Source organism: Pongo abelii, chromosome 10 (genome assembly GCF_028885655.2).
Source record: "Pongo abelii isolate AG06213 chromosome 10, NHGRI_mPonAbe1-v2.0_pri, whole genome shotgun sequence".
Lineage (NCBI taxonomy): Eukaryota > Metazoa > Chordata > Mammalia > Primates > Hominidae > Pongo > Pongo abelii.
Window position 1 is genome coordinate 15,538,447 of NC_071995.2, and position 51,759 is coordinate 15,590,205.

General features: G+C 39.4%; 1 protein-coding gene across 1 annotated transcript; it reads right to left on the reverse strand.

Moving 5' to 3' along the window:
* Nucleotides 1-21,437: 21,437 nt before the first annotated feature.
* On the reverse strand, nucleotides 21,438-25,390 carry MGP (matrix Gla protein). The gene is given in 4 exon segments (NM_001131542.1): nucleotides 21,438-21,823; nucleotides 22,507-22,582; nucleotides 23,750-23,782; nucleotides 25,268-25,390. Coding segments are annotated over 4 exon segments (312 nt in total). The 5' UTR covers nucleotides 25,329-25,390; the 3' UTR covers nucleotides 21,438-21,681.
* Nucleotides 25,391-51,759: the final 26,369 nt, after the last annotated feature.

Here is a 51,759-nt window from a genome sequence, read left to right on the forward strand (position 1 = left end):
GGCCTCTCAAAGTGCAGGGATTACACACATGAGCCACCGTGCTCAGCCCTGATCTTTGGTGGTTTAAAGTCTGCTTTGTCAGCAACTAGGTTTGCAACCCTTGTTTTTTTCTGTTTTCCATTTTCTTGGTAAATTTTTCTCTATCCCTTTATTTTGAGCCTATGTGTGTCTTTGTGTGTGAGATGGGTCTCTTGAAGACAGCATACCAATGGGTCTTGGTTTTTTATCCAGCTTGCCAGTCTGTGTCTTTTAATTGCGGATTTAGCCTGCTTACATTTAGTATTGTTATATGTGGATTTGATCCACACATAACATGATGCTAGCTGGTTATTTTGCAGACTTGTTTATGTGGTTGCTTTATATTATCACTGGTCTGTGTATTTCAGTGTTTTTGTAGTGGCTGATAACAATTTTTGCTTTCCATATTTAGTGCTTCCTTTAGGAGCTCTTGTAAAGTAGGTCTGGTGGTAATGAATTTCCTCAGCATTTGCTTGCCTGAAAAGGATCTTATTTCTCCTTTGCTTATGAAGCTTAGTTTTACCTGATATGAAATTCTGGGTTGGAAATTCTTTTCTTTTTTTTCTTCATTTATTTTCTTTATTTTCTGTTTTCTTTCTTTTTTTTTTTTTTAATTATACTTTAAGTTCTAGGGTACATGTGTGCAATATGCAGGTTTGTTCCACAGGTATACATGTGCCATGTTGGTTTGCTGCACCCATTAACTTGTAAATTACATTAGGTGTTTCTCCTAATGCTATCCCTCCTCCTGCCCCCCACCCCAAGACAGGCCCCAGGGTGTGATGTTCCTTGCCCTGTGTCCAAGTGTTCTCATTGTTTAATTCCCACCTATGAGTGAGAACATGCAGTGTTTGGTTTTCTGTCCTTGTGATAGTTTGCTCAGAATGATGGTTTCCAGAATGATGCATCCATGTCCCTGCAAAGGACATGAACTCATCCTTTTTTTTTTTTTTTGAGATGGAGTCTTGCTCTGTCACCCAGGCTGGGGTGCAGTGGTGTGATCTTGGCTCACTGCAAGCTCTGCCTCCTGGGTTCATGCCATTCTGCCTCAGCCTCCCAAGTAGCTGGGACCACAGGCACCCACCACCATGCCCAGCTAATTTTTTGTATTTTTAGTAGAGATGGGGTTTCACCGTGTTAGCCAGGATGGTCTCGATATCCTGACCTCGTGATCCACCCACCTTGGCCTCCCAAAGTGCTGGGATTATAGGCATGAGGCACTGTACCTGGCCGAGCTCATCCTTTTTTATGGCTGCATAGTATTCCATGGTATATATGTACCACGTTTTCTTAATCCAGTCTATCATTGATGGACATTTGGGTTGGTTCCAAGTCTTTGCTATTGTGAATAGTGCAGCAATAAACATACGTGTGCATGTCTCTTTATAGTAGCATGACTTATAATCCTTTGGGTATATACCCAGTAATGGGATCGCTGGGCCAAATGGTATTTCTAGTTCTAGATCCTTGAGGAATCGCCACACTGTCTTCCACAATGGTTGAACTAGTTTAAACTCCCACCAACAGTGTAAAAGTGTTCCTGTTTCTCCACATCCTCTCCAGCATCTGTTGTTTCCTGACTTTTTAATGACTGCTATTCTAAGTGGTGTGAGATAATATCTCATTGTGATTTTGATTGGCATTTCTCTGATGACCAGTGATGATGAGCATTTTTTCTTGTGTCTGTTGGCTACATAAATGTCTTCTTTTTGAGAAGTGTCTGTTCATATCCATTTCCTACTTTTTGATGGGGTTGCTTGTTTTTTCTTCTAAATTTGTTTAAGTTCTTTGTAGAGTCTGGATATTAGCCCTTTGCCAGATGCGTAGATTGCAAAAACTTTCTCCCATTCTGTAGGTTGCCTGTTCACTCTGAAGGTAGTTTCTTTTGCTGTGCAGAAGCTCTTTAGTTTAATTAGATCCAATTTGTCAATTTTGGCTTCTGTTGTCATTGCTTTCGGTGTTTTATTCATGAAGTTGTTGCCCATGCCTATGTCCCGAATGGAATGGTATTGCCTAGGTTTTCTTCTAGGGTTTTTATGGTTTTAGGCCTAACATTTAAGTCTTTAATCCATCTTGAATTAATTTTTGTATAAGGTGTAAGGAAGGCATCCAGTTTCAGCTTTCTACATATGGCTAGCCAGTTTTCCCAGCACCATTTATTAAATAGGGAATCCTTTCCCCATTTCTTGTTTTTGTCAGGTTTGTCAAAGATCAGATGGTTGTAGATGTATGGTATTACTTCTGAGGCCTCTGTTTTGTTCCATTGGTCTATAGATCTGTTTTGATACAAGTACCATGCTGTTTTGGTTACTGTAGCCTTGCAGTATAGTTTGAAGTCAGGTAGCATGATGCCTCCAGCTTTGTTCTTTTGGCTTAGGATTGTCTTGGCAATACAGGCTCTTTTTTGGTCCCATATGAACTTTAATATAGTTTTTTCCGATTCTGTGAAGAAAGTCATTGGTAGCTTGATGTAGATAGCATTGAATCTATAAATTACCTTGGGCAGTATGGCCATTTTCATGATGTTAATTCTTCCTATCCATGTTCTTCCATTTGTTTGTGTCATCTTTTATTTCGTTGAGCAGTGGTTTGTAGTCTCCTTGAAGAGGTCCTTCACATCCCTTGTAAGTTGGATTCCTAGGTATTTTATTCTCTTTGAAGCAATTGTGAATGGAAGTTCACTCATGATTTGGCTCTCTGTCTGTTATTGGTATATAGGAATGCTTGTGATTTTTGCACAATGATTTTGTATCCCGAGACTTTGCTGAAGTTGCTTATCAGCTTAAGGAGATTTTGGGCTGAGACGATGGGGTTTTCTAAATATATAGTCATGTCATCTGCAAACAGGGACAATTTGACTTCCTCTTTTCCTAATTGAATACATTTTATTTCTTTTTCTTGCCTGATTGCCCTGACCAGAACTTCCAACACTGTGTTGAATAGGAGTGGTGAGAGAGGGCATCCCTGTCTTGTGCCAGTTTTCAAAGGGAATGCTTCCAGTTTTTGCCCACTCAGTATGTTATTGGCTGTGGGTTTGTCATAAATAGCTCTTATTGTTTTGAGAGACGTTCCATTAATTCATAGTTTATTGAGAGTTTTTAGCATGAAGGGCTGTTGAATTTTGTCGAAGGCCTTTTCTGCATCTATTGAGATAATCATGTGGTTTTTGTCATTGGTTCTGTTTATGTGATGGATTATGTTTATTGATTTGTGTATGTTGAACCAGCCTTGCATCCCAGGGATGAAGCTGACTTGATTGTGGTGGATAAGCTTTTTGATGTGCTCTGGATTCAGTTTGCCAGTATTTTATTGAGGACTTTCGCATCAATATTCATCAGGGATATTGGTCTAAAATTCTCTTTTTTGTTGTGTCTCTGCCAGGCTTTGGTATCGGGATGATGCTGGCTTCTTAAAGTGAGTTAGGAAGGATTCTCTCTTTTTCTATTGATTGGAATAGTTTCAGAAGGAATGGTACCAGCTCCTCTTTGTACCTCTGGTAGGATTCGGCTGTGAATCCATCTGGTCTTGGACTTTTTTTGGTTGGTATGCTATTAATTATTGGAACCTGTTATTGATCTATTCAGAGATTTAATTTCTTCCTGGTTTAGTCTTGGGAGGGTGTATGTGTCCCGGAATTTATCCATTACTTCTAGAGTTTCTAGTTTATTTGTGTAGAGGTGTTTATAGTATTCTCTGATGGTAGTTTGTATTTCTGTGGGATTTGTGGTGATATCTCCTTTATCATTTTTTATTGCGTCTATTTGATTCTTCTCTCTTTTCTTCTTTATTAGTCTTGCTAGTGGTCTATCCATTTTGTTGATCTTTTCAAAAAACCAGCCCCTGGATTCATTGATTTTTTGAAGGATTTTTTGTGTCTCTATCTCCTTCAGTTCTGCTCTGATCTTAGTTATTTCTTGCCTTCTGGTAGCTTTTGAATGTGTTTGCTCTTGCTTCTCTAGTTCTTTTAATTGTGATGTTAGGGTGTCGATTTTAGATCTTTCCTGCTTTCTCTTGTGGGCATTTAGTGCTATAAATTTCCCTCTACACAGTGCTTCCAATGTGTCCCAGAGATTCTGGTACATTGTGTCTTTGTTCTCATTGGTTTCAATGAACATCTTTATTTCTGCCTTCATTTCATTATTTACCCAGTAGTCATTCAGGAGCAGGTTGTTCAGTTTCCATGTAGTTATGCGGTTTTGAGTGATTTTCTTAATCCTCAGTTCTAATTTGATTGCTTTGTGGTCTGAGAGACAGTTTGTTGTGATTTCTGTTCTTTTACATTTGCTGAAGAGGGCTTTACTGCCAACTATGTGGTCAATTTTGGAATAAGTGCGATGTGGTGCTGAGAAGAATGTATATTCTATTGATTTGGGGTGGAAAGTTCTGTAGATGTCTATTAGGTCTGCTTGTTGCAGAGCTGCGTTCAAGTCCTGGATATCTTTGTTAACCTTCTGTCTTGTTGATCTGTCTAATATTGACAGTGGTGTGTTACAGACTCCCATTATTATTGTATGGGAGTCTAAGTCTCTTTGTAGGTCTCTAAAGACTTGCTTTATGAATCTGGGTGCTCCTGTATTGGGTGCATATACATTTAGGATAGTTAGCTCTTCTTATTGAATTGATCCCTTTACCATTATGTAATGGCCTTGTCTCTTTTGATCTTTGTTGGTTTAAAGTCTGCTTTGTCAGAGACTAGGATTGCAACCCCTGCTTTTTTTGCTTCCCATTTGCTTGGTAGATCTTCCTCCATCCCTTTATTTTGAGCCAATGTCTGTCTCTGCACAGGAGATGTATTTCCTGAATACAGCACACTGATGGTTCTTGACTCTTTATCCAATTTGCCAGTCTCTGTCTTTTAATTGGGGCATTTAGTCCATTTACATTTAAGGTTAATATTGTTATGTGTGAATTTGATGCTGTCATTATGATGTTAGCTGGTTATTTTGCCCATTAGTTGATGCAGTTTCATCCTATCATTGATGGTCTTTGCAATTTGGCATGTTTTTGCAGTGGCTGGTACCAGTTGTTCCTTTCCATTTTTAGTGCCTCCTTCAGGAGCTCTTGTTAGGCAGGCCTGGTGGTGACAAAATCTCTCAGCATTTGCTTGTCTGTAAAGGATTTTATTTCTCCTTCACTTACGAAGCTTAGTTTGGCTGGATATGAAATTCTGGGTTGAAAATTCTTTTCTTTAAGAATGTTGAATATTGACCCCTCCTCTCTTCTGGCTTGTAGAGTTTCTGCCGAGATATCCGCTGTTGGTCTGGTGGGCTTCCCTTTGTGGGTAACCTGACCTTTCTCTCTGGCTGCCCTTAACATTTTTTCCTTCATTTCAACCTCAGTGAATCTGACAATTACGTGTCTTGGGGTTGCTCTTCTCGAGGTGTATCTTTGTGGTGTTCTCTGTATTTCCTGAATTTGAATGTTGGCCTTCCTTGCTAGGTTAGGGATGTTCTCCTGGATAATAACCTGAAGAGTGTTTTTCAACTTGGTTCCATTTTCCCCGTCACTTTCAGGTACACCAGTCATACATAGATTTGGTCTTCTCACTTAGTCCCATATTTCTTGGAGGCTTTGTTCATTTCTTTTTACTCTTTTTTTCTCTAAACTTCTCTTCTTGCTTTATTTCATTAATTTGATCTTCAATCACTGATACCCTTTCTTCCACTTGATCAAATCAGCTATTGAAGCTTGTGCATGTGTCACATAGATCTCGTGCCATGGTTTTCAGCTCCACGTTGTCATTTAAGGTCTTCTCTGCACTGTTTATTCTAGCTAGCCATTCATCTAATCTTTTTTCAAGGTTTTTATCTTCCATGTGATGGGTTCAAACATCCTCCTTTAGCTTGGAGAAGTTTGTTATTACTGACCTTCTGAAGCCTACTTCTGTCAGCTCATCAAATTCATTCTCCATCCTGCTTTGTTCCATTGCTGGTGAGGAGCTGTGATCCTTTGGAGGAGAAGAGGCACTCCGGTTTTTAGAATTTTCAGCTTTTCTGCTCTGGTTTCTCCCCATCTTTGTGGTTTTATCTACTTTTGGTCTTTGATGGTGGTGACCCACAGATGGGGTTTTGGTGTGGATGTCCTTTTTGTTGATGTTGATGCTATTCCTTTCTGTTTGTTAGTTTTCCTTCTAACAGGCCCCTCAGCTGCAGGTCTGTTGGAGTGTGCTGGAGGTCCACTCCAGACCCTGTTTGCCTGGGTATCACCAGTGGAGGCTGCAGAACAGCAAATATTGCAGAACAGCAAATATTGCTGCCTGATCCTTCCTCTGGAAGCTTCGTCCCAGAGGAGCACCTGCCTGTATTAGGTGTCAGTCGGCCCCTACTGGGAGGTGTCTCCCAGTTAGGCTACACGGGGGTCAGGGACCCACTTGAGGAGGCAGCCTGTCCATTCTCCGAGCTCAAACACTGTGCTGAGAGAACCACTGCTCTCTTCAGAGCTGTCAGACAGGGATGTTTAAGTCTGCAGAAGTTTCTGCTGCCTTTTATTCAGCTATGCCCTGCCCCCAGAGGTGGAGTCTACCTTGCTGAGCTGCAGAGGGCTCCACCCAGTTTGAGCTTGCCCTGGCCGTTTTGGTTACCTACTCAAGCCTCAGCAATGGCGGATGCCCCTCCCCCTACCAGGCTGCTGCCTTGCAGGTCAATCTCAGATTGCTGCGCTAGCAGTGAGCAAGGCTCCGTGGGCATGGGAGCCTCTGAGCCAGGCAGGGGATATAATCTCCTGGTGTGCCATTTGCTAAGACCATTGGAAAAGCGCAGTATTTGGGCAGGAGTATCCCGTTTTTCCAGATACTATTTGTTATGGCTTCCCTTGGCTAGGAAAGGGAAATCCCCCGACCCCTTGTACTTCCTGGGTGAGACAATAACTGGCCCTGCTTCATCTCACCTTCCATGGGCTGCACCCACTGTCCAACCAGTCCCAGTGAGATGAACCAGGTACCTCATCTGGAAATGCAGAAATCACCCGTCTTCTGCATCGATCACGCTGGGAGCTGCAGACTGGAGCTGTTGCTATTCAGCCATCTTAGAACAGAATCTGGAAATTATTTTCTTTAAGAATGTTGAATATTGGGCCCTAATCTCTTCTGGCTTGTAGGGTTTCTACTGAGAGATCTGCTGTTAGTCTGATGGGCTTCTTTTTGTTAGGTGACCAAGCCTTTCTGTCTGGCTGCCCTTAACATATTTTTCTTTCATTTTGACCTTGGAGAATCTGATGATTATGTGTCTTGGGGATTATCTTGTAAAGTATCTTACTGGGGTTATCTGCATTTCCTGAATTTGCATGTTGGCCTGTGTAGCCAGATTGCAGAAGTTCTCTGGGATGATACCCTGAAGTATGTTTTCCAAATTAATTCCAGCCTCTCCATCTCTTTTCAGTACCCAAATCTGTCATAGATTTAGTCTCTTTACATAATCCCATATTGGAGGTTTTGTTCACTCCTTTTTCTCTATTCTTGTCTGTCTGTACTTTCAGAAAGACAGTCTTCAAGCTCTGAGATTCTTTCCTCTGCTCGGTCTATTCTGCTATTAATACTTTGAATTGCATTGTGAAGTTCTTGTAGTGTGTTTTTCAGCTCTATAAGGTCGATTTCGATTATGTTTCTCTCTATACTGGTTATTTTGGCTGTCTACTCCTGCATTGTTTTATCATGTTTCTTAGCTTCTTTGCACTGGGTTACAACATGCTCCTTTAGTTCAGTGAAGTTTGTTTGCTTGTTTTCATCCACATTCTGAAGACTACTTTTGTCATTTCAGCCATCTCAGCCTTAGCCCAGTTCTGAACCCTTGCTGGAGAGGTGTTGCGGTCATTTGGAGGAAAGGGGGCACTCTGGCTTTTTGAGTTTTCATTGTTTTTGCATTGATACTTTCTCATCTTTGTGGGCTTATCTACTTTTGATCTTTAAGGTTGCTCACCTTTGGATGGGTTCTTTTGTGTTTTCTTTTGTTGTTGTTATTGTTGTTTTTTCTTTGTTTGGTTTTCTTTTAACAGCCTGGCCATTCTTCTTTGGGCTGCTGTGTTTGGCTGGGGGTCCATTCCAGACCCTAGTCACCTCAGTTTTTCTAGTACCTGAAGGTATCATCAGTGAATGCTGCAAAACAGCAAAGATGGCAGCCTGCCCCTCTCTCTGGGAGCTCTGTCCTGGGGGCTACTGACCTGTTGCTGGCCTAAATGTGCCTGTACAAGGTGGCTGGAGACCCTGGTTGGGGTCACTAGGAATGAGATCAGGGACCTGCTTAAAGTATCAGTCTGGCTGCTTTTTGGTAGAGCAGCTGTGCTATGTTGAGGAACCCTTCAGCCCCCAATCCAAGGTCTGCAGGGTGGACTAGCTGAGATGCCCAAACAGCAAAGGTGGTGGCCTGCCCCATCTCGTGGGCACCCCATTCCAGGGACAAGTTAGAACTCTGCTGGTCATAGAACATGGGCAGGGGTGGCCAGGGGCCCCAGCTGGGAGGCCCTGCCCAGCAAGGAGGAATGGATCCTGCTCCCTTTTATAGAAGCAGTCTGGCCACACCTTAACAGGACAGTCATGGAGTCCTGGGGAACCATCCCTGGCCCTGTCAGCTTGGACTCACCAAAGCCCGCAGGCTGGAATGGCTGAGTCACCCAAACAGCAAAGATGGTGACCTGCTCCTCCCCCGGGCACCCATCCCAGGGAGAAATCAGACCTCTGTCCATAGAGTAGGGTAGCTAGAGGCCCTGACTGGGAGGACCTGCCGTACGAGGAGAAGTGGATTGTGTTCCTGTTTGAAGAAGCAGTCTGGCTACACCTTGACAAAAGAGCTCTGCCATGCTGGGGAGCTGCCTCTGTGCTGGTCAACTTGCACTCTCCATACCCTGCAGGCTGGAGTGGCTTAGTTGTCCAAACAACCAAGGTGGTGGCCCACACCTCTCCCTCAGGGAGAGATCAGAACACTGTCCATAGAAAATGGGCAGGAGTGGCCAAAGGTTCCAGATGGGAGGTCCTGCCCAGTGAGGAGGAGTGTTTTGGGATACTGCTTAAAGAGGCAATCTGGCCACATTCTGGCAAAGCAACTATGCTGTGTTGCGGGGATCTTTCCTTGTCCAGACCATTTGGATTTTCCAAAGCTCACAGGCTGGAATGGCTGAGTTGACCAAACAGCAGAGATGGTGGCCTGCCTCTGTCCCCCGGGTCTCTGACCCATCTCAGGCAGGCTCCACCCTGTTGCTAGTAGCTGGCTGGAATCTAAGCCAGTAGATCTTATCTTGTGAGGTGGTATGGAAGTGGGTCCCACAGACTGATACTGGCGCCTTGGATTCAGCTCCCTTCCTAGGGGTATATACGAGTCTCCTGCCTTGCTGGGGATCCCAAAGCCAGAGTAGGTAAAGCTCCTGGGTCTCTGTGTGTGCCTGAGAAGCTGGTCTGCTGAGACTCCACACAGCTCTGTGTGTTGGACCCAAGGCCCTGTGTTGTGGGCTCACAAGGGAATCTCTTGATTCGAGAGTTGCAAAGATCCATGGGAGAAGTCTGGTTTCCTGGGGTCGCACATTCACTCACTGCTTCCTGTGGCTGGGGGTGTGGGGTTCCCTTGGCTCTGTGTTGCTCTCACGTGGGCTATCGCCCCACCCTGCTTTACTATGTACTCCATGGGTCAAGCTGTTTTCCTGATCAGCCTCACTGTGAGTACCTGGATATTTCAGTTGGAGGTGCGGTATTCACTTGCTCCTTTCTTTCCTCTTTGTGAGAGCCAGGTACCACAGCTACTTCTAATTGGCCATCTCTGCCCTCTCCCCATCAGTTTCATTTCCGGTACATCACACAAACCATAGCAAAATAAAATGTGTAATACATGCTTGTATTAGTTTAATTACACTTAAGATTATGAGTCATAGAGATGCTTAGAAAATAATGGAAACTCCTTTCTTTCCTTTATTGTCAAACTCTTAGTTACCTATCTGCTTCTGACCACATTTAATTCACAACTATGGTTTCGATAAGACCTAAAGAATTAAATCAGTTATCCAAAAAAGAAAATCCAGGCCCTAAATACGCCTACCTCAAATATATGTTATCTGTGCATATTAAGGAAGAGTCAAGATGGAGGCTTAAAATGCTAGATAGTTGCTCCTTACTTCAAGTTGCTTATATGACTACTCACCTATCTAATAACATAGTTATATAATCATCTTATTTGTCTACTCTCACATGCTCATTCTATCTTTCCTGGAGTGCCTAAATTCCTTCAGCCTGTTTCTGTATCTTAACATACTGTCTAACCCTCTCCCTGTCCTGAGTGGAAGGGGCTAACAGCTGTTTTTATGAACAGAAGTATTGGCTCTGTGTATTTCTCCCATTTAGGCATAGATAAGAATCATAGGATTTTAAGGTTTGAAGTTTCATTTGGCCTGACCATCCTCTCCAGGAATTCCCTTTTCTTTGTCCCTGTCAAGTGGTGTTTCCCCTTGTTTAAACATGTCCTGTGATGATAAACTTACTCCAGTAGACATTTTCAAATGGAACTTCTGTCTTTGGTTCGTTGAACCAAAATCTTTCTGTCTGTAATTTTTACCCTTTGTTCGTAGTTCTACTCTTAGGGTAGTATATATTTTTCCTTTCCACATGTTAGACCTCTGTAGGTTTGTACCTTGAGGCACACATGCCTTGTCTGCTTCAGATCAAATAGTATTCATTTCTTTCACCATTCGTCATGGAGCTTAGTTTTAAGCCTCTTTCCTTTTTGTATTTATTCTTTTCTAGATACAGTGCCCCTAGTCTCCAGAGTCCATCTCTGGGCTGTAAAATGGAACCATGAAATGAGCAGGATATATGTATGACCATACTAACTTAACAGACACATGCAGCTAAGCTTTCTAAAGGGAGAAGTGGGTTACATGAGATTATGATGTGAGAAAATGTTAAACAAATGAAAGGGTCTACTCTTCCAATTTTGGCCCTCTTTGGTTCCAGTGACTGGGGCACAAGGAGAAGACATGAAAAGAGATACTGAAAATCAGTCCCAATTAGGTTTAGAGAAGTATAAGCGGAGATGAAGGTGATTTCCATTTCATGCCCTTTCAGGTAGGAGTAACCTTTCTAATACATCCTTCTCAAAGAGTGCATGTTTAGCGGAACATCAGCCAATGATAACTTGTGGAAAAAAAGCTGAGTGTCACCATCAAATGGGGAACATCAAGAAGCCTTCATTTTAGTGCATCCACCCATCCTAACTTATTCTGCAGGTCGTTTTGCAGTTGAAGCCATAAGGAAGGAAGTTTGTCACTTCTTTTTGAAAGCCCAGGTTTGTGTGTACCAGCATTAGCAAAGCCAGGAAAGCATCTTTGGTAGATACACTAACTGTGCTACAGGGTGGCCTCTCATGAAAGATCCTGGAAACCTAGAGGCTTGTGAATATGGATACTAGAAAAACATTGTAGACTTTGTAGGGCCAATTCCAGAGTTTGAATATCTAAAAACTCACTTTATCATATCAAGGTCTTTTTTAGCCTCTACAAGTAATATCTGTTTTTAACATGAAGGAAATAAATCATGCAATGTTTAAAATTGCAAGGTATGTGTATACTAGGCAGCACAGACCTAAATTATGACTTTGAAGTTTTCTCACTGCAACATTTACAAACCCAGTCCAGCTTGTGGAAAACCATGGATAGATTTTGGTTTGGCTCAGGGCCTTCTTTTCATCTTCCAGGTCACTGAGTGCAAAGGAAAAAAAAAAAAAAAAAACCCTGTAAATATTTTTGAAGCACAGGTTTATTTTTCCCTCTTGCAAAATTAAAATTGGATTATTTAATTTTATCCAAGGGAACTAATTTGTTCTAGACAACAGGCCGACTCTCTACCACTCAAAAATGCTTTTTAGACTGATTTCATGTTACTTCTGTGACTTTTGACTTTGTGATTTCCATGGAAGTCTTATTAGAAAATGAAAGATGATTGCAAAGGAAGTTTTCATTCTCAACATGTTTTCTAGCATTAGGGTTGGGTCTTCTCTTTTCTATATGGTTTCAAGTCTGATCAGTTTGCACACATTGCTCTGTGTCCCTAGTCTTCCCTTTGCAAAAAGACTTTCCAAGCTTCTTACCTTTAGTAGTGAAGCCTGTGTTTAGATATTGACATTTGAGTTCCAGTGCTTGTTTTGCTTTTAGTGACTTTAACCTTCCTGACTTTGTTCCCACACCTCTTGACTACAGACAATACTGTTCCTACTCCCCACAGATGCAGTCAGAACCAGTGGAAATAAAGTGTCTATGTGACAGCACTAAAAGTAAATACGTTTTTAAAAATGAGAAGTTAACACTATACATCTGGGGCTGCTAGAGCAGAATTATGAGTAGAGTCTGTGTGAAGAGTTGGGTGTTTACTGAGCTGGGTCAGAGGAGGGTTATACTGCACTGAGATTGTGTCTCCTCTTCCTCTCATTGCAAACACATGTGTACACCCACACACCTCATCTCTATTCTAGGTCCAAGCCTGCAACTGACATTCTAGAGGTTAGGTCTAGTCTGTTTCTCCTTCAATCCAGTCCTGGACAAATGCAGGTTCTCCAGGAACTAGTAATTCTGAGGGGTCCAGATAAACTTCAAATTTCTCTTCATTTGGGGAATCTCTCAGAAACCACGTTGGTCTGGATCTATTTTTCCCTTATATTTGATTGACAGCTTGAGAAACCTGGATTGCTGTTCAGCCAGCAAAGAACCTCTTTACGAGTTGGTAGCCTAGGTTGCTACTTTATAATATGATTTGAAAGGTACTTGGAGGCCCATGCTCCAAAGAGTCTTGTTCCAGAGCTTGTTGGGCTAACTTTAGGGTCACTATTTGATGCCAATTTCTTTGGGTCAACATGATTCTCTCCAAATTCCATTTTTACAAAGCAGACATTTCCTTGGGAAGACTAAGGCAGCTTGTTTTGGTCTGTAGGTGGGAAGGGAGTAGATAGAAAAAGAGACACTAGTGTTAAATTAAATGAAATTTGGCCTAAAGCTGCCTCCATATGTAGCAAACTATAACCTAATATGTAACCATATGTAGCAAACTGTAACTTAATATGTAAATACACTGCAGTGTAACTTGCAGTTAGTATATTCTTGTCACGACTGATTGAGTTTTGGCCAATCATAGCAGCTGAGCTTTCAGCCAATCAGGGCCTGTAAACTGCTTAGACATGTCCAAATGAGGCAAATGCAGAGCTGTCACCAATCAGGCTATTTCTGCACGTCACTTCCTTTTTCTGTCTATAAATACTGCCTGCTTATATTGCTGAATGGAGCTTTCTTAACCTTTACTGCTTCAGAATGCTGCCTGATTCATGAACTGTTTCTTTGCTCAAATAAACTCTGCTAAATTTAATTTGTCTAACTTTTTTTTTTTTTCTAGAATGAGAAAGTCTGGATGATTAGACAAGATTTTTTTTTTTGGTTGTCATAGTTCTATATCAGACTGACCTGATGTCAGGCCCCCTATACCAAAGCTCATGACAGAACCTGCCTAACATGGACTCAAAGCTCTAGGGTGGGGAAGAGTGAGGAAGTCTAGCCTGGGAAGTCTGATAAATAGCATTGCATACAGGACACTGCATCTGATTCACTGTAAGCTTTTGATGAGCTTTCCTCTACCTTCTGTCCTTTTGGTCCAGTTAGCTGGTTTTATACTGGATAATATATTAGCTAATCATTTTGCATCACCTGGCAACTTGTTAGGCATTTTGAATAAGGGAACAGAGCTAGCAGGGCCAATTGACTGACCACACATAGTGCATGTGACAAATTTACTGGCTTCCTAAATCTGCATTGGGATTTCTAATATAGTAGACTAGACTAATGAGGATGCATGTGAAACAGCAGTGAATACAATTAACTTTGAAGTGAATTTTAGTGCCGAGCACTTCTCTCTGGCACTGCCTTCCCAGGCCTACCCTCACCCTGCCCTTTTGGCTCTTCGCTGTTGATATATCTGTTTCTAATCCCTATTGGTTAACATATTTTATTCAAAGGCATACACAAAGGCATTGCCGTCAAATTTTCAGGAGATTCATATCTCCAACAGATAGCTAATAAAATGAATGATGATATTATCTCAACTATTGAATCAACAAGATGACATTTAGATGGTGATAAAATACACTTTGAATTTAGATGATAAAATGTGCTCGCAAGTACAGCATGGGGAAAGATGTGACTTGCTAGTGCTTTATGTTAAAAATACCTGAAGATTTTAACAAAGGCATTGGTGAGAAGCAACTATGAGAAAAGCAAATACAGTCTTAGATTCCTCATAGATGCAGCAAGACTTGGATGATGAACAGTCGTAATTAGTTGCACTCTGAGACTATCAGAAAATGTGTTGTGCTTCACATTGGGTCCTGCAACACAGACACTGATAAATTAGGATATAATCAGAAAAAGATATATGGGAGTGTGAAGGTATCTGAGCAACATATCCAGTGTGGAAGACTGAAAAGAAGAGCAGAGAAATGAGTGAGTAGAATAGACTCATTCTGTTTTGTTTGAGAGAGAAGAATTAAGGCCAAAATGTTTAAATTGATTCAATATACAAAAACTAGGGCATCATGTGGCCTAGAGCGCTTCATAACACATGTTTGCAAGTACGAACTGAATGACCATCTGCTACATTGGCCACATCATATGGCATAGAGTAGGCATATGATAAATATTTGTTAAATGTTACATACATGTAGATGGAATGCTAGAAATGCTGTAGAAAGAAATAGTGGGAGGCTGGGCTTGATTAATGGTTCTGAATAGTGTTCTGCAAGATTTTTGTCAATGCTCCTTGAAAAAAACATTATATTGTCAAAGTATCTTGCAAACCCCTGTGCTAAACAGACTCAAACATATTCATTTACTTATGGACCACACAGAAGGTTTGATATATTACGTTTAGTATATTAAACATATATATATATATATATACACACATATATATTTCTAAGAAGAGATATATAAAGACAATAGAACTTGTCTAGGCATAGAACTATTTTGGCAGCACACTGGACTGGAGTATTATTACTGGAATACTTGTTTGGGGAACACTGAACTAAATTTGCTTTATATTTTTTCCAATTCTCTTTTATGTTTTCAAAGAGATGGATGCAGATTGCCCATATGCTTCTAGTAAACTCTGTAGTTCTAGACCCATCTTTCTGGATCCTGTGGCTGTTCTATAGAAATTTATTAACCAGGATAGTGAAAAAATTATCTCCTCTTTTTCAGCTCTATAATTTCTTCTTTGGTATACTCTCATGTTTGAAGTCTAATTCACTCCTAGGAGTAAGTACACACATTTATGATTTTGTTGGAATACTTTTATAATACAAAATTATTATCTTTTAGGCCTTTCCAAGACTCCTCATAAGGAGGAAAATTCTCTCTCAGAATGTTTAGAAAACATCAATGTACGTAAATTATTTTCCTACTTTATTTATTATAGGTTTGTGGTCACAAAGAGTAGTCGTTATCCTTAGATGAAATGGGTAGGGACAAATTTCATGTATTGCTCTACCCAAAGTAAAGGAGTCAGAGGGTTTCTAGGCAAACACCATAAAAGTCTCCTGTATTAACCAAATGAGCAAAGAGCACATTTCTTCAACAGTATTTTTCAAAGCTTAACCTCATGTTTGAACAACCCCAGATGACTTACGTTTCTGGCTTTCTTAATTGTTGGTTAGCTTTCAATGCCTGAATTCAGAAAAATTAGAGATGGAAAAATCCCCCAACAGGTCACCCAGCTCATTTCTTTAAAGGAATTAACAGATGAATCTCATAATGTAGTCCCTGGTTTTAACGTTCTTGAGGATGGGCTGGGGGTTTCATTTTAAATTCAGAAATATTGGGGCCAATTTCAGTCCTAGGATGAATTCAGAGACCACCAAGAGAGATTCCTATATCCTACTTCTGCTTTCCCATTACTCAGAATGTGTAAAGTTATAAACTGAGCAGTTAAGTCATGATAGATCTTGGCTTTTCAACATGGAGCTGGCAGGGGAAGGGTAGATAAGAAAGATGCAATCACAAGACTGAAAAATGTCAGTGCCAGGGGAAGAGGGCTAGGTGTTTATATCCCTGCATTGACCAGTTTTTGGATACAGGCTGCTTCTGGAGAGAGATGCAAATTGGGGCAAGATGACTTTCTTCAGCTAAGAGCAGTTTCAGGAAAGAGACTTAGGCAACTGAGAAAACGAATGCCTCAGTCCTGAAGGATCTGAGTAATGCACCTCATCATTCATTACACCTACCCATCATGCTTGAACTTGCTTCATACAAACTGTTCCAGAAATGGCTTCTTCAAGATTCTGATTGGTCTAATAGAGAGGTTCTAGTCCTACTTTCCTGGATACTGTGGTGGTTTTATGCAAATGTATTTCCCAGTTTTAGTGTGATAACTATCTCATCTTTCCCAGCTCTATAATTTCTCCTTTGGTATATTCTCATGTTTAAAGTTTAATTCACTTGTATGGTCAAGCCAGAACATGTATGAAGGTTAGTGGGACTAACTATAGCCTGTGTTGGTACAGATAGTTGCAAGGCCACGGCTAATACTCATTGTTTCCCTCTTATAAACTACCCGTTCTAGATTTTGGTCACTCATAGCGTATCTGGTGGTCTTGGTGTCTAACTGGTAAGGGAGTTAGAGCTCCTTTCTTGAGAGTTGGGATCTCCTGCACTATGCTCTTCTAGACCATGGCTGATACATCTGTCCATTTACTATCGTGATTGGGTGATTGGGCACAGACATATCAAGAGATGTTTCAGTGGTGTCAGATTCACTTTCCCTCCTTAGATTGTGTAACAGAAGCCCTACCTTCTCCTGATGAAATTACCTTCTCCTGATGTCAATTACCCCTGTTAGGAAGCCCTACCTTCTCCTGATGTCAATTACCCCTGTTAGGAAGATGACTCCTTCATTTGCTGCCTGGCATGAAGGGCCTGAAGTTACTGCGAAGCTTTAGAACATAAATGAGACTCTTCCTATGTTCCATGGTGAAAATATTTCCTGTTTCGAAACCACAATTTCCAGGCCTATAGATTGGAATTTTAGGGATTTAAAGTATAAATTCCTCATGTGGCTTACAAATGATGACAAGTAAGGCCACTCCTGCTTCCACACCTTATTGTCGGACACATATAGTCTACCTATTGGGGACACAGCCCTATGCAATGCTTGGTAGTTTAGGGTATGTAACACATCCTGGATTAAGGTGTCTCAGTCTTGCCAGTGAAGCAGAGTAGATTAATGTGTTTTGTTCTGAACTGACATTAGTGGCCAGGGATACTTACTGGTGAAAGGGACATGGCAGAAGGTATATCTAGGAATAATCAGATGGGTAGCAATGTCTGGGTTCCAGAGGAGGGCCAACTAGGATAAAATAGAACCCTAGTTCATAAATAAGGGCAAATATAGGCAAAGCAGAGGCAATAGAGGCAAAGTTTCAGGGTTCCAAATCAGCATGAGTTTAGGATAGAATTCACCCTCATTAGAGTTCTGTATTATGACAAGGAAGCATTAAAATAGAAGAACTGATGGAAAGGCTACTAATGATAGATAATTAAGGACATCAAGAACTTAAGGTACATATAGCAACAGATTATTTACAGATTCCCTCCATTCAAAGGGTAAGGGTACATGATGCTTGCATATATTTTACTGCTACTACTACTACTACTAGTACTACTATATAAGAATGTAAGTTTAGTTCCATTCTAGTATAAATTACTTTGGCTGCAAAAATTTCAAACCCAGTTGAGTACAAAAATGAAGATCATTAATTTTCTAGTCTTTTTTGAAACTGCGTGCTGCTCAGCATATGTAGCCATGGCCTGATGGAGGAGAGGAAGAGTGAAGTGAGTATAAACTAGTGAGTGTTGTTCATAGTGTTTGGCTATGAATCCTGCAGACCGCTCTTCACAGGCAATTATAGATGCTTGAGGTGTAAGTGTGACTCTCCAAAGAGTCATTGTCTTGCCATTTTAAATATCCAGATCATAGTAATAGTACAATACAATAGAAATAGCTAACAACTATTGAGCACTTACTACATGCCAGGCAGTGTTTTGTGCCCTTTACGTATATTAATTTGTTTAATGTTGACAGCAACTCTAAGATAAGTACTAGAATAATCTTATTTTACAGATAAGGGAATTGAGGCCCGGCGAGATTACTTAACTTGATCAAGATTGACACATTCTCAGTGGCAGAGCTGGCATTAAAAACTAGGAGGCCTAGCTACAAAGTACTTATTCTTAGAGACTCTTCTAAGATGCAAATTGCTTTTATGGGTGCTGGCAGAGTAATCTGCTTATGTTGAAACACTCTGGTTCTCAGGCTAAATTAATCTATGGAAAAACCTTACCAAGATGAGCAAAGGGGAAGAGAATAAGACCTGTAACATGTTACTTTATGTGTCTTAGTTCTGAAAAACAAGGATATATCAAAAAAAAAGAAATTATAGAGCTGAGATGGTAGATAGATAAAATTTTGACTGAGGTAGAAACTACATTAAAAATAGCTTCATCAGATTGGAAAGTGTAACTATATACAATGGGAGGCTGGTAAAAATATATGGGCTATTTGTACACAATTCTTTAAGAAACTGACTTAAAGAATTAGATTTTATGAGGTCAGTACAAGTAAATTTCTCAAGAAAATAGAATTACCTGTCTTTGGGACAGTCACTTAAGTCACTTAGATTTTAAGCTCTCAAATTCTTCAACTGAAAAATGAGGGGATTGAAATAGATTATTGCTGAACCTCTTGCCAACTCAAAAACTATAAAACTAGTGTTATGTAATGAATGAAACAAGCTTGAGTGAGAAGATTCTGGAGCTAGAAGATGCTGGTTGACTATTCACTATTTACCACCCGAATGATTGTCACAGATTTAGTTCCCTAGGAAGTAGACTCTAAGATTTAGAGACTTGTGTACGGGTGGTTTATTGGGGAACAACACATGAGAGGGGTGAGGCAAGCAGGGCTAGCCAGAGTGAGCATTTGAACTGTGATGTAACTGCAGTATATGTCTGAGCCAATTTTACCGGGGAACTCTGAGGCTGGGATCACCGTTTAAATAGTCCTGCCTGTTTTAATGGACTTTTAGCTAAGATGGAGTCTAAGGAACTAAGGCTCCATCTAAGAAAGGGGAATTTACCTTCCCTTCAGAAATAACTAAAGAAACAGGCAATACTTGTGAAAAAATGTCTTTCAAGACCCTGGACATTAGGCAATTAAAGATGGCGATTGCTATGAGATGGAAAACAGTAAGTCCTATGACTTCTCCAGCCTATTGCCTTAAGGGAGTTTCTAGGCCATAGCTTAGGGAGAGGGAATCAAGGTGGAGTCCAGTGGACATTTTGAGTTGAGATGGAGTTGAGAGTTCTAGAAAAACACAGTGACTATATTTCACATGGCAAAATACTGCAAAGAAGAGAGTGAGAGGGACCCCTGGATATCAGTGGAGGGCACTCTTGTGTACACACAGAGGACTGATTGGCATATGTGTGTGGGGAGATTACCATCCAAGGGGAATAGAGGAAACAGTGGCTGCTATTAACTCAGGGCTACGATTATTGTCATGGGACATTGGGCGCAGTACTCAGAAAGGTCTTGCCTCAGTGTGGGGAAATAATTAGCCTTAGATTAAATACTGATCAATTTTATCCACATGATTTAACGGAATCCCAGAGCAGAGCTCAGGAACACATACAGAAATAGAAGAATATCCAGTACACAAAAAGTCTGGCATCAAATAAAATTAAGCAAGAATGCAGAAAATAAAATTTTCTGCATCTCTGGCATCAAATAATGTCTGGCATCAAATAAAATTAAGCAAGAATGCAGAAAAGTAGAAAATTGTGATTCATAAGTAGAATAATCAACCAATCAAACCAACCCATAACTGACATTATGTTAAAATAGTTATTGTAACAATTTAAACGTATCAAAGACATTTAAAAAGATAAGTAGAGGTGTGGAAGATATGAAAACATCCAAATCAAACTTCCGGTGATTAAAACCACAATGTCTGGGATGAAAAATACACTAGATGAAATTAATAGTAGATTAGATACTGCCAAAGAAAAGGTTAATGAACCTGATGACTCATTAATAGAAAGTGTCAAAAATAAAACACACAGAGAAAAGCAATTTGTAAAAATTAAAATAACATCAGAGAGTTGGATTACTTCAAGTGGTCAAATGTGCATGTCACTGAACCCTCTAAAGGAGAGGAGGAGTGAGGGATCAAAGTATTTGAAAAAATAATGGCTGAAAATTTTTCTAATTTTATGCAATCCAAGAAGGTCAATAAGCCTCAAGAACAAGAAAAATAAGAAAAATCAAATCCAGATAGGTCTGAATCAGTTTGATCAAAAGCACTAATAAAGAGAAAAATGTTAGAAGCAGCCAGAGATAAAAGATGCAGTATATACAGTGGAACAAAGATAAGAATTACAACAAATTTTATATCGAAAAACTGTGCAAGCTAGAATTCAGTGGAATATCTTAAAATAATTAAAAGAAACGTGGCAACTTGGGATTCAATATACAGTGAAAATATCTTTCAAGAATAAAAACAAGCATACAAAACTTAAAGAATCCTGCAGACCTGAACTATAAAAAATGTTAAAGGAAGTCGTCAGGCAGAAAGGAAGTGACACCAGATGGAAAGAAGAATGAAGAAAACAGGAACTGAAAATTACATGGGTAAATATGAGATCTTTTCTTTCTTTTCTTTTTTATTTTTCTATAGAGACAGAGTCTCACTCTGTTTCCCAGGCTGGAGTGCATTGGTATGGTCATGGCTACTGAGATTACAGGTGTGGGCCACTGTGCCTGGCCTGGGATATCTTCTTATTATCTAAACTTTAAAAGAAATTAATAAAATTATTTAAAACAAGAGTAATAAAAATGTAGTGTGGAACCTATAACAAATGTAGAAGTAAAAATATAACATATGTAGAGGTAAAAAATAATTGGATTGTTTAGACTATTTACATATAATGTGATTATTGATATAGTTAAGTCTATAAATTATTATTGACAGTTTTTGCCAATTGTTTTTTATTTGTCCCTTCTGTTTTCTCTTTTCCTTTTCCTCCTTTTTTCTCTTCTAGATTATCTTGATTCAGAAATATTTTTGACTTTGATGCATAAGAGATGAAAAGCAAATGAAGTGAGCCCTGTATTTGCCACAATTTACAATAGGAAAATCCTGGAAAAAACATACTAGATTCCATTCACGGATTCCAAGGTAGAGAGGGTTTAGAGAATTTATGGCTGAGTGAGTGCCTTCTAAGCTTCCTTCTTTTTATGTAGTTATTTTTCTAATCAATACTAGAAATGAGATGAACAGAATCTCCTATTTTGGGTAAGGTGGGCCATGATTTAAATATCTCAGTATTTTCCCAAAAGAAAGCAGATTTACAAGATGAAAGTATCACACCAGAAGTTTATTATGAAACAATCACATATGTTGACTCTCCTTTGACCCTTACTGCAGTGCACTTTCATTACTTATCAATCTGGGGGCAGGAAAAAGGGATGCAGCCAGACAAGAGAATATACAGGAAACAAGCATTGTATATAAGTCTATGTATTTCAGTAATGCTGCTACAAGGGGATACAAAATCAGGTGCCAGCCTCCAGAAAAAAAGATTTTTTTTCTTCCCCCAATCTCATTTGGCTCCTCGGCGCTCCCTGAAGTAGCGATTATAGGCAGCATTGTATCCATAAACCATGGCGTAGCGTTCGCAAAGTCTGTAGTCATCACAGGCTTCCCTATTGAGTTCGTGGACAGGCTTAGAGCGTTCTCGGATCCTAGAAAGTGGAAAAAGAGGCCAAAATTGAGAAGCATAAAGTGGAAAAATACAAAAATGGAAAAGAAGAAGAAAATATTGGAGAGACTTTCTCTCCATGCCCCCCGATATTAAGAGATATTTAAAGAACAGGGAGAGGCTGGGTGCGGTGGCTCAGGCCTGTAATCCCAGCACTTTGGGAGGCTGAGGTGGGCGGATCACTTGAGGTCAGGAATTCAAGACTAGCCCGGCCAACATGACAAAACCCCGTCTCTACTAAAAATGCAAAAATAGCTGGACATGGTAGCACGTGCCTGTAATCCCAGCTACTTGGGAGGCTGAGGCACGAGATAGTGCCACTGCAATCCAGCCTGGGCAACAGAGTGAGACTCTGTCTCAGAAAAACCAACCAACCAACCAAAAAAAACCAGGGAGGGAAGGCAGAACAGGAGATTTTTTTTTAAATGAAATTAGAAATTTTCTTTCTGTCCTCCTTTCTCTCCTCCTTCCCTCTCCTTTCCGGATCTTTCCCCAAATAGTTTTCCAATAATTCAGTTGTTTTCTGTATATTGTTTTTAAGTTTTTTGATTTTAAAGATACAATTAGAAATAATGTATATGATGAAAAAACTGTTTCCCACTCCAATTCAGATCTGTGATCTACACCGGGAAAAATGACCGCTCCTCATGAAGTTTTGTTACTGACCTCTCTTGGACTTTAGCTCTCCATCTCTGCTGAGGCGATATGAAGATATTTGCATTTCTCCTGTTAATGAAGGGATCTTAGAACAGAAAATAAATAAATGCAGTTTTAGTGACACATAGCTGAAAATATTTCCGTGAATATTCCTTGACACAAATATATTTGAAAGTGCCTTAACTTCTGCAACTCATATAAACAGAGATTGGCAAAAATTAAAGGAGAGTATAAAGTAGATTTCATTAACTTCCTGATCAAATGAAATCAGTAATCAATCCATGTGTCTTAGAGACTTGTCATATAGGCTTTGTTGGTTTTGCGTTTGGATGATCACTTTGCCTTTCTTAATTTCTGTATTTCTACTTGGTAGATTTTAAATTCCTTTTGAGGAGAAATTCTCTGTCCTGAGGATTTATGAAGCATAACTAGATTGCCGGTACATGAACAGTTTAAACACTATAAAAATAATGAATAAATTACAAATGAGAGTGATGTGCCATTTCCTCCTATGCTCAGTCTTTATAAATCCAGCTATTCAACAGCAATCAGCTGGCTGGGTGTGGTGGCTCACGCCTGTAATCCCGGCAGTTTGGGAGGCTGTGGTGGCTGGATCACTTGAGGCCAGGAGTTCGAGACCAGCCTGGACAACGTGGTGAAACCCCATCTCTACTAAAAATACAAAAATTAGCCAGGCATGGTGTCGTGGGCCTGTAATCCCAGCTACTCGGGAGGCTGAGGCACGAGAATTGTCTGAACCTGGGAGGTGGAGGTTGCGGTGAGCTGAGATCACGCCACTGCACTCCAGCCTAGGCGACAGAGTGAGACACTGTCTCAAAAAAAAAAAAACCAAGGAAAGAAAAACAAAAAAACCAAAACAGCACTCAGCTTAACGTGGCGCCTGTGGTCTCCCAGCTGACTTGGCGTCCAACTCTGTGCTTTACCATTTGTCATTACTCCTCATGTTCCATCTGTGCAGTTGACGTGGTGCCAATTTAAAATTTCCAAATGAGATTTTATGGCTTCTAAATATGTTGCCTGTAGCTTAAATCCCATATTGCAGTACTTCAAGCTTAAAAAATTGCTCCTTTGGCAATTTTTATAGTCATTAGATTTAAAAATTTACTTTAGTTTTCCAAAAGAGGCCCCCTTTTCCCTCCCTGTTATATATCTTTCCGTCTTGTTTATTTAAAAATAGGAAGAGGTTCTTTAATGCAAAGGATTTGAATAAAGAAGTTAAATATTCACTTACTAAGTTCATAAGATTCCATGCTTTCATGTGATTCTGAAATTAAAAAAAAAAGATTCATTATATCAGTATTTATCAATGATTCATTATATTATTATTTATCAATTTAGACACTGTGATAGTTTAAATACAGGGATGGAAGAAGAGGGAAGAGTCTAAAAACATGAAGAATATATTTAGCAGTGTGGTTATTACAAATTTCAGGAATTTAGGATTTATGAGGTTTTTCTCTAGCTCTGGCCTTGCTGTGGATATCTCTATATTTTAGCTTCTCTGATGTTGAAGGAGGGAGTGGCCATTTTCAGCTAAAATTTCCCAAGGGCTATGACGTCTTCAGACAAGCAAAATAAGACACGTTAAGTGCTGTACGGAAGTCTCCAGAGAACCTTCTTCTCTGGTTTATTCAGAGCCTGTTTGAGAACAGGGTCAAAGAGGATTAAGAAGGATCCAGAAGACAGCCAGGTTTCTCCAGGCAAGAGAACTACAGGGCAGTTGCTCTGCTGGGCTTACTAGGACAGGTTTCTAAGAGGGTTCCCAATTCCTCTTAAGAACCTGTGTTAAATTGGCAGCCACAGAAACCACTGGCTCCAGCTGACAGCTCATCCTGGGCATGATGCCAGTTCAGAGAGAGAACTGAAACGATATGAAAGCAGAAGTTTTCTTCTTTCTGTCACTCTCCTGAGCACAGCAGGTAAATTTTGGAATAAGAAGCTTCTATTAATATTTGCGAGCAAGTGAATTTTCTTCAAAACTTAAAAAGGAGGTGAAAAAATCAAATCCTCTGACACAGAAAATTTGTGAATACAAGAGTGAGAAGCATAATCTTTATGGTTGTTAATGTAATTTAAATTTAAAAACAGTGAAAATATCCAGGTAATTGAAGCAAAAGACTGAAATAAGTAAATAACTTTGCTTCAGATTCCCTTTTATAAGCTTTGAACAAATGCAGGTATATTTAACAACATATAGAAAACAAGCAAAATTTATTTTCTGACAACAGGAGTTATGAAAATGATTCTTTTCTAAAATTCTTTTGATGTAAAACTTTATTTTAAAATTAATTAACTGAACAAACATAGTAAGTTCATGAGATTGTCCAGTCCCTAGAAAGAGCTATACTTAATACTTCACATGAAAATGGATTTTCTCAAAGGCAAGTGGTTTAAACAATACCCTTAACCCATTGATACCAAAGTCTAAATAAATATCCTTAAAAACGAGGATGCAGGGGGCTGGGAATTTGATATCTTCTTTCTGAAATATGAGTTTCTAGATAAACAGAGACTTAACACTGAACAGGTTTGCCTGTTAAGTTGCACAAGACTCTGGATATTTAGGATATAAAAAAGACTTAATAGAACAAATCAGTTTCTGTGGAGACTGGGAAATGTGAAAGCAATTGTACTTTAAGATTGTAACAGAGAAAAGGGGAAGAAGAGGTGGAGGGAGAGGAAAAATAGAAGTAAGCCAAAGTCAGAGGCAGAAAAGTAAACACAGAGAAATGGGAGAAAAGTTTCTCACCGTAACACAAAGTTACTACCGCTAAGGCGGCCAGGATGGCAAGAAGGACCAGGCTTTTCATGGTTTCCTCCTGCAGGTCAGTCTCAGGGTCTTGTGTAGCAGCAGTAGGGAGAGAGGCTCCTACGGGATGTTAGTGGAAGGCTGTGAGGTTTTTATAAGAACCAGAGCAGTTGAGAGGGGAGGAACCAGTGGGAGAGGGCTTGAGAAGGTGGGGAAGGGTTGGCACTGAACTAGCATTGGAACTTTTCCCAAACAGTCATTCCTTCCAGATATTATCTACTCTGAGTGGGCAGTTTTCCCTCACTCCTGGACCTGACTGTGCTACAGCAGGATGCTGCTCTGGTGCAGAAGTTTTGGCCATCGTATGCTTGCGGACAGACCTGGGCAAAAGCCCACAGAGGAAGTTGCCACGAACACATGATCTACCCTCTTGGCCCTGACCACAGGCCTTTTGGGTTTGGTCCACAGACAGAGCCCTAGTGTTCTGTTTGTTACCCTGATCGATTGATGAGAGGTTTTGGGGGAGAAAGGACTTCACTTTCTTTTCTTTTCTTTTCTTCTTTTTAACCTTTGCCTCTTCTAGGAGGACTTCGCTTTCTATGCTGATTATAATTTAGACATCTTCCCAGTAGGGCTGAATCCTAGACCAATCTATCAATCCCAGACTAATCAGGCATTTGCCTGGGGATATGCACCTTTGGCATTTTTCCAAGGGTTCATCAGGGTGGAGTTATCCGGTGCCCCATGAGTTCTGTTTCCTTAATCGACACTGTTGTAACTTGCCCATCCAGTTTTGTGACATTAGTTCAAACCTGTGCCCTAGTCCTCTTTTAGGCAGCATATCAGTGCTGGAAAGTGCAGCAGGGATAAGAGGGTACTGTTCTCTCATTTCTGAGGGCGTTGTCTCGATAATTAACTAACTTGATAGACTTTTTAGTGAGTGGCAGGTGAGATGCAAGGTACTGTGCTAGGTGCTGTGGGGGATGTACAGACAAACAAGACACCTCCCTAAGGAGGTAAGTAATAGCTACTTACTATTCACTTTGCTCTTTCACTGTAATGTATCCTCAAGCACAGGTTTTCACTACACCAACAGGCCCAGAAGTACTAGCTTATTTTCCACAGGAGGATTTCAGTTTGATGCCTCTGGTTATCTTGTATAGAGAGCTCTTTTTTTTCTTTCTTTTTTCCCCCTTCTTTTGCAATCACAAAAATCTGTCCTACCAGATGTGCCTCTGTTGCTTGGGAACCCAATAGTTTTCTTTGCAGACAACAGACCTGAGTCACAGAGCAGCAAATTGTAGAAGAGCTACAGCTTTGGGACCTCTGACTCTTGGGCTGGAACAGCAATAGGGCTGGGTTGGGGGTGGGGTGGATGTATCTTTCAATACTGATGTATTTCGACGAGCAGTGATGAACTAGGTGGAGCTTCATGCTTCATTCTTTTTGTCTTATTGGGATGGAGTTTCCCTCCAACCCTCCATCCTGTGAAGAGCTTTTATAAATATTAACAGAGTCCCCATTAAAAGAAATAGCTCCTTTGAAATCTGAAAGATTGAGTTCTGAGGGATCAATAAAATTCAAGTTTTCTCTCCAAAACCTAAGAAGTAGATTATCTGTGAGAAAATCTTAAAGAAAATCTCAGAAAGAAGACCATGTATGTTCATCCTTGATAAATTCAACCATCACAATTTCCACTAATGAGATTGGCGGTTGTTCCACTCTTTAAACCACAACCTACTCTGAATGTTAGTTTCAGTGTCCATCTTGCAAGATGAATCACCTGAATCATTACACGATCAATGAATAATTTAAAGTGCGAAAGCTAGTTCACTATATTGCATGATTTTGGGGAGACAAGTTAGCCATAGATAAAAGTTTTATATGTACTTAGCTTAGTAATTAACCCCCAATTAATATAACATCAAACAAGTTGAGTTCCAATGTTTCACCATTAAAATGAGTAGTTTACTCTCCCCGTCCCCACTCCATCTACAGAATTAAAGAGAAATCTTCCCATTTTCCTGGTATAAATATGTGCTTTGCAATGTACATTAGCTCTGTCTTTTCCAGCCAAGTTACAGATATCTCCTCTATCCCCAAGTTCAAATGACAACTATAATCTTTCAGCCTCTGACATCACAATTGTTTATTTTTACACTCCCAGAAACTAAACTTGAAAACCCTGCACTTCTCATTTCAACTTAAACTTCACCTTTCGTCCACCTCAAATCACTGCTTCCACTGGCTTCCTTAAACTTAAGCATTTCTCTTTATCGTCTTGGTTTTTGTAAGGCTAACTTTCTTTTGGGATCTGTGTCTCTTTGGTCCCTCATCTACCTTTCCTGTCCATTGCTCTCCATCTATTTCTGGGTTCTTCTCTGCAAAATCCCATTTATATATGATATGTAAAAATTATTAACATGTCTGAGAATCCAGAGCCCTTCTTTTTCTCTTCTGTCACCTTACTCCCCATTTCAAAGACAATTTTGTGAATGCCAACTCCAGTCATATGTTTTTATGATGAGGACTTGGACTAACTCATAAAGCAGGGATGGGAGCTTTGCATTAGAAAGGACCAAGATTGACTCATCTGAGAGAAGACAGAAGAAAAGAATGGAGGTAGAAAAAGAAATCGGAGAAGGGGAAATGAGAAGAGCCTTACCAATTTGGTTTGCTGGGTGAGTTTTAGGTAGAGACTGAGTGACAGAGAAAAACAGAGGCAGTTGTAGAAGGTGAGACATATTAAAAGCGAGACATGGGAACAGAGAAATAAAAGTTGCTTTGGTTAGGAATAGCATTGTTTGATATTGCAGAACACCGTCTGAAAATTTTCAGAAAATATTGAAATTTAAACAAATTAATTTTGCCAGCTAGTTTGCATTTTCTTAATTGGGATATCTTGTCAAGACAAGACCACGTGAAACTCTAAATTCTAATTAGATTTTAGATAATTATGAAAGACACTTATATAGACATTTTCCCGTAATAAAAGAGAAGTGTTATTCGGAGGAGAGAATATTTGAACATACTCCCAGAAGTGATAACAGGAATATGAGACAGTGATATGATTGCCAGTTTTTAAAAATGTATAGGAATCTCCTCATGTGAGGGTGGCAACGTGGGAACTGAAGCAAGAGAAGCCATGGAGTAATACAGATCTCCTATTCTACCTACTCTCAGGCAGAAAAGAGAAGAATGACCATGTCTGTCACGGCCAGAAGGAGCTTCATGATTTCATAATTCTCCCATCCATCCATCCATCCATCCATCCATCCATCCATCCATCCATCCATCAAGTTATCTATCTAGCCAACAAATGTACTGAGCATCTACTGCATGTCAACTCTAGGCTGGAAATACAGTAGAGAAAAATACAGATATGGGCCCTATCCTCATGCATCAAGTGTGCTCTTTGAACATAAATTTAATAGTGGCTCCTCTTATTTAAAAAATTGTTAGGCAGCCAACTGGCCTTAAAGGAGACCAAGTGATGAGCTTTCTCATTGGGCTGACCATTCTTATGGGCACTCAGGAGTATCTCTGTTTCCAAAGCATCAAGAAAGGTGCTAGTGACCAGCTCAGATAATTCTGAATTTAGGGAGGGAATGCAGGAGAGGAACATTGGCAGAGCTTCTGAGAATTACTGTGGGGAGAAGCTTCTCAGAAAAGTATATTTGCCAGAGAATATACCAAAAGAGTTATCCCCTTCACATGGTATTTCTGTGACTAAAATAATGGCACAGAAGTAATAAGTGTAATATATTTCCCTATCAATTCTACCTCCTTCTCTTTCTGTCCTTGCTTATCCTTTAACTAACTCTTTTTCAGATGGCTAGGCATTTTGTCTCTTTGAGGAATTTTCCTGGCTCCCGTCAGGTTTCTTTTTCTTTTTTGCTGTTCCATGAAATTCAGCTTTATTTACTGAATTTTGATTTTATAATTTTTTTTTAAACTGGCAGCACTAAAGTCCTTACCCTTGCCATTAAAGGAAATACACAAATGAAAGAAGAGTTAGGAAGAAGCAGCCCTGAGGACAAAAACAGAAATCACTCTCTAGGACATCAAAGGACAATGAACTGGGAGGCAGAAGCCCAGCCAATGTCGTGGGACAGTCCCGTGCTCTTAGTTCTTTTCTTTTAAGGGAAGCCCCTTGAGAGGATTCTGTATGTCAGATTCCTTAACTGACATAACTTCCTAGGCACAGACAGAATCCTTCTTTCCTTTCCTTAATTTGTCTTAGTTGAACTAAGTAAGAATAAATGTTTGTCAAACTCAGGCATGGGAGGAGCATCTGGGGACTCATGGGCTGAAACTTCCAGGGAAAGTTGGAGATGCCTGATTATTAAACAAAATAAAGGTGGAGAAGTCTGAGAGGTGGAGAGCTCTTGGCTGGGAATGGCTGGGATTTTTCTTTTCCTCCCCTATCGATTATTTCCTCCACCCTTTCCTTCGTAAGAAAAGCTTCAATTTTTAAATAAGATAGCAAATATCAAAAAAAAAATTATACATCTATCCAAGTGCTATTATCATGTGTTAAATGCTTGCTATATATTAGATGCTCTGATAGTCACTCTTTGTTATTCACTTCTCTTAATAATCCTATAAGCTAAGTATAATGACCCACATCTCATATATAAGAAAATGGAAGCTCAAAGAGGTAAAATAGTTTATCCAAGGTCACACAACAACTAAATGGCAAAGACAGGATTAAAACGCAGGACTGTCTGATGTCAAATCATGTGTTTTTAATAATGATAGAACCATGCGAGATCCCTCCAGGTTCTGACACCTGCTTAAATAATTTTGTGATTGCGTCTTACAGGGTTCCTTGAGTTTCAAATTTCGTAGCTAGAGACAAAATTACACAAAATTAAGATATACACATTTAAAATGATAATTGTCTCAATATCCTTTAAAATAGTGCAATACAAATTAAAGGTCTACATACACTTAAGCCCAGTAAGTTAAATGACTTATAAAAATGGAGAGAGGGATAGTTTTAATATTGGATCCTAAGTCCCCTGTTTCTCTCTCCAGTACACTGCACTCTAAACATCTGCCCAAACAAGCTCCAACTCAAATATGGTACTTTCCAAAACCTTTCAGCTTCCTTCAGGAATCAGCAAGTCTCATCCAGTCTGTGAACGCCGATGTTTGCTGTCATCTGACACTCGCTCTGGTTTGGTGTATCTGACATATTAAGAATGTCGTCTCCCAGTGCCCACAAGGCCAATTTCTATAGTTACTTAGACCACCGCCCCCCTCCCCACCCCCAGAAAAGTGGAAATCTCAGCTTAATTTATAGAATGCTCTATCAACTCAAAGAAAAATAGAGAGCAGGTTCTATGTCTCCTGTCTTGACTAAAGATGAAGATGTCTTGACTAAAGGCTGGCTATTTACTCATCAGACTCTGGCTGCCTTTTCTGGATGAGGTGCAATCAAGACAAAGTCCGAGGAATTTCTCCTGCAGTACCATGGTCTCAGCTGGAAAAGAAGGCACCCTTTTATATCTATTCTACTGTCATCCCACACTTTGGGATATCCTCCTAATCTCCTTTCATTATTCCAAATCACCAAAGTAAAAATACTCCTTTTTATATTCAAGACATTTACAACCCCAAGAAATGGAGCCAAGTAACTTGCAGGAATAGCAGGGGTTATTGGTGACTGGCAGAAACAGGATCCTAAAGGTAGGATTGGTGAGGACAGGGGATACGAGAACAATGACATGATGTCTCTAGGAGTGAGATGGAAGCAGAGTGGGATTATGTTTACCACTTGTGAAGACATGAAGGGAGTAGAGAGAAAGATAGCTTAATTCACCAAATCATAGCACCCAAGAACTTGATATCACTGGTATGAGTTATAAGAAGTAGTTTTAGGGAAGATAGAAGTAATGCTTTAAACAACAGAGAATAATTTTTAAAAGTTAAGTAAACATAACATTCATTACCAAATGAAGTTAAAAATAGTCAATGATAACTTTGAAAGTTGACATGAGAAATGAAAATATGCTGTCTTTGAAATCCTTCTGTCAGAGGTACATATCTGAATGGACCCCGTGTCTAACCTAAGGGTGCTTCCTTGAAATGGAAATTTAAATCTTTTTTAGGGTGATTTTAAGTTTAGGTAAGAAATTAACTAGAAGAATATCTGGTAGTTTTATGCGTCAAATCTACCACGTTCCTTCCATATTCCAGCCTGTACCCATTTCATCTGTTCTGTTGCTCTCTCAAAACAATAGCGACAACAAAAAAGCAGATGGTGGAGGGGAGTGAGCATTCCCCAGCTTCACTTCATCTAGGTATTCTCTCCATACTTTTGGTAGCTACTCTAACAAACAATCACCACATAACTTTGATAAGACTGTAAAGACAGGCTCTGTAGAAGCTGGCCAAACGATGTAGTTTTTAGGATAAGAAAGCCTGGATTTGACTTCTAGATCTGCTGCTTTTTCTTTTCTTTTGAGATGGAGTCTTGCTCTGTCGCCAAGGCTGGAGTGCAATGGCACAATCTTGGCTCCTTGCAACCTCCACCTCCCGGGTTCAAGTGATTCTCCTGCTTCTGCCTGCTGAGTAGCTGGGACTATAGGCATATGTCACCATGCCCAGCTAATTTTTTTTTATTTTTAGTAGAGACGGGGTTTCACCACATTGGCCAGGCTGGTCTCAAACTCCTGGCCTCAAGTGATCTGCCTACCTTGGCCTCCCAAAGTGCTGGGATTACAGATGTGAGCCACTGTGCCTGGCCTCTGCTGCTTACTCTGCGTGTGGCATTTGATATGCTGTTTAAGCTCCTGAGCCTCAGTGACACAGGTAGGGATTATAAGTGTCTGCAACATAGAAGGTGCTCACTAAGTGTTAGAGGACTCTAACTCAGAGGACCGTTAGATGAATTAAATAAGGCAATACCTGCAGAGCTCCTAGCTTAATGGCCTACATACGTGTAATGCTGTGGAGTACACGCGCACATGATATTATTTCAAAAAATAGGTTCAACTCCACTGGTCTACTGTTACTTTCACTTCTTCCCAGTAATGAGGGAATAGATTGTTGAAAACCAAAGCAGAGGAGAGAATGCAAAACATGGGAGGGATCGAATCAGCAAGGCCTTGTCCAGTGGGAACTGTGGAACTGGCTGAAGCTCAGTGTAGTTCTGACACTGCCACCCAATGGCTGCGTTACTGTTGAGCAAGCCATTTGCCTTTTTAAACAGAAGAGCTGGAATAGACCTCTATAATTTTGTGCTTCTAAATTATTTCATCCTTGAAATGAATAAACACGATAGAGAAATTATATAATTCAGTGTTTGAAGGAACACTTTGTTCTTAATGCAATTTTGCAAGTGTTTCTAGGGCTGATTGGTGTTTGGATGTCCACCCCTCAGCCAACAAACCACTAGCAAGATGCCTTTTAAAAGCTTCATTCAAATAACTGCCTGCCAATAGGCCATGTCTGCTGTTGTTTCCCAGTTGTAGTCAAATAACTTGATTCATTCGAGTTGGATGCTGATATACTTTGAAATCCTTAAGAGAAGAAAGTCAATCTTTTCAGCCAGGATTTGGTCAGTGAGAGAAAGCTCTCCTCCTCATGGAAGGGATCAGCAACTGAGCAACTCCTCTTTGTCTCATTGCCTAGTCATTGCAAACCGTGGAAATGGGATGAAATTCAGAAAAGGAAGTTTAGAGAGGACACAGAGGAAAAATGTCCAGGTTAACATGAGAGAGAGAACAGCACAGGGAATGCCTTTGCTGATCAATCTAAGAAGTGAACAGGCTGTCAAATAAGTGATTGTTTCCACATCTGATTTCTCCCTGATGGAAAAAAATGCAGTGAAATGTTGGCTGGGCTGACTGTGGAAATCTATTTCAGCCCCGCCTGCTGGCATTTGTTTAAGCGGTCCTGTAATCAGAGTTTGTCTGAATCTCAGCGGCCTTGCTCTGACTCCAATTCTTCTAATCTATCATTCTCTGTGTTTCCTGTTTTCTCATAATCCCATGCTAATTTTTTTCATGCCATTTATGGAATTTTGAAGGAGACTTTTATTTTGTTGAGAGGATAAAATGAGTTTTCACTGGGGTTCTTTGTCTTTTGATAAACCGTAAACCAGTGGGAAAAAGAATAGAATCAAAAGGAAGAGACAATAAGCTGAAGGGAAGAAGATGTAATTTTTGGTCTTACTGTGTTTTGGGATAGCAATAGGAGGGCAGGGGAATGGATACGGTCTGGGGTGAGGGATTAGGAAGGATGAGAGTCTGATACGAACGCTTGTTTGTCTTGCTCCTCTACCAGACAGCAAGTTCTTTGAGCTTAGCCTCTGGCTCATAGTCATCTTTTATTAAGACACACAACAGCTTCTCATTGCTTACAGAATTAAGCTGACATCCTTCTCAAGTTCACATGCATCCTAAATTCTCTGGTGCCATAATGAGAGAGTGGAAAAGAACATGTGAATCCCTCTGCATTTGTCACTGAATGATCTCTACTGTCTCTCAAATCTTCATTTTCTTCATCTAATAAAATGTGGGCAATAATGGAAAGTAGCTTATAGAGTTGTAGTGAGGATTAAATGAGGTAATTCATGTGAGGGCCTGGCTAGCCCAGTGGTGGCATATAGTAAATATTCCATGAAAGTAGCTATTATTATTATTATCACAGTGTCTAACTAATTACGTGACCCTGAATAAGTCATTTTTTCACTGTAACATGTGAGCGATAATTCTTTTGTAAATTGTTGTAAAGATTTAATGAGGAAGTCTTTGCAAAATACCCAGCAGGTGTCTGTGATGTAGTAGGTGCTCATTAATTGTTACTTCCCAGTTGTCTTTCCCATTCATTTCTTTCACTGTTTCCCTTCATGTAACCAATCCTAAAGCCAAACTGAGCAACTTGTTCCTGATGCACCCTTCAGTGTTTGCTATCACATGGTTGCTCATTTTATGGTATCCTCTTTTTCTGCCTCCCTGTCTCTGTCTATAGGAAAGTTGGGTATCTTTTAAGGCTTAGCTCAAATACCACCTGCTACATGATGTCTTACTTAAGCTTCTCAACCAGGTGTAATTTCTCCTCCCTTCAAAAACTCCCTTAGCACTGTTTTTTGGTTTGTTTGTTTGTTTTTGTTTTTTTGAGATGGAGTTTTGCTCTGTCACCCAGGCTGGAGTGCAATGGCGTGATCATGGCTCACTGCAATCTCCACCTCCTGGGTTCAAGTGATCCTCCTGCCTCAGCCTCCTGAGTAGCTGGAATTACAGACATGCGCCACCACGCCTGGCTAATTTTGTATTTTTAGTAGAGATGATCACCATCTTGATCAGGCTGGTCTTGAACTCCTGACCTCAGATGATCTGCCTGCCTTGGCCTCCCAAAGTACTGGGATTACAGGTGTGAGCCACCACGCCCGGCCTCCCTTAGCACTTTTATTTCTTTACTGGTACATACTTTCTTTTTTGAATTACAGGCATTTCTGTGCCCCATCTTGTGCACACACTCCTCCCAGCTATTCATGGTACAATCACCTGTCTCCTCTTCTTCCTCACCCCGTGCTCATTTACCCAAAAGATTCCAACTCATTATCTAGGAAACTGTCGTCTCTAGAAAGACTTCCTTCTTCCTGAAAGAAGAAAGAATTCTCTTGCTGAATTGCATTTCCAGTTAGATGCCTCAGTTTTCTCATACTAGTCATGATACTTTTTCATCGATCTTACTGGATTTCAATACAGAACGTTAAGCTCCACAAGGGATGTCAGGGATTGTATCTTTTTCATCTTTGTATTCTCTATTTCTTACACATCATCTGGCACACAGTAAGTGCTTATTTATGTTTCTTGAACTGACTGATCCTGCAAACCCAGTGCAATGTTTAAACACCACAAAAGCTCAATGAAGTTACCCTTAACAATCCACTTACAGCAGTCTAAGAACTTTAACAGAAACATCTCTGCCTTTTGTGAAGACAGGAAATTGCTGTAATTTGAAATGCAAAATAACTACATTGTATGTCAAATAAAAGAAAAATTCTATTTCACTATTATTTTTTACCCTTGCCTTATGCAGCAATCCAACTACTAAATTAAATGATTATCCTTTTTATGAAATAGCAATATTCCTGAGGAGTTTCCAGATAATGTCATAAAATTAAATTATGACATAAATACATGTAAAAATTCACTCTTTTTAAAGAAAAATCTTAGTGAAACTACTTGAATAGCAAGAATTCCTCTAGAAGGGTAAAATAAGAAACAGTCCCTTACTGTGTTTGGATATAAACATGTGTTTTTCTTTGCATCTGTATTTTCACATATTCATTAACAGGAGTGGACTTGTGCATGCCATATAAAATTGTGTAAAGAAGCTGACCCCGGGTAGAGCACCAAACAAGTTACGAATGTTAGAAGTTCAATGAAAAGAAAACAAGAATATTTGAAAGAATGCCAAGGGATAAAATTAATTGATTTAATACGTTTTGCATTACAGTAATAGGAATAGCTAATATTAAGTAGTGTTTTATTTCTTTGTTTTCTCCACTTTTTTTCTGGTCCATCAAAACAAACCTCTTGTCTATGCCAGACTGCTTAAAACAAAGCACAATTTTTAGTTTGAAAAAGAAACGTATGAATGTATTATCTGTAAGTAATAAACAAAAAGTTAATTTGTGAAAAAGAATATAGCTATCCCAAGACTTCTCTCTGCAAATTTTATATGTTTGCAGAACATTTACCAAATAGCTGAAAGGAAGACAATTTTGAATCATCTTTCCTTTTCCGAGAAGTTGTGCTGTATTTGTTGGAATAAATTTCAGTACTTTCATCTGATCTCAGATGACGATGCCATATGATGTTTCTCACAGGGTCAGCAGCGAGAGATAGAGGATTTCTGGGGATATGTGTTTCAAAGCCAGTGATTCTTGGGAAGGAGTATGAACTCCAAAACAAATACCGGCTCATCTCTATACCATGGACTCTCGAGAACAGCAGTGTTTCACCAGTTAGCATTTTGTTGCCAGAAATAAATCAAATGGACAATGGTGCAAAAATAAAAATGTTCCTGGAACAACTGGAGGTCAGTTTTGACCTTAGCTAATCTGGCAATTTTGCTTGGATTTCTCAGTGCCTACATTTGATCTCTAAATTATGCTTGTGGCTGAACTCACCCTTTCTAGGGCCAGACACAGTTTATCTGGCTAGGATTTTTGCTGTGTGGGTTTAAAGATAAGTAAAATATCTGACTCACTGCTCATCTTGCCAGCGTGTCTTTCTGTTGCACAAAAAGATAGCAACAACATAAGCTGCCATAAATAGGTTTGGCAAGGCTGACTGGTAGGAATGGTTTCCATATGGTGTAAGATTAGAATTAATTGCTCAAACACATGGCAGTTAAAGAACCCTAAGGTGTTTCAAGAGTCCTGAAAGAAAAGACCAAGAAAGGAAAAGAAATTAAAACACTTCAGTGAGTCTCTAAATAAATTTATATAGGCCATAGCATATTATTTAAACTATCTAGGGCCTAAATGATGTTTTAAGGAAAAGAATTTTACTTACAGCATGCACGGATATTTAAAAAATAAAATACATGCATAAAAGAAGGCAATTTCTATTACTCATATAGGCATCTTTGAAGAGGACCAGGAATAAAACGTATGCAAACAACTGAGCAAATCCATAATAAAAATTCACACATGCACGTGATTATAAAACACAGTTTAAAATATTATCTTGATATAAATAATATAATTTATTTTTATAAAGTTCTTATGGGAAAATGGAGGCTCAGAGGTATCAACTGATTTTGTCCAGAGGGACACTAGGGGTTTTCATGCCTTGGACTTTACCTGACTTAGAATAGTTCTCTGTGTGCATATTTATGTGTTTGTGTATATATTGTTTATATTAGATTATAGATATCTAAAGAGCGAAGATTATGTTCAACTCATAGTTGTATTCCAATATAACACATGCTACATTGCCTGGCAAATAGTAAGCACTTAATAATTATTTGCTAAACTGAATTTATAAAAACAAGTTAACATATCCATGATGGGAATTTCTGAGCATAATCATAATATTTCATTCATTTGCTCATTTATTCTACAAACACAAACTGTCTATTGTGTGCCAAATACTGTTAGAGTTGATATCTTTCCTCAAGAAAATTACACTTGATAGAGGGATAAAAAGTCTTGTAAACAAATAATTATAAGTACATGGGAAAACCTTTAATCAATTATGTAAAAAGTATTTTACTGCAGAGTGTAGTCCTAACATAGTGGCAATTCTAATTAATGTAAATGGGCCAAACTTACCATTTAGGTGGGGAGGTCTAATGTGTGGTCTCTAAGAGAAACATTTAAGATACAAGATACAGCAAGGTTTGAAATACATTTCTTTTATTGTACTGTTCTTGTCCTATTTTGATAGAAAAATTATGCTAGCCTTATAATACGAGTTGCAAAGACTTTCTTCTTTTTTCTATTCTCTGGTACAGTTTATACAAAAGAGAAATCTTTAAATTTTAAAAATATATTAAATATTGTTTCTTTTATGACTTACAAATTATTTAGTAGCGTTTACAACTTGCTAAATGCATGGGTTTTAAAATATTTTGATATTGATTCCTAGAATTATTGCATATTAGTTAGAGAATGTGATGATTATTAAATTTATTCTTTGGTATTTTTCAAGGCTTTTTATGGCCTAATACATGGTCAATTTTTATAAAGTTTTCATATTTGCATAAAGGTTTATTCTTTAATTATTGGATGCAAAGCTGTATAAATGCTTATTTTAGCAAGCTTATTAATTAATTGTATTACTCAAAACTTCTTTGGCTTTATTAAATTGTTTTTGTGTGCTTGATTAGCTCATTAATGATTAAAATCTGCAGTTCTAATTATAGATTCTTCAAATCTTGCAATTTTTCCAATGTTGCTTTATATGTTTTGAGGATATAGTTTTAGGTACTACATGTAAGTTGAGAATTTTTATGGACTCCCAGTTAATTTTTCCTTCAGTTGTCATTCAATGTGTCTCTTGTCTATAACAGTGTTTTCTCCCTTAAAGTTTATAGTAACTTATATTAACTAAATTTCACTATAACACTTTTCTTTAGCTGAGTATTTGGTTGCTGTCATTATTTTCTAACTCTTTTGTTTATATTTTTATAAATCCTTATATCTTATTTAGCTGTCTTGTTAATGCATATCAATATAATTTTAAAATTAAGGTAATTTACATTTATTCTCATTATAATATTTAGGTTTATTTCTAAGATATTATTTTGTGCTTTTATTTGCTAAGTCTTTAATGCTTATTTTTTTAAAAAGTAATTTCATACTTCTATTGGTTTATGTAACACTTCTTTATTTAATTGTATCCCTTTATTAATTTGTAAATTTTACATATAATATCTAAATTTTTGTTTCTTTGTTTGTTTTGGAGACAAGGTCTTGCTCAGTTGTCTAGGCTAGAGTACAATGATGTGATCATAGCCCACTGCAGCTTTGCACTCCTGGCCTAAAGGGATCCTCCCACCTTAGCCTCCTGAGTATCTGGGATAACATGTGAATGTCAACAGATCCAGCTTATCTAATTTTTTAAGAGAGTTTCTTTGAATTATTAACATCTATATTTTCTTAACACAATAAAAAATTAATCAATACTTCTATATACCTCTTGAGCAATACAAGAAAGTTTAAATGTTTTAATGACAATTAAAGCACTGCCATAATTACTCACTGTTATCCTTAATACTTTATGCAGTCATCGTGTGCTTTGATTTACATGCATGCTTACAATCTCTTTGCATTCATTTTTTTCTATGGTTGTACAATTTTCTGAAGTAAAGCTTCTATCAGCGGGGGTTTGTGAGTGGTAAGCAATCACAATAATTGTCTAAAAATAGACTTATTTTGTGTTTCCTCTGAAATGATAGTTTACTTAGAAATAAAATTTTAGTTTGAAACTTGGTTTCCCTCATACTTTGAAGATTCTTTTTTATGATTTTCTGGTTTCTTCTAATGCTGTTTCAAAAATCTGAGGTCAGCTTCATAGAGCAGACAAACACTAAAGTAGTAAAATAAGTGAGTAATTCTATATGAGGTAGTGGCAGATGCTGACAGGAAACAGAAGCATCAGAGGAATTACTTTGAGGGTCTGCATGGATTCCACATAATCTTCAGTTCACTTGTTATCATTAGGATGTTTGTCTGGGTTAGCTTACCCTACCCACCCCCAATAGATGTTCATCTCTGTGTTGTGCTGTGTTAATGAACAAGATGGGTAGATCGCTACCCTGGTGGGACACACAGTTTTGTGGAATGAGATCATCATAAAAATGTGTGATTATGAAATTTGATAAAGTTAATGAAGGAAAAGTATAGAGAGTTAGGAAAGTACATGACAGAGGATCCAGACTTAGTTTAGGGGGTTAGAAAAAAAATTCTTAAAAAGAATGTTTGATCTGCAATTTGAAGTATAAATGAGAGTTAAATGGATAAAGGGGGAAGTAAGACCAGAAAGAGAGAGTCTTACAGGCTGAAGGAACAGTAATTATGTAAGTTGTAAGGTGGAACAAGGCTTGAAGTATTAAAAGACACATGATGAGGCAGGGGATTTAGGCAGGTTCATGTAAAAATGCAAAATAACTGATTTTTTAAACAGCTCTTAAAGGGATTGGAAATGATTAAGAACTTTAAGAAGGACAAGAGAGACATAAACAGATTGTTTTTCATAAATGAATCTGGAATCACTGTGGAGAATAGATTAGAGACTGGCAAGAGTTAATGCAGGGAGATCAGCTAGGGGTTGGGCATTGTAGCAGCTCAGGTAAGAGGTGATCATGACTTAAACCAAGATGAAGTGTAAGAGGAAGAAAGAAGAAGAGGGATATGGAAATTCTTTAGAAGGTGGTGGTGAACCAACGAATGCAGGAGTAAAGGTCTGGTGTCAAGCATGGGTCCTTTGTTCTGGATTGCACAATTGATGCTAATCTAGAGCAGTTCACAGTTTGCAGGGAGAAATATAAGCCAGTGTAAAGAGTTGAGATGTTTTTGTGATATCTAGATAGAAAGATAGAGTAAGCGGTAGGAGTTCCGTGTTTAATCTTAGCTGGAAATACAAACTTGAGAGTCATCATCCCATGCAAATAAAACACTGTGATTTATTTTTTCAAAATTAATGGCAATACCCTTTTCCCTAAATGTGTCCTACCTATCTTCCACCATAGAACTAACCATTTGGTACTCAGGGATAGAGGAAAGAAATGAGCCTTTAGGAGCAAAAGACCATAATTTCCCTTTCCTTATTCTTTTTTGACTCTTTCATGAGTAACAGTAATAAGACCAAACAATATATTGCACAATATCAATAAAACTGAGTTATATAGAGAGAGTTTAAACCACATAAGCCCATTGGGTTGATTTACACAGAGTAGGTGATCAATACATATTTGTTGTTTGACCAAGTCACACTAAAAGTATTGCTAAATCACTTCCTTAATGTTGGCTTATAATTGGGTTTGTTGTCAGAAACATGACTGTAGCCATAAATACTTTTGTACTCCTCTTTAAGCAGACAACAGAAAGCCCTTCTCACCCTGGAGGCTGATTTTGGCTACAAAGGCAGTTCAGTGACCTGGCACAACCTCAGATCCATAGCTTCAGGCTGTCACTGAGCCTTTGGTGGGCCATGGGCCTTCTCAGCTAATATAATTTGGCAAACACAAAGTATTTTATGAGAGAGGCAATGTGGAAAGAACTCTGTAATTTTGCAAAAAATTTTGCCAATATTTTTAACCACTCAACTTCCCAAATACTCTGCTTCAGGCAAATTAATTTACAAATATCTTGTATTTTCCATGTCTTTTTCCATTCTTTTTAGGGATCAAGGATTCAACATGAACTCTAGTCTTAATAGTCTCAAGGGATCAGACTGAGTCCTCTGGAGGGACTAGAAACCGATACAATGTAAGAGGCAAGTTAAAATTGTTATCAAGGAAGGGGACCAAGGAATAGAACCAGGGAAACGATATTGTATGTTGGATCTTAGAGTGTGAGACTGTAGATGGGAAATGTGGCAGGAAGTCGAGAGTTGAGATCAGCAATAGGCCTCTAGGCCTCGTGCAAGGTTATAAGAAAATGGAAAAAGTCTGAAAGGTAGCTCTGAATAAACAAGGGTGTCAGGAGTTTCTTCCAGTGGGGCTGGGTAGCTGTAGGGGACGTGATTAAAAGCTCAGGATCATTTCAGAAACCCGGGTCCCTTTGCGTTACACCACTCCATTCTTTTGGAATGCCTTTTCCCTCCTTTGCCCGCCAATTCAATTCTGTTTTCTGTGGACATGTGACCACTGATATAGCATTTAATTAGCCTGAGAAATATTTGGGTAAAAATCTATTTCCTAACAAAACGCCAAGTCATTATAGCATGTTCATTTTAGAAGGCAAATTTTGCAACCTTTTATATGTCTTAACCATTTTGCCCCCTTCCCCCAGAAAGTCTAAAGGATCTTTCTCTTCTTTTGCTTTTGAAAAATTTCTAATGGATTTTCAGGAAACAGTTACCTAAGGTGTTTTAGTCCTATTTTTAAATGTAATGCATCACACATTTATTGCCTGTGAACCTGCTTGAAGTTAGGAACCATGTTTTATTTGCATTGCTTTATATACTTGGTTAGGCTAATAAAATGAGAATATCTATTATTTATCAAATGCTTAATTACTTTACCTATACTATTTCTAGTATTCACAGAAACCTTTCCAGGTATGTTACCTCCGTTTTAGGCTTAGAAAGGCTAACCTGCTCAGAGATAGAACCAATACATGCTGGGGTTGTAATCAGAACTTAGATCTGAGCTCTCTTCATGACTCCACACTGCCTTAAATATTTGTTGATTTGATTAATCTAAATTGTTGGTTACACAGTTTACGTCCTTTACCTCCTAGGATTTCTGTGATCATCCCCAGAGCCAGACTAGCTAGGAGCCAGTAAGAGGAGAGGAAAGAGAGAGAGAGGGATATATTGAAACCACATTTTGTGCCTTGTCATTTCACAAGGGAAAAAAGCTTTAGTTTCTCTCTTTATTTTTGTTTTTATCTGTCTTCCCTTTTGCCTTTTTAATTCTTGGCTGTATTCCTTATTCATTTCTTATTATTATATTCTTATTCATTATTAAAACATTCATTTATAAAATAATTATTTTCTTATATTGTTTACTTATATGAGTAAATGCCTTGGTCTAACCTAAGCTTACAATTTCCCAAAGGCTCTTTAGTTAACTAGCTAAATTCCAAAAAAGTTAATTTGCCCATAGGGGGCTAATCTATATGGTCTTCCTAGGCAAACACACACACACACACACACACACACACACACTTTCTTAGGGGAGAAAACCAATAGGTTATGACAAATTCATTTGTGAAGGTAAGTAAACTAAGTTTGGAAACTGAAAAGATAAACTCTGTGGAGTCTCTTGAATTGCTCAGTTCTGGTCCTGAGGCTCAAGTCCCCACTTGCTGTCCCCCAGCTCTGTGCTCAAAGACCTTCTTCATGCCTCAGACAACTCTGTGCTTTCTGGCTGGTCACTGTCATGTGTTCACACATTTTCAGATCAGCATGAACAGGGTGGCAGAAAGAAGCTATTGGGAACAAGTGTTTGGATGTATCCCAGAGATATTGAAACTATATATTGAGTTCCCAATATGTGTTATATGGTTTTTTTTAAAAATAAGTAAATATAGAAATTAATGGTAGTAATAAGATGTGATTAATTCTATATTAGTCAGGTGTATCACCATGTGTTAGGGGAGCCCAGGAGCATGAGGGAGGTTCCAGACAGACCCATTTCATGACTGATGAGAAGCTGCCAGCAAGGGAAGGTGGGAGTGTATTCTAGGTAGAATGAACAGCCAGTGCCTTAGCACAGACCAGAAACAAAGAAAAAACACAGAAAGCTGAGACGTATGTGACTTCTGAGCGCTTTGGGATATTCCTCAATTGTAATAACTGAGGCTTGCTCTGTGCCAAGTCACCTTCCAAGTGCTTAACTTGTGCTGTTTATTTAAATCTTCACAATAAGGCTATAAGGTTAGTTCTGTTACTATTCGCACTTTACATTGCAGAAACTGAAGCACAGAGAAATGAGACTTGTGAAGGTTCACACTGTAGGTAAATACTCAGGTTCTCTATCCCAGAGCCTTTGCGCCTAACTGCCACACTATGCTCTTCCAAGTGTTTGCTGAAGAACAATAAATATTTATTAATGTATTTCTTCTTGCAGGCCACTTGTGTCCTTCACTAATCAGAAACTTTTATATTTTAATGGCACTTCACAGAATCCCCTGAGAAGAAAAGAAAGAGGCAGACCCACCAAAAAAAGGAAACCCCAAAGGTGAAAAGACAAGGACTGAAAACAAACTCCACCCTGGATTGAGTTATAGCATCAAATACCCTACTGGTGATATGGAAGTGCTGGGTAGAGGAGGGCGTGATCCCTCCCTAGGGCTCCACCCCCACATACCTAGGTGAGGACAGGCATTTCCTGCCCAACTGTTGCATTTCCCAAGACCGCCCTGGCCTGCCACACCCCCATCTTGTGCCTATAAAAACCCCCAAGACCCTAGCAGGCAGACCAGAGGCAGGTGGACATCGAGAGGAGCACACTGACACTGGCACACCTGCAGGCCACCTACTGGCAGAAGCAGAAGGACACAAATTTGGTAGGGACAGTTAGAGGAGAGTCCAGGCTGCTGATCAGCCAGACTTCAGGGGAAAACCATCTCCTTTCTGGCTCCCCCATCTGCTGAGAGCTACTCCCATTCAGTAAAACCTTGCACTCATTCTCCAAGCCTCGGTGTGATCTGATTCTTCTGGTACATCAAGGCAAGAACCCAGGATACAGAAAGCCCTCCGTCTTTGCAGAAGATAAAGGGTCTAATTGAGCTAACGCAAGCCGACTACGGATGGCTAAACTAAAAGAGCACCCTGTAACACACACCCACTGGGGCTTCAGGAGCTGTAAACATTCACCCCTAGACACTGCCATGGGGTCAAAGCCCCACAACCTGCCCATCTGCATGCTCCCCTAGAGGTCTGAGCAGCGGGACAATGAAGAAGCGAGCCACATCCGCATCGCACACCCTGCGAGGGGGACAAGGGAACTTTTCCTGTTTCGACGGGACAGGAAGCGTTACAGGCCACCATCTTTAGTTAGAAAGGCAGTGAGTGCCAAAAAACAAGGAATGTAAGATTCAGACTAAAAATGTGTCTCATTCGCTGGGATAATTGTGCCAACTTTCGTTATAGGAAGCCAGAAGATCCTATCAGGGTAGTTATCAGATCATTAATTTTGTGTCACATACAACCTGTATTGTTACCTTTAAGAACTTCCTGTATTCTCGGCTTCAAATATTTCAGGAAGTGGTCAGGTGTAGTACAGAGATCTGGGGCAATCATTGCATGTTGGAGTCGCGGATTCCAAGGGCTTTTGGGAACAGATTTGTGAGAAAAGAGTGAAAAGGAAGCAAGCAGGAGGATGTTTATTTTTAATAAAGGGACCCTGCCCTAACTTCCTGAACTAAAACCAGTCTAGACTTGTTTTTTCCATTTTACACAATGTCCATAACAACAGAATACATTTATTAAAACCAAACAAACTGGGGGTTGAGTTTTGGCACAGAAAGTCATACAGAAATAGAATCGGCTGCTCTTCAGTTGGGGCGAGTGACTGATTTACAAACCAGCAGTAGATTAAGGCTGCACTGGCCTTAACTGAACTGAAGTTATTTTCATTATGAAGAGACAATAGAGAGGCAAAATGTCTGGCCTGGTGCCTGGGACGTGAACTAGTTAGTCCATCAATTCTGACCTCCTTTTCCTTCAGTTTTCAAAACTCAAGAGATTAGAGCTAGGAAGGACCCTTATGGCATTTTCTTCATAACTTTGTGTGGAGAAAACTGAGTCTCAGAGAAGTTAGATGTTTTTGCCTCCGCATTCACAGCCATAGATTAAAGCAATGTATCACTAAATTACCAGACAGTACCTACAAATGGGGAGATTTAGTTTTGGCTCCTGTGGGTTGGGAACATAAGTGTGGCAACAATTCAATTTGCACACAGTTGAGCATAGATTCACAGTCAACTCTTTTTTTTTTTTTTTTGAAATGGAGTCTCGCTCTGTCACCCAGGCTAGAGTGCAGTGGCATGATCTTGGCTCACTGCAAACTCCACCTCCTGGGTTCAAGTGATTCTCCTGCCTCAGTCTCCCAAGTAGCTGGGACTACAGTTGCCCACCACCACACCCAGCTAATTTTTATACTTTTAGTAGAGACAGGGTTTCACCATATTGGCCAGGCTGGTCTTGAACTCCTGACCTTGTGATGTCCCCGCCTCGGCCTCCTAGAGTGCTGGGATTACAGGCATGAGCCATGGTGCCCGGCCCACAGTAAGCTCTTTAGTAATTGGTAGACTCTGTGTTTGGAGATGATCTGGCTTCTCCCCTCTTCTTCTCAGCCATTTTAGGGTGCCTTCAGTAGTGCTTCAGCATTTAGATGCAGGTAGGTGTGTTCTTAATCAGCGTTTAAGGAATGTCTGAGTCCAGGCCAAAGTCAATGTGTATTTTTACATTTCAGAATGCTTTTCATTCCTCATCTCGCTTAATCCCTACAGTATACTTATAAGGAGACAGAAAGTTAATTTGAGCTAGATGTGGTGGCAAGTGCCTATTGTCCGAGCTACTCAGGAGGCTGAAGCAGGAGGATTGCTTGAGTCCAGGAGTTCAAGGTTACAGCTATGATCATACCACTGCACTCCACCTTGGGTGACAGAGTGAGACCTTATCTCACGAAAAAAACTGTAAAAAAAAAAAAAAAAAAGAAAATTAATTTGAACTCTATTTCACCTGTGGAGAAAACGAGATACAGTGATATTCCCAAAATGGCATACTGAGTTTCACAGGGAAGTCAGGATTAGAACTCAAGTATCCCTCCTCTAATTTTCTTTACAGTGGGCCATCATCTCCCCCCAATCCCCTCCATTAATAGGAATTAGAGAAGTTGTAACAGTAAATGAATCCCGAAATGTACAATGGAAAGTTGTACAGTAAATGAATACTGAAATGTGGTGAAGTTGTACATTAAATGAATACTAAATATGTTCATTTTCACAAAAGGTGCTTCTAGTTAATTTACTTCAACATGTTGGGCTAATTTTGGAGATGTACTACATTTGGAACGAGAACAGTCACTTCATTTCTAAGACTCATTGTTTTAAAATTTAACTCTTCATGCCCAAAGAGACAGATTCTTTCACAGGCCCCTTCATGATGAATGATACTCCTTCCTTGACTCTTCCGATGCACAATCATTTTCCAGTGGCAGACTGCAAAAGACTAGATGTTTCAACTAAACCAAACACTAACAGTCCTTTGAGTGCTGAGCACCATAACTGGTGAAGACAATGGCTACTTGGAAAAGTGACTTTATCCTTAGGAGATTTCTCCATTCCCTTGAAATTTCTTCCCTTTCATACAACTGTGACCACTTTTTTCAGATCTTAGAGGCTCAATCTCTCTATAATAAAAATAAAATAAAATAAAACCTTCTATCTCAAAGGATTTTTTAGTATCTTTCTTTAAGGGGTGTGTCTTTTACAGAAACACAGAAATTTGTAGAGGAGGATGAGAAATTAATATTAGCTCTATGAACAAAATAGCCTTTGCTGTGGTTTGGGTTCTATTCTGTTTTTGATGACTAAGAATCATAACTAATAGTGGCCTCTTCCAAATACATTTCTTTTAAGAGCCTGCTTGATGGTTATCACAGCTTTCCTCATTCATTCGTTACTTATCAAGTGACAAAGTCCTTTTAAGTTCGTTCCTAAAATTTCCATCTCTGCTTAGAATTTGGTAACATTGAACTTAAAATCAGACATTTTGAGAGGCATGTAGAAATTGTGTTTTGTGACGTGAGCTTTCCAGAAACGGCTATGTTAAGATACGAAGTTGTAATTAGAATCACACAGACAGAAATGGTGACTCTTCTTGAGGAAACCTTGAGGAACTTGAATATTTTGCAACTTAGAAAATTGGAAAATGAGAAAGTGGAGGAAAGTGGAAAATGTCTAGAGGGTCATAAGACAGTTCTCAAACTATAGATAGCCTTTAGTAAATTGCCATTTTAACACTTTGTCTGGCTTGCATAATTATCTTTAGTCTTAACTATATTGGCTACCATTCTTTCCTAAACATCAGCGGGCTTCAACAGAACAGTGATTCTCCGACCCATTAGCACTCACCTTACAAGTCAACATCACATTATCACCCACCACCATTCTTGTATTTCACAATCATGTAAATATCCTACCACAAACCACCCTGCCCTCCCATGAACACCTAATATTACCACTTGTTGGCTGACTTAGCCTCTTCCCTTCCTCAGCCTTGGTGTATTATTAGTGGTGTTATGGGAAAAAAGAGTGTGGAGTGAAGAGAATGAGTCAATCCAAGAGAGGCTGCAGGTCTGAGGAGTTAGTTCACAAGTAGTCATTCTTCCCCCTTTTCATTCTGTGACATGTTTGCCAAAGTGTGGTGGAGTAAAGGGTATGTAGGTCTCAAAAGAATGCCCTTTGGAACCAATAAGATTCTGATGGTCATGGCGTACCGGGTAGAGATTGCAGGACAGGGCCAGAACTTTCAACATACTGTTCAATATGTATCCACCTCCTTTCAGAGACTTCCTTCCCTGATCATTCCCCTTTGTGCTCAGCCCTCATATTATCACTCAACCTGCCTGAACTTTTGTCCCATGTAGTGACCTAGAGCAACATTATTTGAAGAGATGGAGTTGGAGGGAGAAGTAGAGATAGAGGCCGTGAAGTGGCAGGAAAGTAGTAAAGGATGGACCACAGGGTGCGCAACTATTAGCAAAAAGGAGGATGTGGCAGGAGTGAGGAGCAGGAAATGAAGACAGGAAGGTAAGGCACTATCAACTCTGGACATAAAGACAAGAGGTATTTAACAACAAATAAGATCACCTCCATGAAATTTAGCTGGCATAAATAAGCATTAAGGTCAGAATTTGGAGTTAAATCTAACATTGTTTTTTGCTCACTCCCAAGTTACTATACAAGTCTTTGCCTTATTCTTATTGCGTATACATCATCATCATTATTATTATCATTAAAATATTTGACTATCTACTAAGTACATTAGAAATTCAGGCCATTCCTCAAGTTCCCAGTGAACTTCATATTTATCTTACACTAGGGAACCAGATGACTGGAGAGAAGATGTGAAGTCGACATTATGCTTTGTGAGTCTGATCTATTTCCTCGACCTCCTGGGCTCAAGGAACCCTCCCACCTTAGTTTCCTGAGTAGCTAGGACTACAGGTGCATGCCACCATACCGTGGTTATTTTTTATTTTTTGTAGAGACAGGGTCTCACTATGTTGTTCAGGTTAGTCTTGAACTCTTGGCCTCAAGTGATCCTTCCACCTAAGCCTCCCAAAATGTTAGGATTACTGTTGTGAACCACTGCACCTGGCCAGATCTATTTCCTGGTACATCTTTATCTCTTAGTAGGCACTCAATAAATGCTTGGTGAGGGAATGAATGAGTGAGTGATTGTAAAGTGAATACTTTTTACTGCCCCAGCAGGATTACCTTTTAGTGAAGACAACATAGACGTGTTCTCCCCCAGCACAAACTTAAGGAAGGTGCTACATTTTTTATTTGGTAAAATGAATCCATCCTTTCCTTATTCTTTTGCATAGCATTTGTGCAATAACTATGATGGTATAAAAGGAGATATAGTTCTAGACATGTGTAGTGGATGCTGTGGTGAGCTGCACAGATCACCCCAAAGTCATTAGCTTCTCCCCGCTCTGAGTATGTTGACAGCTAAGAGCTCTTAGATGAATCCCACCCACCAACCAGCCCAGAAATCTCCCTCTGCTCAAATGAGCCATCTTGCCCACGAGCATGCACCTTTCCTATGTGCAGCTTGCAACGTCAGATGTTCAATGTTGGGGTATAGAGGCCTGGGTCTCATTCTCCAATTTGGGGCACTCTACAAGGAAACCTCAGCACCAAATATCCACATGGGATAATCTAAGCCTTTGTTGTGATTGCATCACAGCCTAACTTATATTTCTGTGGAACCCTACTTTCTTTATTTCTTCACAGATCCTCAGATGCTCCCCAATAAACTCCTTGCAATGGAATTTAGTTGCAGAGTCTTCTTGGAAAACATGACCCGTAATACAATGTTAATTTTAAAATTGTTACTTCGCCACAGTTTGAATTATGTCAAACATGCTCTATTTTTTCTTCCTTAAGTGTAGGCTAACACCATATTACCATTTTAAGACCAGTGGGCTAATGTAGAAATTAAATCCTGCTATTAAGATTTAGCGCAATTGTTTGGATAATTAAACATTAAAGCCTGGATTCCACACAACTTTTCATAACCTATAGAAGTGGCTTAACACCCTCATCCTCTACTCACCCATATCCTTCCACCCCTAGTATGACTCAGATATTTCATTGTCAAGGCCGTAAAAACAATGACTTCTTGTTCCAGAACAGAAAGAAAAGAGAGACCTATCTTAAAAGTGATTTGAAGGAGGGTGAATCACCTTCAAATTTACAGAGGTATGATTTTAAAATTTCACTTGCTTCTTTGATTTCCAGAGTACCTTTTTTCCAAAGGTTCAACACTCAAAAGGTGTTGGTGTTTAACTTCCTCCTTTTCCAATTCTCTAGGTCTGTCCATGTAAGGTTTCTGCAATTAGGAGCCATGAGTCAGATCCATCCCACTTTCAGTCTTACTTTTCTCTGTTTAGAAAACCAGATATTTTCAGAAAGGTGAAATAAATAGGACTGGTTCCAAATTCAATTGTGAAATAAAGTTTGCTCATGATGGTTGTGGACTGTTTCCTTTGCGGCTCCTCCTCCCCCAGCTCTGGGGCCCCCTCAGCCCACGGCCAGCCTCCTGCCCAGTCCCCTCCACAACATACCTCTTTCCTTGTGTATTGCTTTCCCTGTTTGGCTGCTTTCTGTCCATGACTCAGAACCATTCTGATGGCTTCCATGTTGCCTGTTGTCACTACAACTGAAATGTCTCTGTTCTACAGCTCATCATCCAATCATCACCAATTGCTCTCTCTCTCTCAGAGAGCAGCTTTGCCTGGCACACTTATAGTTGTTTAATGAATATTTAAATGAGTGAGTGAGTATATAAATAAACTACTCTTTCTCAATATGCTACACAGCCCTCATCCTACCCCTGACTGCTCAAGGTATATGTGTATTAAGATGGGCCTGATGAAGGCAGCCTTCCCTTCTGGCATGACCCAATAGGTGAGGAAGGACAGGAATCCCCTGACAAGTGGATATTGGAGCTATTTTACTGTTTATGTATTTCTAATGCTTTGACATCTGGGACTTTGCTTACCTTGGAGAGATTGCCCCTCCCTCCTAGAAACAGCCAATTCCTAGAGATAGTAATAAACTCACCTGCTAGTATAGCTTTTACATGCAAACCAACCAGTCCAGAGTCCATACCCCAACTATCTCCTTACTGGACTCTCATGGGGCTCTCGCATGCTGGGCTACCACCCAGCCACTCAACCCAGGGCCAGGTTCCAGGCAACAAGGGAAAACTCCTATGCCCCAGGGCCTGCTGAAATTATCGAAACCAGCCAATCCTAAGCCTCCTTACCCTCCTAACCCTTTCCCATTTCTTCCCATGGAAACCATAATAAAGGCCCTTGTCATTTTACCTTTACTCCCTCTGCCTTCTGATTGACCCTGATGCTTCCCCTGTGGCCCTGTACAGCATGGCATGCTTCCTCCTCTTGGGAACTGTGAGTAATAAACTATCTTTGAAATGGCTATCTTTTTTGATCTATTGGCCACCCCATACCTAGAAAACAATAAAACCTACATTTAAAATCTGTTATCTCAAATACTTTTTCAGCCTCAAAGAAACAGCCTGAATGAAGTCTCTGCCTTCCTGTAAGTTCTAACAATTAGAGAAATGATTATTTACCAGAGAAGGCAATGTAGTATTAACTTAAGAGAAAAATAGTAGCCAAACTTTACTTAATATGGATTATCACTCCGGGATCTCAAGCAATCCTAATAATTATTACATTAACCTTAATAAACTAAAGTTCAAAAATAAAAGTAATTTTTCCAGTGTCATAGAGGCACATATATAGAATAGGTGAGACTGAAACCCAAACTTTCCAGTCATTCCTTTGAATCCTGCTTCAGTCCCGTTCCTTCCATCATAGTCTTCCAAATATGTTAACATCTTTTTCAAATTTATATTGTATAATATTATCACTTCCTTTGTACTCTAAAGAAAAAGTATGGCAGTCTTGTCAGTGAGGGCCATTGAATGATTCCACAATGAAAAATAGCTGAGATGTATCTAGACATCTCAACAATAACATAGCCCTGGGGAAATGGATGTAGACCTGGCAAAAGATTCTCAAGA